At 35.8% G+C, this 72,089-nt stretch overlaps 1 protein-coding gene across 1 annotated transcript; it reads left to right on the plus strand.

The window, feature by feature from the left end:
• Positions 1-33,705: 33,705 nt before the first annotated feature.
• Positions 33,706-34,305, plus strand: LOC149191360 (uncharacterized). The gene has a single exon (XM_089406628.1). The coding sequence runs from the start codon at positions 33,706-33,708 to the stop codon at positions 34,303-34,305; it is 600 nt and encodes a 199-aa protein (XP_089262754.1).
• Positions 34,306-72,089: the final 37,784 nt, after the last annotated feature.

The following is a 72,089-nucleotide window of genomic DNA, read 5'->3' on the forward strand; positions in this document are numbered from 1 at the left end:
ATATTGAGACAATCTTTATCACAACTGTGACATTGGACCATGGTTGACCATCGTTGACCATGATTATCAACCCAAGAAATTTATATTAAACCCTAGGATTAATATTATAAACCTTATGAATAATATTATACCCTAGGAATATGAACCTTTATATTAATAAACCCAAGTGATTGATATTATAAACCCCAAGGGAATAATATTAAACCCAATGGATTAATGTTATAAACCTAAGTTATATAAACCCAAAAATAGACATGGATTATAACCAAGGAAAAATATTATAAACTCAAGGTATATAAACCCCGAGACAAATATTTTAAACACTTGAATTATCATGGTTGATCGTGGTTGATTTTCATATTGATATAATCTTTTTCATAATGAGATGTTGCACCATGATTAACCATGATTGATTTTCATATGCACACAATCTTTGTCATAATGCAACATATCAATCCCTTTGGTATGATAAAACTAAGGTATATAAACCCTAAAATAAATATTATAAACCCTAAATAAACATGTATTAGACCCAAGGATTAATATTATAAACCTTATGAATAATATTAAACCCTTGGATTAATAAACCAAAGGGATTGATATTATAAACCAAATGGATTAATACTAAAAACCCAAAGGATTATAAACCCAAGGGAATAATATTAAACCCAAGGGATATCTATTATAAACCCAAGGTATATAAACTCTAAGATAATTATTATAAACCCTAAAATAAGCATGCTTGACCATGGTCTTCCATGCTTGATTTTCCTATTGAGACAACCTTTCTCACAATGTGGCGTTCGACCATGGTTGACCATGGTAGATCATGGTTAATTTTCATATTGAGACAAAAAAATTCAGAATGCGACATTGGACTAGGTTTGACCATTGTTGGCCATTATTATTATCGCAAGAGATTTAAATTAAACCCTAGGGTTGATATTATAAACCATATGAATAATATTAAATCCTAGGAATATGAACCCTTAGATTAATAAACCTAACCCAAGGGATTAATTCTAAAACCGAAATGTTTTATAAACCCAAGGAAATAGTATTAAACCAAAGGGATTAATATTATAAGCCTAAGGTATATAAACCCTATAATAAATATTATAAACCGTAAAGTAAATTTGGTTGACCAAAATAAACATGGTTGACTATGGTAGACTATAAAGTACCTTGCAGTTTAAAACCCCAAGGGATTATGAACCCAATGAAATAATATTAAACTGAAGGGATGAATATTATTAAACAAATTTATAAATACCCAAAGATAAATATTATAAACCCTAAAACAAATATCATTGACCATAGTTTCTGATGGTTGACTATCATATTAAGACAATCCTTGCCACAATGCGATGTAGGAAAATGGTCGACCATGTTTGACCATTATTGATTTCCATATCGACACAATCTTTGCCACAATCTAAAATTGGACGTTAGTTTACCAAGGTTGATTTTTATATTCAGAGAATCTTTGTTATCATGCAATGTTAGACCATGGTTGACCATTATTGATTTCACACAACATGGCTAGCCATGGTTGGCCAATATTAACCATGTTTGATGAATATTGGCCTTTGTTGACCATGGTTGACCACACTTCAACATGATTGATATTTTAAATAAAAGGGAATAATAAACAGAAGGTAATAATATTAAAAAATGAGTGGAATATAATCCTAGGGAATAAAATTAAACCTAAGGAAATAATATAAACCCGAGGTATAAAAACGCTAAGATAAATATTATAAACCCTTAAATAAACATGTTTGGCCATGCTTGACCATGGTCGATTTTTATATTGAGACAATCTTTGTCACAATGCAACATTGGACAATGCTTAACCATTGTTCAACCCTTAGATTAATAAACTCACGGGATTGATTTTATAAACCCAAGGAAACAATACACCCATGGGATAAATACTAAAAACCCAAGGGATTATGAACCCTATGCAATAACATTGAACCTAAGGCATGAATATTATACTTAAAGAATTAATATTATAAACCATGTTTGACGAGACTTGAAGAGTGTTCACTGCCAAAAATACTCCAAAATAATCAATCTTATTAGTAAATGTGGTTGACTAATGTAGTAATGTCACATTGCGACATTAGATAAATTACACTGTGTAATAGTGCAACAATTTTTGTCACATTGCGACGTCTAATAGATTTTTTTACCATTCAAGCATCACAACATGTTTAATTGTCAATATTAATCAACAATATTAATATGCAATTATGTTTGAGTGAAGGTGAAGATTGTTGGTTATTAAACATAGTCAAACATGTTCGAAGAGTCACCCACATTCTAAAATGTGGTGACCAAACGTTATAATGTCGCATTGCGACGTTAGAAATATTTGTTTACAATTCCAACATCACATTTGGTTATCATGTTTGGTTATGTTTCGCTAATGTGATTACCTACAATAATTATGCATTAGATAATTTCTTTTAATTATGTATGAATGATTTAATTAATATGTAAAATGTAATAATGTTAATAAATTAATATTATCGTTAATTAATATTAATATATTATTTTACACATTGTTAAATTAATATTTAATGTTATAAAAAAATATGGAAATGTTTTAATTAATATATGATCAACTGTTTTAATTAATGTTATTAAACATTTTAATGTTTTAAGTAATGTTATTAACTAATATTTTAATTAATAAATATTTAAATTTTCTACTTGATTATTATTTTAATGCTTTAATTAATTAATTAATTAATGAAGACTGTTTTGAGTGAACAATGTCGATTATTGTCAAATACAATTAACATAGAGTTGACTAAGTCTGAATTTGGTCATAATTGGCCTATGCTTGACTGATGTGATTTACTATAATAACTATATATTAAGTATTTCTTTTAATTATGTATCAATTCTTTAATTAATATATCAATAAATTTATATTAATATTAATATATTTATTTAAACTTTTTTAAATTAATCATTAATATTATTAAGCATTTTTATGTAAACATTTTAATTAAAATATTGCCAAGTATTTTAATTAATGTTATAAAACATTTGAATTAATGTTTTAATTAATTAATATTATTATAGATTAATATTAATATTATTATTAATATTAATTTATATTGGTTATGTTTGACTAATGTGATTTCCTATTATAATTATGTATTAAGTAACTTTTTTTAAATTATTTATTAACTCTTTAATCACTGTATCAATATATTAATGATATTAAATTGATTAATTAATATTAATTCATTTCTTGAATGTGTTTAATTTAATGTTATTAAGAATTTTTAAAACATATTTTAATTAACATACCGTCAAATGTTTTACTTAATTTTTTAATATTAAAAATATTTGGGTACAATTTTTTTTTTCTTAGACCGCCCCGCGTACAACCACATTAGATCTCAGTTTCAAAATCTTTGTTGCAATACTGATCTTCTTAGACTTTTATGTTGTCAAAATTACAGTGAGCTCCGGAGGCTTCTCTCCAAGCTTTTTGAGCATAGGAATAAAATCTTAAATCAAACTTAATAATTCGTTTATTTAGGTCCGATATACCAAAGTTTGGTCTCAGTGAATGTTAACCACCATTATTATTATTATTATTGACCAAGTGAGAATGTGTTCATATTTGACCATATTTGAATAATACAATTAACTATGATAATTATGTATTAATGATTTAATTAATATCCCAATGTAATAATGTTAATAAGTTAATTAATTAACATTATTATTAATTAATATTAATATATTATTTTACACATTTTTAAATTAATGTTTAATGTTATTAAAGAATTATATATAAATGTTTTAATTAATAAATTAATGTACATTAATTAAGGATTGTTTTAAGTGAATAAGGTTGATTATTGTCCAATCCATTAAACATAGGGTTATATTGGGCTATGTTTGACTAATGTCATTGACTATAATGATTATGCATTAAGTAATTTTCTTTAGTCAAGTATCAATATTTTAGTTAATATATCAATGTATTAATGCTAATAAATTTACATTATTATTAATTAATATTAATATATTCTTTAAAAAATAAATAAATGAATGATTAATTTTATCAAAAAATTTAATTAATATAATGTGAAATGATGTAATTTATGTTATTTAACATTTAATTAATGTTTTAATTAATTAATATTATTATTAGTTAATATTAATATATTAATTTAAGCATTTTCAAATAAATATTTATTATTACCGAATATTTTTAAATAAATGTTTTAATTATTTAATGTTATATTGACTATGGACAATTTTGACAAAATAATATTGACTATTGTTAAATACAATAAACATGGGGTTGTCGAAGTATTAATGTTATTATACTTGGCTATATTTAACTAATGTGGTTGACTATTAATAATAATAATTATAATTATTATGTATTAAATAGTTTTCCTAAAATTATATATTACTATATTATTAATATATGAATGTATTAATTTTAATAGATAAATAAATTATTATTTTAATTAATAAAATTTCATAAAATAGTCTAATATAAAAAATGATTTTATATATTTAAAAATATCTTATAATATAATAATAATTTAATAATATAATAATTGTATTAAATAATGTCCCAGATGCGGGTGAGCAATCTGGAGCGTAGTACGAAGATGGCTTGGCGGGTGGGCGCGTGGCCGCTTACTGCAGCCAGATGGAACTGCAGGAGGCAGGAGTTAATGTTTCATACAATTATCTTTATTGCTACATTAACGCAGCTCTCTCAGGCGTGCCAGTTTGATAGCTTAACTGCAATGGTGCTCGGCACGGTTCTCATTTTTACTCTCCCCATTCGCTCATGCTGGCATAACAAGGTTGACGCTTCTTGTTCTAGAGACAGTTCAGGGCACTATCTGGCTCTGGATCGAGGAGCTAATACTCTTACAGGCTTTCACGCTCCAATTCATTCCGTATAGCATTCTCCTCTGTTTGTTCTGCTTCGCTATCTCAATTCAACATGCCCAGAGAGCACACTAGGATGGGTTGTAGAAGAGGCAGCTCTCGTGGCTGGGTCCTCCACTAGGCATCCTCAACAACCTCGGACCCTTCATCTGAGGCTTCAGATTTCGGCTTTAACAGCTATCCTACAACCAAAAGTGGTCATGGCAGAGGAAGGGGGCATTTTATGTCAGAGGTGAGCTCTCATCACTCCAGTACGCACACGGCTCGCTTCCGCCTCCCTTGTAATCTTGGCAATTCCTCCTTCTTTGTGTCGGTTACTGTAGAATTGGGTGAGCATGCTGGGGGTTCGGGGACAGTCGGTTCAGGAGTTCCTCAGCACCAGCAGATGGAAAACCAGAATGTTTCCTCGCTGAATGTGACTTCTCAGAGACGGGACATTGGGGGCTTTGCTATTCAAGATTCACCCACTCTTGCTGGCCCGAGCGCTCCTGCAGTAGAAGAACCTGCAAGAAAAGAGGGCCAATCCTTGGAGTTTGAAGAACCAGATCATTACGGGTGCCGCATTATTGAAGAGCAGCCTCCAACATAGCATGAAGACTGAACATGTTTGCGTTTTTTGGTTTTGTTCAAATGATGAAGGCGGTTGTTCAATCCCCTCAGGATACAAGGTCATCTTATGTTTGTAGCTCCCAGCATCAAGTTTTTCCAACTTTTTGAGGGCCGATTCCCCTACGTGGGCAGCATTTCCCTGTCTGTTGGTTACTGTCTTGGCTCAGGTGGTTTACAAGTTAGATTTTGGTCACTATCCGGGCACTAAGTTCTCTGTTATGGTTTTCAGTTATTCCAAGTCCTGAAGCTAGTCTTTATGTAAGTCCTCGGGTCAGTTTGTCAAACGTTTTTTGTAAGTATGTCGTCTCATGGGCTAGAACTCTCGAGGCCTTTGCCTCGCTGTAAGCATATCTTGTATCAATATTTAAGAGAATCTAAACAATTATAAGTTTTAAAATCAATCCACGTTGCAATGCATGTTTTATATGCTTATTTTTTTTTTAATTCATTTGTAACTAATTAGCATACGTGATTATCAACAACAAGTACAGTAAATATTTAATCATGCTTTATAAAAAAAAAAAAAAAAATGAAGTATGGTTTAAACATGGGATTTAGATATGCAAGGAAGTTATCACTTTTAATTCAATTCATTGATGGAGTGGTAATGAGGAGAATATACTCGTATCTTGCAATTTACACCATCCGATCAAAAGGATTAATTATCAAAATGATTAAAGTGGCCAATTCCAATAGTGGGGACACTTATCAGCGTAATTAGACATTATTGTCTCTACATGAGTCATACTAAATTTTAACCATGGAATATAACTAGCACAATTACATTTACCAATGTGGTTGATATACTGGGATATGCTTATATGAAATAGATTTAGAACCACCTTTACCAATGTGATTGATCCACCACCCACAACACTATTTCTAATTATTAATAACTATATAAATAATAATAGCGAGAAAATGTGTAATATTTGGGAGAAAATAATTCATATTTCTACATAAATGTTATAATCCAGTGTCAAAGTCTCATCTATGTGAGGATATACTTTCATTGTTGGTATTTCTAAGCTAAATAAAGGTAAATTATGCTTGAATTATAACAATACAAGTTGTTTAATGGTGTTTGATCACATTTGTAATATGTATATATACAATGAACACATGATTAGTTTTTATCAAGTGTGAAACCCTTTTGGATTCATTTATAATACACTGGTGATGTGTGTTTGTAGTGAACAACCTTGTGACTTAAATATTCTAGGATTTATCCTAGTTATCATTTTTTAAATGAGTATAAGTAATCGAGGGTTCTCCCCAAACTTCATAACCTAGAAAAATATAATTTATTAATTTCCATACTTTAATGGGTCCCCGTTTACCTTCTCACCCCATGAATTATCGCATAAAATCAAGAGGTTTATTATCAAGGATCATAATTATTTGTAGTATATCTAGATCACTTAGTTCACTCCTTCTTGCGATTTGAGAACCAAGATGTCCCTTTATGTAGAACATATATTTGAGATTATAAACACCCTCATAATGTGGCCCTATTATACTTTTTGACACAGTGCATGGGCTTTAAACCCCCATTGACGAATAGGGTGCCATTAACTTCTACTAGAAGCTAAGCACTTGATACCACAAGAGGATAAACTATAGTAGATCTAACAAACACAAGAGTCAAAGAAAAATGAGCACTTAATACTCAAATTCCCTCAATACTAAGATATAAATTAGTTCTATTAAAAATTCAAAGAGTCTCATACTTCCATATTCACATTTTTTGAGTGTGTATACTTGTGGTGCTCATTGTTATACCTAGCTGAGTCCCTTAAGCTTTAGATCTCACCTCCTTCACCCCCTACTAAATCAATCGAGGGTATTCAAATTAATATTATAAACCTAAGAAATTAGTGAACTCAACGGATAAATATTAAAAGCCAAAGAGATCAATATTGAAAACAAAAAATATTAACAAAGCCTAGGAATTAATATTTTAAAGACAAATGATTGATAAAATGACACGATTATTAATATTATAAACTCAAGCAATCAATAAACCATAGGTTTTTCTCGGATGCGGGTATTTAGGCACACTGGTACTATGCAGCGACCTTGGGTTGGCAAGTGGCAAGGCCACCTGGCCTCCCACGCTTCCGCCCAGAAGGTCACCGCTGAAATTAATGGCATATTAATGCACTGCAACGGGTCGAGGCTTCATCAATCTAGTTTTTAAGATGGCCTCTTCAAGCTGTCTTCCCCCCACTTCGCCTCCTCTGAACTACAATTGTCTCCCTACTGCTGCAGAGCCGAGCTCGTGCACGACAACGGGGAAATGCTGCCAAATTATGTGCTGTGTTGAGATGGTGGATGGTGCACATTTCTCGCAGAGTATTCTATGCTGCCTTCGGACTGGTTCTTCGGTCTTGAATCTTGGCTCTGAACCGCTGATAACTGGTCCTTCTGTTCTTATTGACCACTCATTCTTTGGCACTACTCCTTCTTTTCCTCGTCCGTTCAATTTTGCCCAGGTGAGCATTCCTCGTCTATGTCATCGAATGCGCTGCAGGAGGGGTAGTAGTAGAGGAAGAACAATTCGCCCCCCCTTCTTGACCCACTTTGACTCGTCCCCCTCTGACTCATCCTCCCCTTTGACGGCCCATTTCTCTGGGCGCTACCCAACCACTCACAGCAGTCAGTGGTGGGCTCAGACTGCAGGTCACCGGCCTGTTGACGCTGCTCCCCAGCCTCCTACTACCTTTGTATCATCTATGCAACCCAGTCATTCTGCACAATTTCAATTTCGTTGCACGCTGGAACGTCCCTACATAATAGCGACTATCTCGGTGGCATTTAGAGAGGAGCCACAAAAATCTAAAGACCCAGCCCACAATACTCAGGCGTGGACCACTTCCAACAAGAGAAAATCCTCTGGAAGTAGCTCAGGGACACACAGAAGCAGCGAAGCACCTCAGGGACGCACAGAAGCAGCTCAGGGACGCACCATTCCAGGCTGCTTCAAGAACATGGAAGAAACTTCGAGAGATAAACAGGATGCAGAAGATGACATGGAGGCGTACAGGTGTCTAATAGTGGAAGAACCTCCTCCTCCTAACGACACCTAGCTGGTCAAAGTTTTTCAGGTTCTGGGTTCCCGGCTCCCAATACTATGGGTCTATTCAGGTGTTTTTTTATGCAATGTTGTCAATTTTGATGATTGTTCAATAAACTGTCCCACTCTGGCACTACAAACTATTACCCCTGCGTGGGCAACAAACTCTTATAGTTTTGGACTGGTTTCCCTGGTGCAAGCAATCTCTTTCCAGTCTTTTTTTGTTAAACGTGCCATAATTTGGGACTTACTCTGCAGAGGTTGGTGCCTCCTTGTACTACTTTTGTTACATTAATAGGATTAGTCAAATTTAGAAAAGAAAAAAATAAACCATAGGTTTTGTTAATATTATAAAAACGCAAAGAATTATTAATATTACTAACTAAAAGAATTAGAAAACAAAGCATTAATATTAAACCCTAGCACTAATATTTAACCTGTAATATTGGGGTTTAATAAGCCCAAGAGAATATTATTATTATAAATTTTGTGGATTATTAATATTATAAATACTTGTTAATAAACCCAAGTAACTCTAAAATAATATTAAAAACTCAAAGTATTAATAAACCCTAGGAATTAATATTTTAAACCAATATTATAACCCTAAGGAATTAGTAAACCCAAGAAAAAAATATTATAAACTTACGCTTCTGTTGTACAAGCACAAACTCAATAACATAGACGATCGTAGACTTCCTAAGGTAGCTTTAAATTCCAGCCAAAACCACTTAAGGCTCAATCGGGGGTGGCATAAAAACACAAGGGCCTGGTTAAACTATTGGGAGATCAACGAGAATGATGCATTGCAAAACATTAATAACATTAAAGATATTGTTACTTCTAAGTTCAAAGAAAAAATGTGGTGTGAGAAAGATTTAGCGGCTAAAAGAAAATTAAGTTATTATAGGAAGGTCATCAAACCCACCCTAGAAGATCAAAAGTATCTCTCTATTTTAACTAGCTCAAAGAAGAAAATTAATATAGCAAAGATTAGAATGAATTCTCATGAGCTCCATAGTGAAACAGGTCGTTGGGCATTTCCTAAAACGCCATGGATGGAAAGGATCTGCCATATATGTGAGAATAGGAACATCGAGGATGAAAACCACTTCCTCTTAAAGTAACTTGCATTAGATCTCGGTTTCACAATCTTTGTTACAATACTGACCTTCCTAGCCTTTTACAATGTCAAAATTATAGTGAGCTCGGGAGGCTTCTCTCCAAGCTTTTTGAGCATAGGAATAAAATATTAAATCAAAATAAATAATTTGTTTCTTTAGGTCCGATAGACCAAGTTTAGTCTCAGCGGACGTTAACCATCATCATCAACGAAATCAAATAATCAATATTAAAAAAAGGAGTATTATTAAAACCTTGGAATTAATATTTTAAACCCAAAAGATTGATAAACACAAGTCACTATTATTATTAATGATCTATGTATTGTTAATATTATAAACCCAATTATTTAAATAACCAAAGGCATAAACATTATAAAGCTAATGGATTAAGCAGTTGTCTATAATGAGACTTTTTGGAAGCCTTTCTGGTGGGTTTTTCCGGTCAAAATCCGGCAGCAATTTATTGGAATCGCAAGTTTGATAGCTAGTTTCTGCACAATCAAAGTGTCCCAAGGATTTTTCAGGGAGCTGAATCCAAATATGCAGTTAAAAAACCATTTTAACTGCAACAAATCAACATTTAACCTCAATTTCTTCCGCTGGATTCCGTCACCGGAATCTCCAAAAAGTCGCATTATAGACAACTCCATGGATTAATATTAAATCATTAATATTTAATCTTTAATATTAGGGTTTAATAAAAACAATAGATTACTATTATCCACTTAAAGAATTATATAACTCAACATATTACCTAATGGATTAACAAAACTAGAAAATTATCAGTAGTATAATGATAAATAAACCCAAAAAATTATTAATATTATTTTATGTATTTTTCAATTTATTATTTTATGTATTTTTCAATTTATTTTTTTTGGAAATGGAATTTGGAGCACCAATTTTTTTTTTTTTTTACCCTTTGTCCCTGGCCGGAAATGAAATTTGCGGGATGAATTTTTTTTTTTCCCTTTGTCGCGTGGGCGAAATGATATTTGTCGGGTGGAGGTGGGGGTAGCATGAAATTCTGGAGGAATTGAAGTTGTGTTAACTTGGGTTGAAAGTTAGTTATTGCAGTTAGTTTGTTCGCTCAACACTACAGATTTTAAATTCAAGTTGAAGTTGTGTTTACTTGTTCAAAGTTGTGTTTATTAGGTGGTGTTTGAATGCAATTGATACGTATAAGGAAGCTGCAGCGTGCTCGGTGCATGATCTGCGAGTGGATTCGTGTATATATGGTGAGAGAAGACTTCGTGGTGGCGGAAGTGACGAACAACTGCAAACATTGCATGGCTTATAACATACTCCTTGTTTTCTCGCAAGTGAAAACTCCCCTAGGGAAGACCTGCGCCCGAACCACCATGATATGGTATTGCTTTTCACTAAACATGTAGGTTTTGGTACGTGGGGAAAGTAACATCACTAACCATCTTATCCACGGATTTTAAGAACTGCCGCTGAGGCTTAATCCACATGATATGTATTATTTCTGCATAATATGTAGATGTTTTACGTAACAATATGGACGGGTTGTAAAATGATAACAAAATGTTATTTCATTAAACTGCTTCAGTGTTTTATATTTTAATAACCGGAATTATTATGCAATAACAATGATTAAAAAGAAATCAAAATGAAAAAAAATATATACAAAGAAATTAAACTAGAATAGAGGTATACATGTATGTAATAATATTTGGAAAAAAATAAATCAAAACATAAAAATAACTCATTAGATTGATGCCAAAAAATTCATAATTAAATTGAATATCTTGCTATATTTGTTTGGGTCGGAGCTAATCAAGCTTTGTAGTGCTCGGATTTCATAATTTGCAACGGTCTAAAGAAGTGGCCCAATTCAAGATGACCTGCATCCATGGACTTGGTAGCAGCATGGTAGCAGCATGGTAGACTACTTTATTTCCGATCTCCCATTATACAATGAAATAATAAATTTTGACGTCTTAAACGACCACGAACCTGACTCTGATCATAGGCCTTTACTTATAACTCTCAATTTTGTCATGCATAGAGTTCCCACATAAAATAATACTTACAGCCAAAAGAACTTAATATTTGATAGAAATAAAAATGATCTCTTTCTAAATGAATTAAAAACTAATTTGCTTCCTTTATCTAGTATAGACAACATAGAAGACCTCTATCATAATTTTACTACAACCCTCTCATATTCTATTAACAAGTTCTCAATTGAAGTTTCAAATAATAAAAGAAATAGCAAAACCAATCCATGGTATGACAAAGATTGTAAAAGTGCGAGAAGAGCAATTAAGGAAGCTGTTGATGAATCTCTTAAAATGGACAAGATAAAAATATGCAAAGTCCTAAATAAAAAGGAAAAAGAGGCAGTACATTCGTCAAAGACAGGAGAATCTCTTACACCTCTCTAAGGTAGCTCCTAAGAAATTTTGGAGGCAGATTCTGACTAGGAAGACTAAAGATAATAATAAAATTGTTCTTCACGATTGGAATTCCTATCTTAAAAAGCTTTATGAATCTCCAAATGTCATGGATAATCTGGAAACCCTACTTACAACGAAAGAAGTTTTCTCTTTAGAAGACATTAAGTTTGGGGTTAATCGCCTCGCTAATGGGAAAGCTAAGGACATTGAAGGTTACCAGGTAGAAATCTTACAAATTGGAGGTCCTGTCCTCATCCCCCACATTCACAAGCTTTTCAATCAAGCAGTCAAGCAAGGGTTCCCTAAACCTTAGACTGCCAGCCTCATTATCCCTATTTTTAAAAGTGGGGATACAAATAACCCCTCTAATTATCGGACAACTATGATAAGCCCTCTCTTAGCCAAGTTACATGGTAGTATTTTCGAAAAGAAGTTAAGCATATGGCTTGAAAGGAAAGGTAAGCGGGCTAAAGGCCAAGCAGGTTTCAGAAGGCATCACTCAACAACAGACCACCTCATTACGCTTAGGATCATTGCGGAGGAATGTCGTAATGATAAATCCAATTTATTTTGTTGCTTTGTGGAATTTAGAAAGGCTTTCGATACGGTTCCTAGATACAACCTTTGGAATAGATTAGAAGAGCTAAAGGTTCCTCTCGAGTTAAGAGCTGCTACTATAAGGTTATACGAGAATGTAATTGCCAAGCTAAAGAGCAATGAGGGGTGGTCGAAAGATATTAAGTGTAACATCGGAGTTAAACAAGGTTGCCCCCTCTCCCCTACCCTATTTGGAATTTACATCGATAAGCTTGAAGGCTATTTAGAGGAAGCAAGATGTGATGGCACGATCTTAGCTGGGATACTCGTCATCCTTCTTCTCTATGCTGACGATATTGTTCTTTTGGCAAGGTGCCCATCTGATCTTGATAAGCAACTCAGGCTTCTTAAGGATTTCTGCTCTACCATGGGCATGACTATTAACACTGACAAAACAAAAGTTATGATTATCAAATCCAAGAAGGACACTTACGCTAATTTTATGTATGACAATAATAACTTGGAGGAAGTGTATTCTTACAAGTACCTAGGAATTGATATTCATCACAAGCTCAACTGGAACTATAGCATTGAGAAAAGGATTAATGGGGGGTGGAAAGCTTATTTTGGTCTTGAAAATAATTGTAAAAGAGTGAACCTCGTAATGTGGGATAAAAAGAAGTTCCTCTTTGAAACTTTAGTCACTCCTGTTATCTTATATGGCTGTGAGGTTTGGGGTTGCAGCATCTCCAGAGAATCATGGAGAAATATTGAGCAAATCCAGAAGCGTTTTATAACTTATAACCTGAAAATTAAAAGCAATACACCCTATCCTATTCTCCTTATAGAAGCAGGTCTTTCCCCTATTGAGAGCCTAGCTATGATTAGGTTTCTGTTGTACAAGCACAAACTCAATAACATAGATGATCATAGACTTCATAAGATAGCTTTAAATTCCAGCCAAAACCACCTAAGGCTCAATCGGGGGTGGCATAAAGACACAAGGGCCTGGTTAAACTATTGGGAGATCAATGAGAATGATGCATTGCAAGACATAAATAACATTAAAGATATTGTTATTTCTAAGTTCAAAGAAAAAATGTGGTGTGAGAAAGATTTAGCGGCTAAAAGAAAATTAAGTTATTATAGGAAGGTCATCAAACCCACCCTAGAAGATCAAAAGTATCTCTCTATTTTAACTAGCTCAAAGAAGAAAATTAATATAGCAAAGATTAGAATGAATTCTCATGAGCTCCATAGTGAAACAGGTCGTTGGGCATTTCCTAAAACGCCATGGATGGAAAGGATCTGCCATATATGTGAGAATAGGAACATCGAGGATGAAAACCACTTCCTCCTAGAGTGCCCCACGTACAACCACATTAGATCTCAGTTTCACAATCTTTGTTACAATACTGACCTTCCTAGCCTTTTACAATGTCCAAATTATAGTGAGCTCGGAAGGCTTCTCTCCAAGCTTTTTGAGCATAGGAATAAAATCTTAAATCAAAATAAATAATTTGTTTCTTTAGGTCCGATAGACCAATGTTTGGTCTCAGGGGACGTTAACCATCATCATCATCATATAATCATGTTTATATAATTATTTATTTTCATTAATTTGAATTTAAGATTGTAGATTAAATTTATTAAATTGGATAAATTAATAATAAATTAGATTCATGTGAGTTTATGCAAAAATTTCCCTTTTATTGCAATTTAACTATTCTATATTTTAAAGTTTTCTAAATACATTTTTTTGTTAAATTTGTTTAAATTCTATGAAGAATTTATTGATGTCATTTTTTTTTTGGGGCAATTTAACTATTCTATATTTTAGTTTTATATTTTCTTGTTAAATTTGTTTGAATTCTGTTAAGAATTTATTGATATCCCAAGGTTGATTGGATCTCCTAGACTTACTCCATCTCATGGGGTTAACCATGTGCACTTTCTTGTTTTTGGAATTTAATTTATTGAAATTAAAAGATTAATATGCCTATTTTTTCTTTTTATTTAGAATTGTATATATATTTTTCTTCTCCACAAAATATTATTTCATTAAACTAGGTCATTGTTTTCTATTTTAATATGAAGATTTATTATAGTATAATGATTATTAAAATAAATTGCATTGAAATTCAAGAGTTATTCTACAATTTAATATAGAAAGATGATATTTAAAAAAGCCAATTGTAAATAAATAACTATCAAAAGAAATTAAATTTCCAGGTTAACTAAACTGAATTCATATATTACAAGTTTATTATGTTGACCTTTTGTATTAGTCACTAATGATTTAGTGAAATATGTTCATATTTGGTTATTCATTTTTTCTTTTATTAAGATTAATTATTTAAATATGAACCACTACGATAGAGGGATGTTTTGAGACAATATTTGAGACAACTCTTGGGTAACTTGAGACCAAAAACTTATGTATTTTCTTAAATATTGTATTTAACTAAGTGTCTCAATTTCTTGTTTTAAAAAATTATCTCTATAACCACTATATATAACACAAGAGTCTACAATTTCAGTTTCTTCTCTTGAGAGACAATAGTTGGGATTAAAGACATTGTATTTATAGAGATCATATGTTCTTAATCATTATTATTTTCTCCTTAGACACAATAAAAATTATACTTAAAGACACTAAATATTGGCAAGTAAAATAAAATGCAATATGATTGATTAACTCATGGTAGGGAAAAGTGGAATCTAACCACCAATAGAGTGACTATAAGGGGAGTTCTCTTCCATTGAGTTAGTACTCTTTAAAGAATATTGTGAGGAGTTATGACAATCTTTGTAAAAATAATGCTTCACACAATAGGATAATCTTTATAAAGTATATAATCATATAGTACCTATTTTTATCTTAATAAAAAATAACTTATTTATTTATCAAATAAATTATGAGATACACAAACCAACAATGCACCACCATGTTGGAATTTTATTCTACATTAATACTCACCTTTCTGATCCATTTTTTATTACAAAAAAGTTTTTGCAAACACACCCAATTTAATTTTTATATTCTCTAAATTAGAAAACTATAAGATTTATTTCTAATTCCAAAACATAATCACCATCATAATAAAGATAATCACAATCATGAATTCCATGTGAATAGGTCAAAAATAGATATACCTTTTACAAAAATACACGATTGGAAGTGCTAACAATAATATGCAAAATAAATAAATAATTTCATTAATGATGAAAGATACTTATTGAAATAATTCTGCACTTTGAGTGTGTAGCTATAAAACCCTGTTATATAGCACAATAATTCTGCCCATAATTTCAATGAGCATTTAAACAATCTCTACAGTTTGATATGAAAACAGATGTCTTGGTCATCACCATTGTGAAAGGATAAACAAATCAATGTTAATAGTTATTCAATACTTGAGAAATAAATAATATAAAATTTGTATGACATATCCGGTTTCATATCCATATGTAGTTCCAAAACCAACGGATTAAGCAGTGTCTGAACCGGGGACAAGGGACAGAGTCACTCACTATTCATATGGTGAGGGTGCGTAAGCACACTCGACTGTCCAGGAGAGGGACAGAGTCACTCACTATTCATATGGTGAGGGCCCTTACTTCTTCATAGGGGTCACTCACTATTCATATGGTGAGGGCCCTTGCTTCTTCATAGGGGTCCCTCACTATTCATATGGTGAGGGAAGGTGATTGATTGCTCACCCATCAAGGGTGAGGAGTGGTATTGTGCACTACAATGTTGGATCAAATTGTACAATCTATAAGGGCATGAAGCATGTGAAGGAACGAGTATATTATTGCTTAGGAAGAAATAATGTGTATTTCCATGCTCCAAGTAATAGACAAAACATCAAAATTTTCTGTCACTTAGAATGCCATACATTAAATAACTGATGAAGCTAATGGAATATTCACTTGATAGGCACACGCTTTTAGCATAATTATTGGTAGAACTTTCATCGCTAAGACATTATCCATAACATTAGCTCACTTTGTTGACTATGTTGCATATACCTAGGGTTGCAACCCCATACATAAATGTTTAGCCTATGAGACTTGGAACAATTTGTGTCTAGAAATGAATTATATCAATCAATATCATATATTTTTATATACTAGTTAATTGATTTACTTAGTTCATCTAATTCAAGTTTTTACATTTCAAAGAAATACTTGATCAATAGAATGTAATATACAAGGTAGGTTTGATTCTAAACATAAATAACATCTTGTGTTAGAAAGAAATTGAAGATAAATTTTGTTCCTAGCTTTCTTATTTGCATGTCATCATAACCATAAAACAAATTCCCATAGTTCCTAAGATGCTCCTTAATATTTCTTTATTAGCATGTTTTAAATAAAAACCACTTTCAGCATCTTAGATATAAGTTAATCTACCTATGGTATGCTTTGTCAAGTATAGATCTAAGACTCTAAAATCATATGGCAGTTGACACAAAATATTCTTGCGGTAAATTCCTAGAATAAGATGTTAAGAATTGGACAGGGATGTCTAATGAGTGTCTTTGGAATCATGTGAACTATCAAACTTTCAATTTTATAGACAAAATTAATTAATAAATCAAGAATAACTACTTTTGGATATGGCTTTTTATTCTAAAAAGCCAAACTTGCATAGTTAGAAGGGTACCCATATTATTTGAAAAAATTTAACCCATATTATATTCAAATTTAATAATTTAAATAATCGAAGAGAAAATGCTTCATATTACAAGCCATTAATTCTAAATTTATTTGAACAATACCCATATGACCAATGTGTATCTAGCCTTGGGATATGCACTAGACTAATGTAGACATTTTATCTAGGAATACAATTGACACAATATCCTTTATGGCTTATTAGACCATGCCATTATCATTGTGAAGAATATTCACCATTGTAATATGTAGTAATTTAGTACATTTATGGCATTACTTAGTTAAGAGGCTCCTAGAAAGCTATACAAAAGCTCTAGTAATATTTTAAAGGAAGAATTTTAGTCTCTTGGATAAAATCATCTTATTGTTAAGGACTTATAGATTATCTTCCACTAAAGTAGAAATTAGCTTTAAAATTGCATTTTAATCTATATAACCTCACAAGTTAGACAACTAATAAGTATGGATAAAAATGGGTCATCAATAAACAATAATATTTTTCCACAATTAGATGGATCATTCTCTAATTTCTTTGTTATCATTCCAACTTTTTAGTTTTGAAATTCTTTAGCATCCATCTCACCTAGAACAGACATACCCAACAAAAATAAATACAATGGACTTTGCAACTTATATTGTCATCAAACACCACTCAAATGTTGAAGAGGAAAATAAAAATGACTCTATGAAATAGCATGCTTTGCATTTGCTAAGTCTTGAGAGTGTAATATAAGATCGTCTTAAACTTGTTACTAAGGAGGTTGAACAATTAGTACTATATACTTTTCACTTGTATGATTTAAACAAGAAGACAACAAATATAAAGTTCTTGAAAGCTATAAAATGGTTTAGTTGGGTATACTAGGGCACTACCTTCTTGGATAGTCAAGCAACACCATGTAACTTTTGTAATAGAAAGGAATAAGATGTATTGAATGAACTCATACCACATGAAAAATGAACCCAGAAAAATAAAGAGAAAGATAATTATACACATGCAACCTATATCTTAGAGGCAACACATACAAAACTAGAAAAAGAAAGTTCACAACCTATTGAACTTCAATCAAGTTAACAACTACAACATAAGACTTTTAAGGTGATAGAAAAATTTGTTGCAATTTGCTTATAAATGCATCTAGTCTTCCCTGCAAATATATTGAGCTATACTTGGAAGCCTCAACAAATAAATAAAATCCTAGTACATGATGTGTTATCCTACTGCCACAATCCACAACATCTCCAAGCTAGTCCTCTTTCTTGGGGTTTGCATAATATAAGTGAAGTTATTAACAGTTATAACTTTCAACTTAAAATGACTTCTTTATTCCAATTATCTTTATTTTATTATATGAATAAAATTGAAATTAGACATCTCATTGAGACATTACCACATGACATTTTCAAATTTTTACAAATGTGTGGAAGAAAAAACAAAAGTATTCTTGAGAAAGTTCACTTCAAATAAATGAAATATGTACAAGGTGCATATGAATGAAGAAAAATGAAAATTATCTCCTCATTTTACCAGCAATACACCCCTTTTGGCAGTTAGTTTGATCGGATAATGATTAAAAGAGAAATATACTAGAATACTTAACAATATGAAAGTATGTTCATCTGAATTTATTATATAGTAGCTATTTTCCTCCTAACCATGTGTATAAACTATTGAAACCTACTGTGAGATGGGCTATGAAGTAAGCAACTTGTGTCAATGCAACCCAAACATGGTACAACTTTATTTAAGATAAAAAATAACATATGCCATGAATCTCACACCTTTCGAACTGGTGCAAATTCCACTTAAGATGTTTTAGCAGCTATCACTTAGTATATGACCATATTCTTTGAGCCTTTTCACCACTTAAGATGTTTTAGTATCTATCACTTAGTATATGTCCATATTCTTTGAGCCACATCATGCACACTAGCTCAACTACTCCACTGTCAAATAAGAAATTTCTTAAAGAACCTTCATAGCTAAGATTCAAATATGGAAAGAAGATCCTAGCCCACTAAACTATAAATTCATAGAGACCTTGTAACTTTCAATATCCCATAATGATAGCACTAGTGAGATTCAAGAAACCAATAGAAAAAGATGATCATGACTCTGTACAGGGTGTGTAAAAATGGTGGAATCACTCAATCATTCCAACTGTATAAAAAGTACAACATATCAACAACATTCTTGTAGTTCACTATAATGCTAGATATCTGACTAAGGTAGTTGGGAGGGTGAGGATGTAAGAACTGACAAGAATAGCATGATCCGAGATTAAAAAATAGAATATGACATGGATCCCAACAACAGCCATACTGGTGTAAATTCATGCCTTACCAACAATCACTTAGCCTATGACCATTTTCTTTGAGCTAGCACATACATACACTAGCTCGACCACTAAACTCTCAAATCAAAAATTTTCTATGGAACCTTTATATAGTGTCAACATAATACTTAATAATATGAAATGGAAGATCCTCTAATCAAATTCCTAAATACCATGTAGAACCTTGGCAAGTGTTCCTTGGTGGCTCTTCTTTAATGTGAAATGATGGTGGCTTATACCTATAAGGACTCTAGCTCTTGTAAATGTGAACATGAAAACTCTTAAGAAATTGTCTACTCTAATGAAATCTACCTTTGAATTGTATCTAAGGTCATAATGTTTACTTATTATGATACTATATTATAGAATGAACTAGATCCCACTTATTGATGAAACTCTAGATATAATAGATGCACATGCCAAACAAAATATTTTATTATCAAAATAATTCAAATGGTTACAACAATATTCACCTATATTATATAGAGTTTGGTAGGTGATAGTTTCCTAAAACTCTAAAAGAAAATAATAACCAAAAGGCCTATTTTTATCCTAAATCACTAATTTGACATTATTACCGAGGTAGGTGTTATATTCTAACACTTTCCTCAATGAGTTTTTGGTGCAAGAGGTTTAGATGTGTCAACCTTAAGGTTCCATGTTCGTGGAAGGAAACATATAGGGTGTGGATTAGTCAAGGCTCTTTATGGCCTCAAATAGGCACCAAGAGCTTGGTACATAAAAAAAAATGACAAATATTAGTAGGATAATAGATTTAGAATAAGATTTTATGATTCAAAACTCCACATCAAAAGTGAGGATAGTGCACATATATATTAGCGATAATGTATATGAAATCATAAAAGAACCATTACCAAGATAAAATTGGAATCACGATAAAATTTTGATATTACAGATTTAGGCAAGGTCAGCGGAGGCAATTGGTTGGTAAAGTCAGACTCGTAAATACGGTGAGGTATTGTGCTCAAACCTGAGTGAGGGTGTTGACTAGTCACGAGGAGTGACTTGCCTGGGCCAAGCCCGCTCACCTTTAGCCCACGGGGCTTTGGACTGAGGGTAAATGGGTGCACTGTTAAGGCACTCCTTGTGATATGTCACCGATTCAAATCCTCCATAGGTGCTTACCTACCAAAAAAAAAGATATTACAAATTTAGGCTTCCTAAAATATTGCATGGATGTTGAAGTTTGGCATAGTAACAAATGTGTTTTTAATTCACATACTAAGCATGTAAAAATCATATTAGAAAAATACAAGATTGTTGATTGTAAAAATATATTTACACATATGGAGAAAGAGAGAATATTTTAGCTAAAGTAGACTCAAAATCAATAAATGAATCAAATTACATGCATCTTGTGGGAAGTTTAATTTATCTCACAATGATTTGGACTTGTCTTAGTTTTGAAATCAACTAAATATACATGTTTCTAACAGAGCTTGAAGTAGAACAATGGATAGGAGTAATAGGTGTTTTCAAATATGTAAAAAGTATAATAGGTTTTGGATTATTATATCCCGAAATCAATGAATTTCACTTAACTGGTTATACAGATTTCAATCGTGTGGGATCAATGAACAAGTGAAAATCAATAATTACATATGAGTTAAGTCTTGAGCATATGCAATTTCATGGGTTAGTGGGAAACATGTGGTTTCACTTTATTCTATAGATGCAAAACATAGGGAAACAATAAATGGAACATGTGAAACAACTTGGTTTAAACTAATGCTTGGAGACATGATGCTTGAACAAACCAAGCCAAAAATTCTTTTTATGTCACAATCAAGGTGTTATAAAACTAGAAAATAATCTAGTGTTTCATGAGTGCACCTAACACATTCATGTTCATTGTCATTTCATTAGAAAACTTGTAGTAAATGAAGAGGTTTAAATTCAATATTGCACAAGAGTGCATATAGTTTGACCAAGCCACTTGGTCAAGATAAGTTTATCAAATTTAGAGATAAGTTTGGTTTATTTTATAGAAAGAAAATTGAGAAAGAATGTTATAATTGTTTTTTTTCCCTGAAAGAAAATTCATAATTTCATTTGGGTGAAATTACATGCTGTAGATTCCCATTGGCATATGTTGTACCGAGGTTGTCATTCCTCTGTCATAACTTAGTATTTACAATAAGACCCCGAGGTGTGTGCTATGCTAGTCCATGACCAAAAATAGAAATAAAAAAAGCACCCTCGCGGGTGAATTACTGTAGTCTATAAATATATACATCAGCTCGAAATTTATACTGTTTTTGGACAAAATTTAAACAAAAATGCTGAAATATTCAAGGGTTGTTCCTCCTCTGTAGAAACCTGTCATTGTGTGGCCTGTGAAAGTAGCGAAAAGTTCCTTCAGGTGTATGTTCTGCGATCATCCACTCTCCTAGAAGGCGATGCGTCACTTCTTTTGATAGCTTGTCTTCATTTTCATTTCATACCCTGTAGATGTGAGAGCAAGAAATCTAATCAAAATATGTTTTGAAAAAAACAATTTCATCCATAATAGATCTTAGAGAGTATGCATTACAAACAGCTTAGTTGTTAAACCAATCAATCACAATCTTTGAGTCCCCAAATACTTGTATTTTTCTGCAATGTTGAAGGATGGAAAAGTAAATCAGGTGATGGAGTGATATCAGTTCAGCATGATTATTTGTACCATGGCCTAAACCCATACTAATCTGAAAAGAGTGAGTTTTTGTGAGGTGAAAGCTGATGCGACCCCCACAACCATGCGGCTGAGCAGCACCATTGAAATAGGCCCAAGGGATTGATTTGTCTATCTACTCTTGTCTAATATTCCTGGGTCTGTTTTGACTTTCCTCTACAGGTATTTCTTCTAAGGCTGAGCAGATTTTCAGAGAGACCATGTTCTAGTTCACCGGCTTGTCTTCAAATATTATAAGGTTTCGCTTGAGCTAGATGTGCCATGAGACTACGAGGGGTAAATTTCTTATTCTTTCAGCTGCAGTACCCCACCAACTGTCCCATGCAGATATAATATCAGCTCCATGCCATCTCATGTTCAGATTTAGAGTTGTGAGAACTTGTATCCATATGTTTGTAGTGATCGGGCAAGAGAGGAAGAGATGCTGAGTCGATTCCTCCTCCTGGTGGCATAGTACACACCAGGTAGGACCCATGAAAGTCCTATTTTTTAAATAGGATCCAGTGGGGATCTTATTTTCAAGTATACTCCACATTAGCAGTCTTGTGCGCAAGGGGGATTTTAATTTCCAAATGGATTTCCACCAACTACTTGTGGCCTCCCATTTGGACTTAGCAATTATAATGTCGTAGCCTTGCTTGGAAGAATAATGGCCCATTTTGGAGTGAACCCAAATGAGTACATCTTCTTCATTTTTTAGTCTGACATGTGATTCTGTGAGTGCCTGTATGTAGTTTAGCCATGACCTGTTCCATTCAATGGGAATGTTCCAGTTTTGTCCAGACAGCCAAGCTTGAGTGAGAAAAGTGGTGTTCTGTTGGTCTCCGAGCTGTTCTATATACTCTATGCCTCTGTTATTTAGGTGATTTATGAGCTCGAGTGGAATATGGTGAGAATTCCCACTTCCGGTCCAGGGATCAATCCTAATACGAACAGAGGCTCCATTTCCAATTTTCCATAATAGTCCATCCTTGATAATGGGGAGAGTATTTAGAATGGCTCTCCAGATCGCCGAGATGCCCTTTCTATTCCATGATGGTCTCCTTATCTAGGCAATGATAGTTGAAGGCCAAATGTATTTGTGGAGGATTACCTCCGACTAGAGGCATTTTTTCTTTAGTAATAGCCAACCCTGTTTTGCAGCTAAGGCTTGTGCAAAAGCAGGAAGTTGTTTGAGACCCCATCCTCCCCATTTTTTTGGGGTGGCTATTCTGATCCATTTGACCCAGGAAAATGGTTTTCCTTCCTTTCTTCCCTTCCAAAGAAATTGACAGCAGGCTTGTTGAATTCTGTGGAGTATCCCTCTTGGGATCCAGGCCAGTGACATCCAAAATACTGGGGTGGCTTCTAGGACTGATTTGATAAGAATTAATCTTCCAACCCTAGATAGGAATCTGTAACACCAACAATTTATTCTTTTCTCCACTTTGGTGATGAGCCAGGTCCAGTCAGCAATTTTGTATCCATCAGGTTTAAGCCTGAAGCCAAGATACTTTAGCCCCTCCTTCAATTCAGTGACTTGAAATGGAAATTTTTGTAGTGAGAGTTGAATTTCCTGCTGAGTACAATCAGATAATGAGATGGTGGATTTTTCCCGATTGATTTCCATTCCCGTTGCTCTGCAGAAGAGATTTAGAATCTCATTCATGGATGTGGTGTCCAGAACACAACCACTCAAGAAAATTAAAATGTCATCCACAAAGAGGACATGGGTCAGATTGAAGTGATCCATAATTTTTAGTCCTCTGAGTCCCCCCCTTCTTTTTTCAGTGTCAATCAACCTGCTCAGTCCTTCCATGACTAGGAGGAAAAGTAACGGGGATAGAGGGCATCCTTGCCTTATGCCTTTGTCAATATGAAAGGAGGGAGTGGCTGACCCATTTATGAGTATGGAAAAAGATATAGAGGAGATGCATCCCATTATCCAGTTGGTGAGAGCTAGAGGAAAACCCAAATGAGTGATGATCATTCTAATGTATAACCAGCTGACTTTGTCGAATGCTTTTGATAGGTCAATTTTGAGAGTCAGTCCCTTGAGATTCTTGAGTTTTATGGAGTGTAGGACTTCCTGGGCAGAACCAATAGTATCCTGGATATGTCTATGGCGGAGGAAAGCAAATTGCTCCTGGGAGATGTCATTGGATAAGATGGGATTTATACGATTGGCGATGATTTTGGAAATAATTTTGTACAGGCAGTTGCAAAGAGAGATAGGACAGAAGTCATTGAAAGAGGCAGGTGAGTCGGATTTAGGGATCAGAGCCAAGTAGGTGAAATTTAGGGGAGGATGGATGTGCCGAGTAGTCCTAGTTTCTTCAATGACCGCTAGTAGGTCCTGTCCCAGGAGGTCAAGAAATGCAGTGATAATTCTACTGGCCAGCCATCCAGATCAGGATTTTTATCCTTCTTGAACCATTTAAGGGTGCCCTCCAGTCCCCCCAAAGTGACAGGTTGAAGTAGGTCTTCAGATTCATCTGGATTAACAAAACTTGGGAAGTGCCCGGCTAGATTAATGATATCCGAGAGGGTGATGGCTGCCGGTGCTGTGAACTGATTTTTGAAATGAGAAATCCCCAGCCTGGCTAATTGAGGATGGGTGGAGGCCTAGCCATCTTGTTCACAAGGCAACTGCCAAATGGTGTTAGAGGCCTTCCTACCATTGGCGAAATTGTGAAAAAACTTTGTGTTTCCATCGCCAGCATGGAGCCATATAGCTCTACTTCTTAGCCTCCACAGTTCTTCCTTTTCAAGTAGGATATTTTCCTTTTGTGTTTCCAGATTCACCAGTTGGAGCTTTGAATCATTTGATAGGTAACAAAGCCCCTTTTCATTCGTGAGGTAGGCAATCTACACTTCTATGTTCTTCAGGGTCTATTCATCTCTCATTTTTTCTTTTTTGACCATTCCATAGTGAGAGTCCTGAGTTCGTTTAGGCACCTACAAAAATCAGCTGCCACACTCTCCTCCCTGAGAGGGGGTTGTGCCATCCAAAAATCTGATACCAGTTTGATGTATTCAGGGTCTTTTAGGTATCTAGAATTGAATTTAAAGGGGGCACGAGGCTTTTTTGAAGGGCCAGAGATTTGTAGATATATGGGAGAATGATCAGATAGTCCCCCAGTGCCCACCCATTGCGGTAAAGGGTAAGGGAATGGAGGAGGTCTTCATGTATCAGGAAGCGATCCAGTCTCCGACCCAGGGCAACCTCACCAGTCCTTTTGTTATGCCAAGTGGGCATTTTCTTGTTCATGGGTACATCAATGAGTTTATAGGTCTCCAGCAGTGTGCTCATCTGGTCCGAAATGGGGTCAATCTATGAGTGGTGGCCCCATGATTCCTCAATACCCATTGAAAAGTTTAAATCTCCTCTGATGATGGTGGAACCGAAGACAAGAGGGTGGTCTAACATGGAGTGCCAAAAGTAAAGTCTATTCTGGTTAGGAGCGTATATGTTAATCACCATTAACTAGATCCCCAATTCACTCACAAAAATATCTGTGCCAATTAAGCCTATTCCGCCCCAGGATGAGATATGCTTGATTGTTTCAGGGTTTATTCCCATGGCGAGACCCCCCGATCTTCCAACCACATTGAATCCTTGGAAATACCAGCCTGGGAGGATGGAGTGAAGGGTTTTGGATATGATATCAGTTGAACCAAGAGTTTCCTGGAGAAGTAGGATGTCACAGTTGGAGTTGTGCAATAGACATTTCAGAGCCAATCTCTTATTAGGGTTGGCTAGTCCCCTGTAGTTGTAGGAGAGCCAGATCATGGGGGAACAGGGAAAGAGGGTTCGGATGCTCTAAGTGACCTTTCAATGGTGGATTGTCGACCTCGCACAACATCAGCCACTGTTGTTCTGATGGCTTTTTTTTATCTTGGATGGGCGCCCTCTAGTGGGCTTTGAGTTAGATTTTCTGGGGGATGAGCCCAATCCATGTTGAGGAGAAATGTGTCGGGGTCTAGATCTAAGATTGTAGGGATGTGATCCCATCCCAGAGGGGGAGGAGGTATATGATGGGGGGGGGGGGGGGGTAAAAATATCTTGGAGTGATGTAGGTGTAGTTAATAAAATTGGGGGGGGGGGGGGGGGGGGGGTAGAAATATCCTGGAGTGATGTAGGTGTAGTTGAGAAAGTTGGGGGGGGGGGGGGGGTGTAGAAATATCCTAGAGTGATGTAGGTGTAGTTGAGAAAGTTGGGGTGGGGGGGGGGGAGAGAATAATGGTGCAAGTGATGGTGGGCATAGGGCAATGGGAGGTGGTAGGAGGGATCACATGTATATGCAATGAAGAAAACATAACATCTGAAAGAAACATAGAGGTTATGGGAATAGATTCATTACCCGGAGGGGGTGCCGATCCTGCAGCAGATTTGGAGTGCGTACAAGGTGGTGAGGGAGGAGTCTTTCGTAGATTCTTTGCCTTCTTTGTCACCCATACCATAGCCTATGGTGGGGCAGGTCCTTGTTTCTGGTCACTCATGTTCCACTCTTTCGAGAGATGATGTTTTACCCTGCGAGAGGTCTCTGATGCCGGCGATGAAAGTAGTGGACAATCCTTGTACAGGTGACCCACTTTGTGGCACCTTCTACAATGGAAAGGGACTCCTTCATAGTCAAGGAGTTGTCTACGAGAGAAATGTCGCCTGTGTAATGTGATTTTCTCTTCAAGTCCCTCCCTGGTATCAAGGTGGACCAGAATCCTTGCCATGGTCATGATTCCGGTTTTCTCATAGGACTGATCGTGCTCAAGGTAAGTCCCCAGTGCGTCACCGATACGTTTGAATACCTGGGGGGTCCAGAACTGCATGGGTAATCCTGGTAATCTAACCCAAATAGGTCCTGCTCCTAACTGTTCGCACTCCAGATCAAATAGGGGATCCCATCTCTTGAGTAGCACAAGAGCTAACTCAATATGCTAGTAGCAAGAGAGAATCCAGTCCATGTACTCCTCCCTGTGAAAACAGAGGGCAAACCAACCTCGAGCCAAAACCCTAATAATAGGGAGTTCCTTCAACAGAGAGCCCCATACTTCCATGGTCCATTGACGGAGGTGCTCCACCGAATAGTTCCTGCCATGAACTCGCCCAACAAGAACCTTCCTCGCCGTGTCCATTGCATCGCCCATAGGTACGTCTTCACCGAAGGTCAGGTTTATATCTGAGTCCACTGCTCTGAGGCACTAGCCCTTTTTTGGCTTGTCTGTGCGCGACCCATAGGGTGCTCCCTTAGTAAACTTCTGCACGCTTCCGAGGTACTACGAGGAGTAGACAATGCAGGTCTAGGGTTTGGGATGGGCGTGCTAAAACATCTAGATCGTATTGGTGAATTAGGGTTTACACTGCAGGAACCAGGATGAGTGAAATATTGAACGGGGTGCGTGGGGTTTGAAGGGCCAACCGGAGCAAAAGAGTAAGAAGGTGAGTTCAGTGACATGGAAGGATGCATAGATTGGGCCAGGGGAGAGTCGAAGGTGGGAGAGGCCTGTATGCTAGTGCCGAACAGGTTTAGGGTAGCCGGTGAGAGTGGAGGGCATTCCAAACTGGGTAGGTCTTCAATGTTGACAACAGGTGGGAGTCTTTTTCTTGTGGAGGGCATGTGTTGCGGCATCAGTTGAGCAATTGTCACCCGATGTGCTCTTTTCTGCCTAGGACCAGTGTCAGGTCTAGCTTGATGAGTCCAGATCTCTTGTTTGAGCATCGGGTCCTCCTCGTAGTCCACGAGGTCCTCTTCAACCATTGCTAACCGAAAGTATACAGAACTCTATAATACCAGGTGAGAGTAAGACAAAACTGTAGAAATGGTGTTCGCAAAAATACGGGTGGAAACCCAGCTACAGCAGACAGCGTAGTATGGGTCATGAGGTCAAACCAAATTTTTAATCAGTAATGTGGTCAGACCTGCGTGATTAACCCCTAGAAAACACCATAGGTTTCGCCGCAAGGTTATAGGACCAGGTCTTCATTGTAACCTAGGGTTTTACTACCATCGCCAAGGGTTCCAGAGCCGACCAGTTAGATACCCCTTATAATTGTCATTAATAATGATAGTTCAGTATTCATTAGCATTTACTTCATATAAATACATAATATATTAGGTAATTTAGATTTTACAATAAATAAACAAAAAAAAGTTGCATACATCTTTCTCCTCTTGATTCTCCTGTTGATTCATATATATAAGAAGACATTATGATTTTGAATGAAAAAATAACTCAATTATTCCCTTCTCATGAGTATAGTATTTTCTCTTCAATCTCATTTTAACTACATAATAATATTTAATTCTAAAATTACTCCACCCATATTTTATGCAGTAACAACAAGAACATAGCATGTTTGGTTTGTATTCAATATGAAATAAAAACCCAATACATGACATGTGTAGAATATAAAGAATTCTTAGTCTCATTATTAATTGGAACAATATAATTACCTAGAGGTATGGTCTACATAATTTTCTTCTCAATCTCATCACCAATTTTTGTAGTCATGTTTCAAGCAATAAATCCAAGCGCTATGGAATTGGGCTAAATAAGAAAAGATACACTTTAAAAGCATTCGTTTTTGTTTCATACGAAATGTTTAATAATTGAGATAATACCTCTTAAATCCAACCTAAACTCTTCATTTAAAATTCTAATGCACATTAAAAAAAACACAAATTTAAAAAGATCAGTGTAACATATTCTACTCGCATATTCCCTATCAACAATTTTAGTAAACCTAATAAATATTTCTTTACACACTGTAATTATCTTTCCTTGTATTTCAATTCAAGACAACAACAAAAGCTATATTTTATGACTCTTCCCTACAAGCATTCAAAAAGTACATTGGAGTTAACAAAAACCAACCTACAATCAAAATCCTTAATTTTAATTATACTATCATTCTTAGGGTTGATAATATTATAATACCCATTTTCCCCCTGTGAAAATGAAAGCGTGAGTTTTTATATGTTCGAGGTGACAAACTAAACAAGGCACGACCCTATGGACTGTCTAAGGAGGCTATAGTTAGGTCGGCGAGGTCGAACGTTCCAACCCCCGCTTGACCCAAAATACATAAGTTTTGTTGTAACATTATATTTGGAGCGGTTCAAATCCGATGGTTTGGCCCAAGATTATAATATAATATTAATATTATAATTATAGATATATGTTACAATTAATATAATATATATATTATTATTATTAATATTATATATTATAATATTATAATATTAATATATAGATTAATTAATATTAATATTAATTTCTTGGTTTAGTTGTGGCTTGGAAGCCATGTATCTTACTTTCAGGTTACCCCTGGGTTCTCCTATTGGTATACGTGTCATCAAGTGTTATGCTCCATACTTTGGTAGGCAAAATTTCTTGGACATGGTCTTGGAATCTGGTATATTGGATCTTCCTTCTATTATTGTGGTTGGCAACTTTAATGTAACTCTTGACAGTAGCAAAGTTTGGGTTCATAAGGTGAAATCTCATTCCTTGGAAAGTTTTTTCAAAAATCTCAGTTTTTGTGTGTCCCTCTTAGACATTCTTTCATGTAATATTATGCCTACGTGGAGCAATGGATGGACGCGGATTGAATATATCTCTAAGATATTGGATAGATTCTTCGTTAAATACCAGTTGGTCTCTCACTTAATGGATCTCCAATCTTCGATTTATCCTTCTTTTACCTCCGACCACCTTCTAATTCTTTTGACCTGGACTCAAGACATGAGTCGCAAGGTTTATCCTTTTAAGTTCGACCATACGTGGTTGTCACACAAGGATTTCATTGATATCATACACAAGGTTCAGAATGACCATTATTCGTCTCTCGGCCCTATGGATCTTCTATGCAATAAGCTTCAATGTCTTAAGAGGGAGGTTTGCAAAAGGATCAAGGGTAAAAGAATTGTTGACTCTCATAAACTTGATCTCATTGAAGCTTCTTTGCAGGTTCTTTTTTATGTGGATGATCCTCTGTACAACTCTGAAGCGCGTAAGATGCATATTTTGGAATTGGAAGCACAAAAAAGAGACATATACAAGGCACAGGAATTGGCTTGGAGACTTAAAAGTCAAGCGCTATGGGTTGAAGTTGGTGACCAAAATTCGAAATTCTTTCACAAATTTGCATCTATGAGGCGCAAGGTAGATGGAATCTGGAACAATTGTGGAGTTGGAGGTTCTTTCCTTACCTCACAATGAGATATTGAACAGGAAGCTTTCCTTCATTTCAGAACTCTTTTCTCTAAAAAAGTTCTCGTTTTTAGATACCAAATGGAATTTATCAATCAAATTCCCTTGATGCTATAGGAATCTGGCAATGTCATTCTCGTAAGACCTGTTTCAACTAAAGAATTGCATTATGTTCTTCTTTCTTGTGCCAAGGAAAAAAGTCCTCGACAGGACAGTTGGGGAGTCGAGCAATACATACATTATTTTGATGTGATGTCATAGGATCTTATGAATGTTGTGGAAGAATCTCAGATTAAGGGATGTGTTTTGGGTGCTATGAATGCTACTTTCATAGCATTAGTCCCCAAAAAGAAGAGTCGGGTATCATTTCTCGATTTTCGACCTATATTCCTATGCAACAGGGTCTACAAATTGATTTCTAAACTTATTGCAGTGAGACTTAAAGCTCTCATATCAGATCATATTTCATTGGAATAGTTTTGCTTTATTGAGGGGCGTCAGATTCAAGATGCCGTGGCTATAGCACAGGAAGTTTTACACTCTATTAAGGTCAAAAGACTTAAAGCTTGCCTAATGAAGATTGATAATACCAAGGCTTTCGATAGTGTCGACTAAGAATTTCTTAGACTGATACTTTATAAAATTGGTCTTAATATCCATAATGTTAACTGGATTTTAGCTTGTGTATCCTCCACCAATTTCGCTGTGATAAAATGTTTAATAATACCTCTTAAATCCAACCTGAACTCTTCATTTAAAATTATAATGCACATAAAAATACACAAAGTTAAGAAGATCAGTGTGATATTTAAACTAGCATATTTCACTTGCATACTCCCTATCAACAATCTTAGTAAACCTAATAAATATTTCTTTACATGCCCTGTAATTATCTTTCCTTATATTTCAATTCAAGAGAACAACAAAAGCTATTTTTTATGACTCTACCCTACAAGCATTCAAAATGTACATTGGAGTTAACAAAAACCAACCTACAATGAAAATGAAAGAGCAAGTTTTTATATGTTTTAGGTGACAAAGTAAACAAAGCACGACCCTGTGGGCCGTCTGAGGAGGCTATAGTTATGTCGGCGGAGGTCGAAGGTTCCAACCCCCTCTTGACCCAAAATACATAAGTTTTGTTGTAACATTATATTTGGAGTGGTTCAAATCCGATGGTTAACTTAAATATGGCCCACGATTATAATATAATATTAATATTATAATATTATTCTAATATTATATCTATATATTAATAATATATATTATAACTAATATAATATATATATTATTATTACTAATATTATATATATTAGTGAGTCTAGATATAAGTCATGTTTTCTTGATGGGATTTGAGTGAGCGGACTATGGCGGATTAGGGTTCTGTCAAGCCCTGCAATGGCAGTTCTGCTCTGACCACGGCGCATCTGCAACAACATTTCTGCACCCCTGGCAACAGTACACGGTAGTGAATAGCACATTCATCATGGATTACCTTCCGGGGGGGGACTTAGAGCCTCCCCCCAGTGATTATATAGAGCCTCAGACTTAGAATGGAAATGAAGGGGCATCTATATTGGATCAGACTACCATTAGGACAAAGAAGGCAAACCAGATTAACCAAGGCAAACAGAAAGGGCCATAGGAAGTGACGGCAATGGCCCAGAATAAGCAGATAGCTACTGCAGGAAATGATGAGGTTCTCAAGGAAATCTCTACAACCTGTAAACCTGTTGTAGCAGAAAGACAAAAGATTGAATTACCAAGTCAAAGGATCAACACCCAAATCTAGTTCATGAAATATCATGCGTTAATTAGAAAATTTATTGGCTTCTAGCCCACGGAGAAATCCCAGCAGGGATGGATTGCAGCCAAATGGAAATCAAAAGGGCACATCACCCTACAGCTGGGACCAAAAGGCTTCTTCACGGTGGTCTTTAACTGTATACAAGACAGGTATAGGGTAATTGATGGTGGACCCTATTTTTCAATGCCGTTGGTTTGTACTTGAGAGACTGGATTGAAAGATTCAACCCGAACAAAGAGGATCTGAGCTGGGCACCAGTCTAGATTCGTCTATACTCCCTTCCATTGGAGTATTGGGATGAATATTCAAAGTAAGACATTGGAAATGGCTTGGGGGAGTTTGTAAAAATTGCAGAAGAAACAAAACTCAGAAGATATACTTCCTACGCCGCATTTGTGTCTACATGCATTTGAGCAAAGCTCTTCCGGATACGGTAAGTCTATATCATTATGATTTTGAGTGGATTCAGTCTATAGATTACGAACATGTTCCCTTCAGATGTAGAAAATGTCATGCCCATGGCCATATTTTTCGTGATTGCCCGCTAAATGCAAAACCCCCAACTTATACCTCCTTAGAGAAACCTGATTCTGAAGGATTTACCAAGGTAAACAATCGAAAAAAGAATCACAAAATTCCTGCATCATACCCTAAAATTCCTTCCGCTAATACCTCAATACCCTCTACCAGCAACAGCTTCGACATTCTAGCCCAACCAGCATCGCCAAACTCTGAATCCCCCTTGCCTTCTGCAGAGCCACTTAAGTCACCCTCTAAAATCAATCCCATAGACTCAAGGCACATTCAAAAGCTCCCGCAAACCAAAGAATTCACAACCTCCTCTCACAATGTGAATCCAGTCTAGAAACCTCATGGTATGGACATTGACATCTTTCAGTAAGAACCCAACGATTCAATGGACTTCTTGGTGGAAAGCAGTGAACCCAAGCATATGAAAGAAGAGCCTGAAAGTATAGACATAGGAGATCTGGACATATTTGGCCTAGAGCAAGCTTGTAGGAAAAAAGAATTTGACAAAATCCCAGAAAGACAGCTAGAAAGTTTGGAAGTTATTCTCTCCAGAGCACATCAGCAACGAACTTTAGGTATTCAACCAGGGAGTCAGTGGGATGGAAAAAATATTCCTAAAGACACCAAGAAATGAGGGAGAAAGACAGACCTACAAATAATCATCCGCATTGGGGAAATGTTGGTGGAATCGGGAAGATATTCCAAGCTAATAAAGTACTACAGTCCGCTCCCCAATACTGAATCATGAAGCTCACATCTTGGAATTTAAGAGGGTTAAATAGCCCTGTGAAATACAGAATGATCAAAAATATGATACAGCAGGAGAAACCTCAAATTTTCTTCATGAAAGAGACTAAATGTAATAATACCACACTTGGCAAAACTCTCTCAAAAGCTTGGCCAAGCAGCCAAACAGTCGTAGTGGACGCCTCGGGAGCCTCAGGGGGACTTGCAATAGCATGGGATGACCGAGCTATTACACTTACTAACATCCATGTGAATCACCATTTCATTCAAGCCACCTTTCATATTATAGGGACCAATGTTCATGGTCATCTCACCAATGTCTACTTTCCCCAGGAAGCAGCGAATAAGTTAGCAATAATGAATACATTAACTTTGCTCAACTCCACCAGAATACATCCGCTCTGGATAACAGGTGGTGACTTCAACATGATTACTAAACTTGAGGAAAAAATTGGAGGCAGAATCAAACTGGACACTAAAGGTACCCATTTCAAGAATTTCATACAAACAATTGGCTTATTGATATGCCATTCAACAATGGAATCTACACATGGAACAATAGAAGAGCAGGCACCCAGCAGATTGCCTCCGGCTTGATAGATTCCTGATTTCAGACAATGCCATCCATCTTGGAGGAGACTTTTCCACCTCAATCTCACCTCTATCTGGCTCAAATCATTGGCCCATCTCGCTTCAATGGCAAAGACCAGGGAACTCTACTCAAAGACCCTTCCGCTTTGAAGCTTTCTGGCTGATGCATCCATATTTCAACAATTTGGTCCATTCAGCTTAGAAAAGCTTCAGTCCCCCAGAAGGAACAAAAATGTTTCAATTCCAACAAAAACTCAAATTTCTCAAAAAGCACATCAAGCAGTGGAACCAAATAACCTTTGGAAATATCTTTCAAGCTTCGAATGCTTTAGCTCAGGAAATGAAAAAAATCCAGTAGACAATAATTACTGAAGGAAGGACTAAAGCCCTCTCAGAACAGGAAAAGCTCCTTCAAAATCAAATTGCAGAAAGAGAAAAGAAAGAGGAGATACTCTGGAAACAAAAATCTAGAGTTAGATGGCTAAAAGAGGGAGAGTGGAATAAAAAAAAATTCCACCGTACCACTATATAGAGAAGAATGCACAATAATATCTCTCATATTTAGAATCAGCAAGGAGAATGATTAGAAGAACATGAGGATATTGAAAAAGAGCTCCTCAAATATTTCAAAAAAATGCATCAAAAGCCACAAATCAATAGACAACCAGCTATAGAAAAGATTCTCTAGAACATCCCAAGAATCATAACAGAAGAACATAATTAACTGCTCCTTCATCCGATCTCTTTATAGGAAGTCGAATCTGCCATGCAACAACTAAAGGAAGGAAAAGAACCTGGTCCAGATGGTTTTACCTCAAACTTCTTTCATAATTTCTAGGATCCCATTAAAGAGGAAGTCTGGCAGGTAGTGGAAGAGTCCAGGACACTCCTTTGGATGCTTCCCTCTCTTAACGTGACTTTTATTGCTCTCATTCCCAAAGAAGAGCAATCTATAACTCTGGACAAATTCAAGCCTATAGCTCTCTGTAATGCCATCTACAAAGTCATATCTAAAGTTATTGCTTCCCGTCTGAAGCCATTGCTTCCCATGCTCATATCGCTAGAACAATCGGGATAAGTGGAAGGGAGGAAAATCACTAATGGCATCATTCTCACCCATGAGATCATACACTCCCTGAAGCACCTCAAAAAAGTAGGTATGCTCCTCAAAATTAACCTTTCAAAAGCATTCAATAAGTTGAGTTGGACATTCATTCAAAAAATGCTTTCTGCCTTTGGCTTCTCTCCTCCATGGGTCAGATGGGTTATAAGTCTTATCTCCTCTACGTTGTTCTCCATTCTCGACAATGGAATTCCTTCCAACCCCTTTCATCCCTCTAGAGGCATCCATCAAGGAGATCCCCTTCCCCCTTTCTCTTTGTTCTAATGGCGGAAGGGTTAGGTCGTATTATCAAGAATGCACTTCAATCTCAGGAGCTCAGAGGCATCTCCTTCCACAATAGCCCTACTTTCACCCACCAACAATTTGTGGATGATAACATGCTGTTTGGCCACCCCTCGGTTCAAGAAGCCCTTAAATTCAAATCCCTTTTGGACGATTTCTCTAAAGCATCTAGAGCCAACATAAATAATGTCAAATCCCAAATGTTCTTCTTTCATACTCCCTCCATTACTCAATCATCTATAGCCCATATTCTTGGATTCTCGGTTTCCTCTCTCCCATATAAATATCTGGGTGCCCTAATAACTGATTCTGCATTAAAGCATTCCTCCTGGAAACTGCTCCTAGAAAAATTTGAAGCTCGCCTTTCCTCCCGGACTTTCAGAGCCCTCAATATGGCTAGTCGACTAGTGTTAGTCAAAGCTATCCCGCAATCAATGCCTCTTTATCTCTTCTCTGTTCTGGCAGCACCAAAATGGGTGCTTAAGAAAATCAAAAATCTACAACGGATTTTTTTATGGGGATCTTCGGGACAAAATCGCAAATGGGCACTGGTCAAATGGGCCACAGTTTGCCTCCCAAAAAATTCAGGGGGCATTGTCCTCCAAGACCCTCAACATAGCAATGCAGTCATGGGAGCAAGATTATGGTGGAAATGGCTCTCTGCGTTGTACACAACTTGGGCCATCCTCTGGACTGCCAAATATGCAAACAACCGACTGCCATATGAGTTAATTCGACTCACAGAAACAGAAAAAGGTTCCCTAATCTGGAATGCAGTCAGTCAGCACAAAGCTATGATCCAACAACACAGTTTCTGGGAAATAAGGGACGACAACAATGCCCGCTTTTGGGTTGACTCCTGGCAGCAAAGACCCAGGCTAAGTAACCTGAACAGACCACACCAAATAGAGGACGGGGAAGAGCATCAGATGGAAAAAGTCAATCAACATTGGACGCCCACCCTCAATCAGGGTTACAAACAATGGTTAAGCATGACTCACTTCATCAGACAAGGAACAGAGTCTATACATAAGGAATTGGACAAAGAGCTTACCAATAGGAAAATTCAATTTTCTGACAAGAGGGATATCTTACGTTGGGGGTACACTTCACGTGGAACCTTTACTACTCAAAAGGCATATAAAGTACTGATTGGCAATCAGACAGTCAAGGATCCTCTTTGGGACAAAGTATGGTCTCCTAATATTTGGCCCAAGGTCTCCACTTTCCTCTCGCTGTTATGTCAAAAAAGAATACTCACTTGGGACAACCTACGGAAAAAAAGCTTCCACGGGCCCTCAATATGCCCCAACTGTAAATAACAGGAAGAGACCATCCAGCACCTCATGAACACTTGCAATTTGGAAAATAAACTCTGGGAAAAAGCAAGCTTCAGATGTTAAAAAGAAGGAAGAGTTAAAGAGGACATTACCAACACCATCCGTAGCTGGGCAATCAATCCGTATAAGAGCAAAATGCTAAACTCTTTGTGGAAACTCATCCCAGGTCTGCTCATTTGGTCTATATGGAAAGAAAGGAATCGTCGCATCTTCAAAGATCATTGTACACCAATAGAGATCCTATGGAGAAATCTTTGCAATAATCTTCAGGAAACCTTAGCGCTCCAAACATGGCATGAAGATGACTATCCCACCCTTCAACAGGAGTAGAACATATGGCTGAGTTGGAATCTTCGGATTAAACAGGTATAGGCGAAACCCACTAAATCCTCTTCAAATCACAACACTCCCAGCAAATGGATCCCTTCACCACATGAAATGATTCAACTAAATTTTGATGGGGCCTCCAAAGGCAACCTAGGCAAGGCAGGATATGGAGGAATATTCAGGGATCACAAAGGCAAACCTCTATTAATTTTCCTAGGCTCAATTGGATGGGACACGAACAACTCTACTGAGCTTTAGGGTCTGTGGCAAGGGATTCTTCTAGAACAACATCATGGTTTCTTTCCCTTAGTAATTGAAGTCAACTCTCAGATTCTTATCAACGTGGCTAATCAAATTCTTCAGGGGACCCTTGCTCACAAAGTGGTCAACAGTTGGAGATTGCCATCACGTTTAGAGCTCATTGAGCAATGGCTCATAGCCAACAAAGAAATCACCTTCAAACATATCAGAAGAGAAGGCAACAAAGTGGCTGATTTCCTGGAAAATTTGGGGGTAGAAAGTGATCAAACTCTACACACAGGTTCGTTCAACATAATTACCAATTCCTCCTAGCTACAGGAATATACTAAACTGGTGCACAATGATACTGCACCCCCGGATGCGGGTGATTAAGATGAATTTAATAAGGATTAGACAGGGGGACGGCAGGCGGCTAAGCCACATGGCCACCCGCGTCCCCATCCAAGGTAATTTATGGTGATCCACCGTCAACCTGCAGGTGCCATTACTCTGGTGCACAGGTCGAGACATTCTCTGCAAGCTTAAGGCCATGGCTTCTACAAGCCTGCATACTTTCACCCCTTCCCCACTAAATTTCTCCTGCCCCCCTGATGCTGCAGAGCCGAGCTCTCACACGACAATAGGAAGGTGCTGCTGGCTCCTCAGCTGTATTGATTTGGGGGATGGTTTCCATTTCTCCCAAAATGCTCACTACGCTCTGAATTTTTCTCATAATTCCATTGTTTCTCGTCTGAATAGCTCTATTAACTCCCGTGTAGACTCTGCCTCACCCTCAACGCTCACTGCTAATACTCTTGTCATCTCGGCCTACACCAATCAGCTCCATCCTGCCCGTAGAACATTGTCGCGACTTTGACACTGGATGTGTAGTAGGCGGGGCAGCAGTCGAGGAAGAAATATCCACCCTCCCTCGCCACCACCTCCTGAGCTGATGACCCCGTCGTCCTCCCCTTCCTCAGCTTCGTCTAGAGGCCAATTCTCTAGCAGATATCATGCCACCTGTAGTGGAAGAAGTCGGGCCCAAGCCTTTGGTGCTCGAAGAGTTAATGCTGCATCTCAGACGACCAATCCCCCTACGCCCCCTCAATAGTCACACCACTTGACCCAATTCCGCTTTCACAACACCATGAACCGCCCTGATATCATTGCCACTGTCATAGTGGCATTCAGTGAAGAAATCTGCCCGCAGGATGAGCAAGATGTACAGACTCACAACACAGTTCAGAAGAAGGAGGATATCAGCAAGCAGAAGATGGCACAGGAGAAGCGAGTCATCAGCGGATGGAAGCACTTGGACAACAGCTCTGGTTCGCCCAGACACAAAGATGGCCATGACAGCGCTCAACATGGTAAGGACATCCCTGGAGGTAGGCATGCAGTCGAGGGCAGTTTGGGTGGCACGCAAGCAGTTGGGGGCATCCCTAGTGGCATGCAAGCAGCTGTGGAAGATTGGGATGAGTACAGATGTTTCATTGTGGAAGAGCCTCCACCAAATGACACCTAGTGGGTCCATGCAGCTAGATTTCCATGATGCCAGGTTTCGAATCCCCGCTCCTACTCCTAGGAGTTTTTTTTAATGTTCTGTCAAAATATGTTGTCAATTTTTGTAAAACTCCACAAACGTCTCTATTGGTTTTTGAGTTGGGACCCCTGTGTGGGCAACACTTTTTTATTGGTTTACTTGGACTGGTTTCCCCTAGGTGGGTAGTCCTGTTTCAGTTCTAAATGTCTAAACATGATATAACTTTGTTTCAGCACCGCAGAGGCCGGAGCCTCACTGTATTTTACTGTTTTTATTAATAGAATTAGTATTACTTAGAAAAAAATAATATTATATATTAATATATATAGATTAATTATAATTAATATTAATATGGTGGTTTAGTTGTGGCTTGGAAGGCATTTAGTTTCAAGCTTATGGTTTACTGTACTCCTACATCTATCTTATTTTCGGGTTACCCCGAGGGTTTTGCTATTCGTACCGGGTCATCAACTGTTATGCTCCATACTTTGGCAGGCGAAATTTCTAGGACAAGGTCTTCGAATCTAGTATATTGGGTCTGCCTTCTATTATTGTGGCTAGTGACCTTAATCTGACTATTTACAGTAGCGAAGTTTAGGGTCATAAGGTGAAATATGATTCCTTGGAAATATTTTTCAAAAATATTTGTTTTTCTATGTCCCTCTTAGAGATTCTTCCATCTAAGATTGTGCCTACCTGAAGCAATGGATGGACGGGGATTGTATATATCTATAAGAGATTGGATAGATTATTGGTTAAAGACCAGTTCGTCTCTCGATTAACAGATCTCCAATCTTCGATTTATCCTTCTTTTACCTCAGAAAACATTCTAATTATTTTGACTTGGACTCGAGACATGGGTCACACTGCTTATCCTTTTAAGTTTAACCATACGTGGTTTCCACACAAGGATTTCATTGATATCATACACAAGGTTTGGAATGACCATTATTCGTCACTCGGCCCTATGGATATTCTATTCAATAAGCTTCAATGTCTTAAGAGGGAGGTTTGCAAATGGATCAAGGGTAAAAGAATTGTTGACTCTCATAAACTTGATCTCATTAAAGCTTCTTTGCAGGTTCTTTTTTATGTGGATGATCCTCTGTACAACTCTGAAGCACGTAAGATACATATTTGGAATTGGAAGCACAAAAAAGAGACATATACAAGGCACAAGAATTAGCTTGGAGACTTAAAAGTCGGGCGCTATGGGTTACAGTTGTTGACTAAAATTCGAAATTCTTTCACAAATTTGCATTTATGAGGCACAAGGTAGATGGAATCTGGAACAATTGTGGAGCTGGGGGTTCTGTCCTTACCTCACAATCAGATATTGAACAGGAAGCTTTCCTTCATTTCAAAACTCTTTTCTCTAAAAAAGTTCTCGTTTTTAGAGACCAAATGGAATTTATCAATCAATTTCCCTTGATGCTACACTAGTCTGACAATGTCATTCTAGGAAGACCTCTTTCAACTGAAGAATTACATTCTGTTCTTCTTTCTTGTGACAAGGAAAAAAATCCTCGATAGGATGGTTGGGATGTCGAGCTATACATACATTATTTTTACGTTATGTCACAGGATCTTCTGAGCATTGTGGAAGAATCTCAGATTAAGGGATGTATTTCGGGTGCTATGAATGCTACTTTCACAGCATTAATCCCCCAAAAAAGAGCTCAGTATCATTTCTTGATTTTTGGCCTATATCCCTCTGCAACTCGGTCCGTAAACTGATTTCTAAACTTATTACAGTGATACTTGAAGCTCTCATATTAGATCATATTTCACCGGAACAATCTGACTTTATTGAGGGGCGTCAGATTCAAGACACGATGGATATAACACATGAAGTTTACACTCTATTAAGGTCAAGAGACTTCAAGCTTGCCTAATGAAGATTGATATTACCAAGGCTTTCGATAGTGTCGACTGAGAATTTATTAGACTGATACTTTATAAAATTTGTCTTAATATCCACAATGCTAACTAGATTTTAGCTTGTGTATCCTCCGCCAATTTTTTTGTGATTATTAATGGCTTCCCTACTGATTTTTTCAAATCTCACCGGGGATTAAGTCAAGGATGTGCTTTATCCTCTCTTTTATTCTTCCTTATTATGGAATCTATTAGGAGGAAAATCTTGGATTCTAGGGACAAAGGCTTGATCAAGGGCATCAATATGACTAGACAAATCCGAATTACACATCTGATTTTTTCTGATGACCTCCTGCTCGGTGGTGAGTCTTCTATCCCTGAATGGTCACATTTTCATCATATTTTAAAAATTTTCGGATTTGCTTTGGGACTTATCAAGAACTCTCACAAATCTGAAATGATTTCTTCACAAGTGCCACGGGATGTGATCGATCAGATTTGTGGTTTATTTGGGATTTCCTCATGCGATGTAGACTCTCGCTTTCAATATTTCGGTTTCCAAATTAAAACAAATCTATCTAAAATCACTAACTAGAGTTGGATCATTAAAAAAAATCGACCTCAAATTAAAAGATTGGACTTTCAGGCATCTCTCCATTGGGGGTAGGCTCATTCTCATCAAAGCTATACTCCAGTCACTATCTATTTACTGGATTCATCTCTATATGCTGTCATTGGAGATCATTCATAAAATCGATGCAATTCTTGCTATATTTCTCTAGTCCAGTAAAGAACAACCATGTAAGATTCATTTGGCTACACTGTCTCTTTTAGCTAAAGTTGTTGAACATGGGGGATGGGGGATCCTGGACACCTTATCATTTAATAGGGCTCTCGTTTGCAAACTCTTGTGGAGAGGTTTGTCGGGTAGGGGTCTTTGGTCTCAAATCATCCAAGGTAAATATTTGGGATATCAGGACTTTGAAGTCTGGATTAAAGGTGGTGCTAAAATCCCTTCCTCAATTTCATATATATGGCACAGTATGATGAGACAAAGGCACTGGCTATTTGCGGGGATTTGCTCGGAGGTCGGTGATGGCAGTAGGATGGAGTTTGGGATGGACATTATTGGTGGTACCCAAGGGGTATGTATGCTTTTTGTTCCCCTCTTACAACATTTGCATGACAGAGGTATTTATTTTCTTTCTCATATTGTTTCTTTTCAAGCACATTCTCCATATCTTCACACTTGGTTCCAAGTAGAGGACATGGATCTTTCAGGTCTTATGGCTACTGAATGGACTCTTTATATCCGGCATTTATATTTCAGATAAGAATGTAAGATGAGATGGGTTGGGCAAGTCCATAAGAACCTCATTGCGACCAAAGACATTTATAGGTCCATTTCTATACGAGCTAATCCTTCCGTGGAGCTAACCTGGTTCCACAAATCCCAGAAATGGAACTTCCCATTGAAGCTTAAACATTTTGGTTCGTTGGTATAGAACGAAAAAGTTCTCACTTGGAATAATTTAGTTCGCAGAGGTTTCATTGGTCCTAATGTCTGTATGTTGTGCAAGAAAAATTTGGAAGATGTTGAACACCTCTTCATGAAATGTCTAGGATAATATGGGGTACAAAGGGAGGTACCCAAGGGAATAATGTAATAATGGGATGGGCCATAGTAATAAATAAGGTGGTTAACCCGTATCATGTAAGCGACCACAAGTAGTTAGAAATAATGTAATAAGCCCATTTTATTAGATAGATGGTATTGAGGGAACCATGGTAATGACCCATGGTATTGTATGTATGAGGCCTATATAGAGGCCAGAGACTCCCCATTGAGAGATGTCAAGGAATATTGTATGAACAGGCATATGCCTTGTGGAGTGTTCTCCTTCCTTAAGAAGTGAATGTATGGTGTTACTCGACCTTAAGGGTTTGATATTAATAAAGTGAAGAAATTTCTCTATATTCAAATCTTGTTATTTCTAGTGTTATCTACAGTTATTCGGTATATTGGTATCATTTCATATATTTGTAGGTCAGATCTATAACAAGTGGAATCAGAGCTATAATAAGTGGTATCAGAGCACTTTCTTGGGCAAAAGTGGAGATTTTTTTAAATTTTTGCAGGAACTTTCTGGGACGACAAGTTTGCAGATCAGATCTGTACGTTTTGGGGCAAAATATGCAAAATCTAATTGCAGATCTGAATTATTTGTGAAAAAATACCCAAGTTCAAAAAACCAATTGGCCAAATCAGAGTCCGGATGGAGGAGATATCGCTAATCTAAAAATCAGTGGTGTTGCAAACATTTTTCGGGGCAGCGAATTTGTGGAGCAAATCTGTACGTTCTGGTTCAAAATCTGGAAAATATAATTGAAGATTTGGATTTATTGTAAAACATACCCAAATTCAAACAAAAAAATCAGTCGAATCGAAGTCCAGATGAGGGAGATATCGCTAATTTAAAATCAACTCTTTTTCTCAGAATTTTTGGTGACAGCGGGAGAGTTGCAGTGCGAATAGGAAATTCCAGTGCCTAGATCGGGATTTATATCACATGGGAAGATGCGGAATGGTTGTTCCATTTCCGAAAATAGGTCACAACAGGGATTCTACACAATATTGACTAAATTGTGGCCATTTCAAATTTTCGCCAAGTAAGTGAATTTTTTTCAAACCCCTCTTCATGGTGGTTCTATGTTTTACAGGAAAATATAATGGTCCTCCTATTGAAGAATACATAAAACAAAAAAAGTCAATATGGGCAAAAGACTGGAAGGATTCAGTGTGGCTTGGTTTCAAAGATGAGGCTACCAAATGGTGGTTCTCACTTGACAACAAGCAATTGACCAAACTTTCAGATGCAAAATTTGAAAGAGTCCTTTTAGACAAATGGTCTCATGCTAAAAAAAAGGAGAATGAGACACGTAAGGGCTTATTTTCTACTGGTATATTCTTATTGCAGATTCATGGATTGATTCAGAAGGAGAAGATCATTGTGTCTATAAATCCTAGTTGCAAGCATTATTTTATCAATGTTAATTTGGCAAAAAAATTGCAAGTTCCAGCAAAATACATTGAAAACACACAGGTTGATGATGAGGATGTTCAAGTTTATAAAGATTTGAAGATTTCTATGGACAAGTATGTATTGCATTCTGATTTTTATGCTTCAGATATGGCTAATGAGGATGTTGTTTTGGGATACCCGTGGATGGAATCGGTGGGTACTATAAATATTAATGTGCAGAAGAAATTCCTAAAGCTCTGGTATAAAAAGAAGAAAATTACATTACAGGATATTTCCATCAATAAATAGGTAGAGTCCACGGAGGCTGAAGCAGAAGATGTTCCAGGGACTGACATATTAGATGATGAGCCATTGATGGTTGACAACCAAACACAAACGTCAAACCAGGTACCAGAAAAATAGGTAGAGTCCAAGGAGGCTGCAGCAGAAAATGTTACATCAGATGAAGATTCAGTGGTTGAAGTAATATTGGAAGATAAGAAACCACAGCAAGCACCACAACATGTACCAGATAATAATTAGGCTCCATTAGGTGGTAAATTAAATAAAGATACACTGTTGGTTAAACCTTCAACATATCACCACTCACATCACCCAGTAAGAAAACAAACAACAAGATGGCAACAAATTAGCTGCAAGGACAACAACCCCCGCATGGCATACAGAGAGTGGCGACGATCCACCTAGTATACATCAACACAGAAGAGCTACGAGGATCAACTTCCATCTCAAGTGAGCAAGGCACCAGTGAGATCGAGATTTCACATTTCTCTTGGATGGCTAGTCACAAGTGCATGGTACCAGTGGACTACTCTTTTGAGTGGATCTTATTATTTGTGTTCTTCCCATGTTTCAAGGACAAAACATGTTAAGGGGGGTGGAATGTAGTATACCTAGGGGGGATAATATGGGGTACAAAGGGAGGTACCCAAGGGAACAATGTAATAATGGGATGGGCCATAGTAATAAATAAGGTGGTCAAACCGTATCATGTAAGAGACCACAAGTAGTTAGCAATAATATAATAAGCCCATGGTATTAGATAGATGGTATTGAGGCAACCATGGTAACGACCCATTGTATTGTATGTATGAGGCCTATATAGAGGCTAGAGACTCCCCATTGAGAGATGTCAAGGAATATTGTATGAATAGGCATATGGCTTGTGGAGTGTTCTCCTTCCTTAAGGAGTGAATGTATGGTGTTGCCCTACATTAAGGGTTTGTTATCAATAAAAAAGCATTTCTATATATTTCTATCTGGTTATTTCTTGGGTTTATTTCTATTATCTTATATTTTTAGTTCAGATCTATAACAGTTCTCGGCAGAGGACATGGATCTTTCAGGTCTTATGGCTACTGAATGGACTCTTTATATTAGGTATTTATATTTCAGATAAGAATGATAAGATGAGATGGGTTGGGCAAGTCCATAAGAACCTCATTGTGACCAAATACATTTATAGGTCCATTTCTATACGAGCTAATCCTTCTGTGGAGCTATCTTGGTTCCACAAATCCCAAAAATGGAACTGCCCATTGAAGCTTAAACATTTTGGTTTGCTGGTATTGAACGACAAAGTTCTCACTTGGAATAATTTAGTTCGCAGAGGTTTCATTGGTCCTAATATTTGTATGTTGTGCAAGAAAAATTCGGAAGATGTTGAACACCTCTTCATGAAATGTCTGCTTTCCATAGAAATTTGGTTCACAGTCTTCAGTATATTCCAGATTATGGAGGATTGGAAGCATAGTACACTGTTGGCAAGTTTTAAGCATTGGTTTCAGCCATAACAAGATTTTGGCACCCTGCCTTTTTTCATCATTTGGGGTTTATGGCACTGCAGGAACCTTACCATATTTGAAGATAATCCATTTGATATTAGATACACTATTATGGGGATTGTTTCTCATTTTTCTGAAAGAGGCCCTATGAAACAAATTAAAAAATCAAGAAAGATCATATTGTAGGACATCTGGAATGGTTATGTGGTGGGTTTTTCGATGGGGCTTGTAATTCTTGACTGTGTGGTTATGGTGTTCTTATTGCTAATGAACCCGATAAGTTTGATTAATTTTGGTGGGAGGGTGGTTTAGGTTCCAACAACAGAGTGGGAATCATCTCACTATAGGGGCTATTATACATTGCTAGTTGGCTCAACATCCACAATATGCACATTTTCAGGAACTCTAAAGGAAGCGTCAATTGGGTAAGGGGATTGTCATGTTTCGAGCCTCATCTACTCACAATATTGGATGAAGTGCATTAGGATCTTGATCAATTCATTTCAACGCATTGATTTCAATGATATATATAGAAAGTAGAACCTCATTGTTGACTTACTCTCCAAAAGAGCCATTTCAACCCCTAATGGAGTCATTCATTATGCTGCTTTCCGCTCTATTCCTATCTTATAAATAGAACTACCTATGTCTTTTTTTTTTTTTTTTCCTTTCTTGTTTTTTTGGGTAACAAAACATTTCTAAACAACAAATGAACTTTAAGTGGATGACAGCATAGAGGTCGGTATATGTTTTTATTTTTTTGTTGGGTTTCTTGCTGCTAAGTTTTGGCAGAATCATGTGACTGTAATTTCTTTCGTAATAATAAAGAAGGCGTCTTTTTAGACTGAAAAAATAAAAAATGAAACTTCTAATTTACGGAGTCATCTGAAGGAGGAAACAACCTGCGAGTGGAGTATAGCTCTGTGGTTTGTTTCCTGCCAAGGAGGAGTGCCAGTTAAATGTCCGAAACTGAGTTTTGTAGAGAGAATACCAAGTGTTGGAGCCTATCGAGAACCTCTACCTTGTGTTTTCCCTGCGTGTGTGGAGCGTGGGAGCGTATTTGTTCAGCGCTGCATTGAAGTCAAGGAGACCATCACGACAGCGTTGCAGAGACGATAGTGGCCCTAGAACTCTTCGTGAATACTGTAAGAAAAAGGAAAAACTATCGATTGAACATTCTGGGGAAAGGTTGAAGCTAAGCTACGAACGATAAATCCTTTGTGCCATTTTTGGAGACGTGAAAGAATGTTTTTATATGTGCCAATTATCTTTTCTTTGTGTACCTAGGTTTGTGACAGCACTGTGGGGATTTGATGCCTGGAGAGTCCCTGGCTAATGGAGCATCTGTAGTGGGTCATTGAGCTCGTTTCCTGTGACGTTGAAAGTAATTGTTTGGCAGTGATTGCATGAGGAAATTTTATGCTGGTGGTTATTACAGTACAAGTCTATTAAGCCAAGGGCGGGATTGCTGTGACTGGTTACTATGGTGTGTGACTGGTGATCTTGTTGAGGTGAAGCTGGCCTATCACAGATTAAGTGCGTGGAGACTGTTGATGCCTGGAGAGTCCGTTGTTGATAGAGCGTCTGTAGTGGGTGATCGAGAGTGGTTTGTTTCCTCGCGTTTGTTTCTGCATCGCAGAGTCGTTCCTGTGTGTTTGGATGGTAGACAAAGCCGCTTGGAGAACGTGTTGTAGAGAGCCGTTCCTGTATGTTCTGGTCGGTGCAACTAAGGTGGCTTAGTTGGATATTGAGCTCGGGTTGGATATTGGATATTGAGGCGAATTCGCACACTGATGTTTTGCTACCCCATCTCCAATCACATCCTCGTGCTTTGCCACCGGTGATCTGCAAGCAGCGAGGTTCGAGGGTTTTCATCTTCCTTGTTTTCGTCAACCCGAAGGGATTTAGAGCGAAATCTTGCTCTACTGCAGTTATGGTTTTTCTTTGAGATTACTGTTATACACTCGGAGAGTACAAAAATGTCGGCATCGCCACCTTTGTTACAGATCTAGGGTTCCCACAGGGAACTCGTCTCTTATTCTTAACTGTACGCTGGTGTTCGCCTTTGTTACTAACTTGCAGCTGTGTGTAAGGACCTCTTCCGTGGAAATGACTTCCATAGAAGATCTTCCTCCAAGGTTTCAAAGGACGCTCCGAAGAATAGGTGCAAGAGCTTCAATGCTGTATTTGAATAGCGAGTACATGTCCAAGACCCATGGGAATGCAATGAATGCAACAGTATACAGTGACACACCCTTTTCTGCATGTGAGTTATAAATTCTTGGACGATGGCGATAAGTTGAAAAAATGGTAAAACAAAATGTTACAGATGGCGATAAGTTGGATTCGTCTCAGGACAACAAAAAAAACGAAGAAGGATGCTGGGGAAAGCGTAGAAGAATCCACCAGTAGGCCAAGCAGCAGTTTCATTCACTTGTTTGAAGAGGCGGGCCTTAGTATGTCGGTCCGTTGTTTGCCGCCATGAACTTGTACGTTTGCATGGAAAGTCACCATTACAACTAAACTTTGAAATCTTCTGTAGAGATTTCCAATTTTTCAAAACTAGGTGAATTTGATGGTGTGTTTATATAGTAAATCACTGTGTTTATGGGCAGATTCAGGATGCACTTGGAAGGTGTGAGGCATGCAGATAGCTACATTAAATACTCACCATAGGACTTAGAGTATTTTATACTGGATTTGTTTGAAGGTTCGCCGGTATATTCCACGCACAAAACAACGTGGAGGACGATGCAACAAACTAGCGTTGAGCTCTGCTAAATTTTTATTTGTTGTGAAGCATCTTGAAGGCAATTTAAAGGTGGAAGCTAAGGTGGTTTTGTTCATATTGATGAGATAGCTTAATAGGTATGGCTAACCTATTGGAGCTATGAAAGCCTCTGGGCATGAGGATGGTTTTTTTTGTCTTTCGAAACTGGAATGCATTGAACTTTATTGAGCTAGCTAACCTTAGTGAGCCTAGCTAAATCAATATAGGTATAGTCATTTTTGTTAAAATTCGATGACATGTAAAGTATAGAGATGCAAGATTAGTATGCCAAAATTAAAAATGAAGATGCCAAAGACTTCTAAGTACACATCCTATGATGAGTGAACACTATGATGGAAAAATTGAAGTGAGAAAGCACGGGTGTGCTCGAGCATATGAATAGGGTGGTGTATCCAAGATGAGTGACAAAGGATCCAAATAGGCTTGAAAGTTTGTTTGTGTTTATATAATAGACTCATCACAATGATAAAGTATGAGTCACATATTATAATTATAGAAAATTTACATGTCATATTGTTATGTAATGGTTAGTTGTGGCCTTTGAAATGATTTATGTAATTGATGTAAAACCAAGAGAGGTATGTATACCTATTTTTTATGTGTTCCATGTGTTAGAGAGTTCTTATCACTTTAGAAGAGTGTGTCATGCTAGATGGATACACTTGGGTGGACCGTATTGGTTGTAGAATCCATGAGGTGAAATTTCATATTTACAAGGAGTCCATCCATATGTTGGATGAACTGTGTATGTGAAGGACTTCCTAGTAGACTAGGGGTTTAGGCTAACCATTGCATTCCATCAGATGGTTGATCCTTTATATAGAGATCGAAAAATTGATTATGTTTGCATGAATAAGGTATAAGGTGTAATTGGCAGATTGGACCAGATGTAGATCTCCTATTCTCTGAGTTGTTTAGATATAGTTGATTCCTAAATTGGTGTGTGGGGTGCATTATTCAATTTTAAGTGTCTTATATTCCAATGTTTTTTCATTTCCCTTTATATCTCTTTGTTTATCCATTATTTCTTTCTTTGGGGCCATGTTTATCTAGAGTATATACATACAAAAGTAGGGAAGTCTTTTGGACTTTTTTAGACTTTTATAATTTTTGTTGTAAACTATATTGCATTATTTCTTTTATGTTATAAAAGTTTTTTTATATCACGATATTTCTGTTTGTTTTTTTTTTGACAATTCACCCATATCTTGGTGTCTCATTTTATTTTCTTCTTTCCATGTTTTTGTAAATTCACAATCAATAATTTGTTGTTCATTAGACGAAGTTTGTCTAAATGGATTATTGGGAAATTTTATTCTTTCCATTAAACTAAGACTAAACCCATATCTAAAAAGTATCATGGATTTTTGATGTAAATAGGCATCTAATATTCTTTGCTAATTTTTTTTTTTTTCCTAAATTCATCAAAATATTAACACTCAACATGGTTTCTAGAGTGACATTGAGCTCTATTTGTATGTGAATAATTAGATGAAAATTTATGTGCAAAACAAGCCTCAATTAAAAAAAATATTTGCAAGATTACATATTGATGGTTAGATATAACAAAATGCTATGTTCATTTCAAAGACTTGATTTCTAGAGGAATATGAATTTACGCATAGATTTTTTAATGGATAAATTGAATGCAAATTATTCGATATTGTTGTTGTCATTCTGACGGGTACGTTATCTCTATTACTATTGTTGTTGTCATTCTGACGGGTACGTTATCTCTATTACCTCTATTGTATGTTTAAAATAGATTTGAAATGATTTTTTTTTCAAAAACTTTCACTAAATTCACACATATTTTCACTGAATTCACAAATATTTATTATTTTTTGAAATATTCTCACATACATATATGCAACATCTATGTCGCTTTAATTTCTTTAAATAATCTTTGGAATTTGTTTATTTATTTGTATTTGATTATTTTTTTAGAGTAAGATGTAAATTATTTCACCGTTTTCTGTGTAATTTTTTTTAATTATTTGTATGACATAATAGTTCCCCATCTTGAAATGTAAAAAAATTAAATACTTCAGTAAAATATTTTTTTGGTCTCTTATAAAAGCTCTATCCTATTGATTTATAAATCATATTTTACTTTTAAACATTATTTAAATATAATGAATAAGATAATGAATATTCATGAAAAAGGAAACATAATGTATTTAAAAACTGATTTAGTGAGGTAAACTTACTTAATGTATAAATTAATAAATTAAGCTTAAAAAAATTAGGTATCAAATAAAATGAATTTTTGACTGGATCCAACAATATAATTTTTAACAAGATCATTATTTATTATTATTTAAATGCACTTTTAAATGGATAAATGGATTCAACACCCTAACAACACTAATGAACTTGATATTTTTGAGGAGAGATGCTCATTCTACATCTTTTTATATGGAGGGAAATGTGTAATTTTGTCCATATTCAAAGTGGAGTTGTCCTTAGAAATAAAAATAAAATATTCTTAAAGTGAGATATAATCAAGATAAAAATAAATAACTAAATAAATAAATAAAAGAATAAAATAAAATAAATAAATAAATTAAAAAATTAGACATATTTGGTTAGTTTTACTTAAAAGTATTATAAAACTAGCCTCATTCTAACTATGCTTTCCTTATTGGTTGTTAATATTACAACCCAATACAAAAGAGACATGTTAAAAATATTTCATGCTCACTCTCCATTATAAATAAAATATTTCCATATCCATGTGAAATAAGATATTTTAAAGGAATTAAAACAAAAGCCAAATAAAGAATTGATATTATTTATATTTTTTTTATGTTAGTTGGATACACTAATAAATCGTTTTAATATCACTATTAACTAATTTATCTTAATAGTAACTTCAGAAAAAACATAAACATATATGTATATATACAAACCACAATAAAAAATTTCAAATGTCCAAAGAGAAGTAGTAATTGAAAGTAAAAATATCGAAATATATTTAAAAATATATTAATGGAAAAAAATATTTAATGTGACAATGTAATCCATAAATAAAATATCACAATGATGAAGTTAATTAAAATCATTTCATGTTCAACAATTTACATATTATATATGGTTAATAATAATAATAATAACAACAACAACAACCATCTTGGATCCATCCTAGAGGTATCAAGTCTAATGTGACACTAAAAGAGATATGAGCTAAGATGAATCTATACTTGTTTGATATATATATATATATATATATAATTAGAAAAACCATATGTAAATTAAATCATGGAAAAAAAATAGAATTGATTATTTTGCCTTAATTTTATTTTAATTATTAATTATTAATATATTTTTAATTATATGATTTTAAAAAATGTTAAATTGCACAGATAAATATTAGCTACAATCTAACAAATATTAATATAATATAATAATATTATATAATATATTAAGTATAATAACGAGAAAATTATAGAGTAATATATGACATGATACTCAAAAGCATTCAATCTAATATAATACTAAATAGAATATTAAATATTATATAATATAATACTAATATGCTCTATATTTGTTATAATAGGACATAAAAATGGAAAATGTTGAAAAATAAATACGTGTCATAAAAACTCTCAATGAACTTTTATTTACTAGTGACCTGGAATAATTCATAGTGTGTTAATTAGATATTTATCTAACGACTTTTAAAGTTTATATTTGACGAAGAATATATCATATGAATTGAGGGTTTTAATTTAATAATTTAGAAATTAATTGTATTATAAAATTTAAATTATTATGCTTGTAAAAGCGTTTTCTTCTGAAATCAACTCTCCTAAATACCATTTTACATCACTCTGTATTGTGAAATCTATTGTTAGACGATTAAACCATCCTCTGCCATCGAATGGTGCCATAACCGTAACCTCTCACATGCGGATTATGCCATAACCGTTTCGTTTGGCCCGATGAAGCGATAACCGTCTCACACATAATTACCCGTCTCATACTCAAACTCCACAGTATGCCATAACCGTTTCATGGGTCTGGCCGGATGAAGCGATAATCGTCTCACACATAATTACGGTCTCTTACTCAGACTCCACAGTGTACATAGCCTTCTCTTTTATTCGGTTTGGCATTGATATATGACAGTAATCATAGAGATTTAGTACCAGAGGCCACTGTCTGATTACATTTTCTGCAACAAAAAGTTTAGTTCTATAACGGAAATGAGTAGCATACATCATCTGGGAAATGTAGTGGGAGATCCGAAAAATACTACTAAGAATGAAAAAGAGATTTCTACAAAAGAAGATTTCGATGACCAGTCCTTAATCGAGCAGGTGGCTCTCACTATGCCTACAACTGACCATCCAAGCATTCTCGTCATAACTTTGAAGATGTGGGTTCTCAGAATTATTTCTTGCATTCTACACTCGTTTCTAAATCGGTTCTTTGGGTACAGAATGGAACCCGTCACGCCCCTACACCTGCGGTAGTCTTCCAACCGCTTGTAGCAAGGTGCGGCACCACCGAATGCTTTCTTTTCACCAATACTAACATTCATGGACTATGCCTACTTCACTTTAACATTACTTAGCTTGTGTTTCGCAACCAAGTAAAATGCATTTATCCTTTATACCAATGAAGCCCATACTCATTCATTATCCATAGCAATTATAAAAGACGACAACAATTGCAACAGTATAAAGGGAGGGGCAACTCCCTGTAATATGAGTCTGCCCGACAATATATTAAGAATATCAATTTACAATGTACAAGTATGTCTTGGCCAAACGAAGTCTCATACTTAGCCAATTTTTACAACCGGAGGAAACCCTGCCTTTTACAATCTTGTGCACCTCTTGCACGAAGGGCGGTGCTCACCCGAGTCACCTAGAACACCCTTGCCAAGTCCTACACAAAATTACACTCTCGACCGAACGCTGGGCACACCTTGCCCACGCCTTCACCCAACCTTCAAGTGCCATTTCCCTTATGCGCATACAACACAAGCGCATGAGCTATGCGCTCTACACTTGTTTACCCCTGCGCCTTTAGAAATCTGCGCACTTGTTGAATGAGACCAAGTCGAATGATTCCAAATGAGCCTCAATGCATGCTAATATATATGCATTTTAACACAGTTTCATTATGGGCAGTGGCACTCCAGCCGACCCCCAAAATATCATCTACACACCCTCTCATGCACCCCTTTACCATGTCGACCTGCCCACATGCTTCTCCATGCATCATAGGCTATAAACCCTCCATCGTTCCACACATTTTCTAAGTGTCGTAAAAACTGTTCTAATTATCGTCACATGGAGCTCGCAGAAATGTCGCATTTACGTTCAGTCGCGCCCGCCGGTCATGCAGCCCTCGCCCGCCCGTCGTGCAGCCCGCGTGCGCCCGCGCGCCCGCCCGCGCGCCCGTCGCCCGCCCGTGCACCCGTCGTTCACCGCGCGCCCGTCGACTCGCCCGACGCCCAACCGTGCCCGCGCTCGGGTAGAACTCGAGGACCTTACAAAACCCCTCTTGATTAGTTCAATCGTTGCTCAAATTGCAGTCCTCCCTCTTGGCCGACTAATGTCAGCAACCATAACCAACAAAAGTTCTTTGCAGGCAACAAATGGGAGTTCTCACTGAATCCATGGCCATTCAATACAAAAGAGCATGTTCTCATCACAATCTTTGCGAATGCAGGGGCAACAGGTGTATATGCAATTTCCATTGTCAATGCTGTCATAATTTTCTACAAGAAGAACCTAAGATTTTTCGTTTCTTTACTCATTGTCATGACAACCCAGGTTAGGTTTTGACCATTTTTGCTCAAATTTTCTTCTGAGGTTCGTTAAATTCCCTCATGCTTGTTGTCTGCAATATTTCTTACTGTTTTAGATATGCAGATGTTCGGGTATGGATGGGCAGGGGTCTTCCGAAAATATCTAGTGGAACCTGCTACCATGTGGTGGCCTGCAAACCTTGTTCAGGTTTCTATGTTCAAGAAAGGACTCTCATTTCATATGATTAGATAAAATGAATTCCTTTTACATGTGGGGTTTTTGAGATGTTTGATGAATTTTGTGTGATTTCTTATAAGCGTTATTCTGTTTCAATTGCTTTGATTGCAGAGCTCTTCATGAGAATGAGGAGAGGCCCAAAGGAGGCCTTACACGAAACCAATTTTTCATGATATCCCTTTCATGTAGTTTTTCCTATTATGTAATCCTGGTTATCTGTTTCCCATGGTGACATCCCTATCATGGATCTGTTGGGCCTCTCCAAATTCTGTCCTTGCACAACAATTGGGTTCAGGACTATAGAGCCTTGGCATCAGCAGCCTAGGGATAGATTGGTCCACCATTTGTCTTGCTACTCGTTGGTTTTCAATAGCCAACAAGGTTGTCGGATTTGTGCTTGTAATGTATGTGATAACGCCATTAACATACTGGCTCAACTTGTATCATGCAAAAACATTCCCAATCTTTTCCATTCAACTGCACTGACCAACCTTACAAACCTTACAACGTCTCTGGAATCGTTGATTTTGTTGTTGTTTCAAGAATTTATTTGTTCTTTTTGCAGATTTCTCGATTTAGAAAGATTTTAGGTGTGGTATTCCTATATGATTTTTCTATTGTACTTAAATTTATTAAAATTTATTTATATTACATATGTTTAAACTTAATTAAACACTATGAGAGAACTCGTTAAGCTTATTGAGATGGAAGCAAAATGCTCTGGTGGTGGAAAGGAATATAATAGAGGTGATCTGTGAGGTGATATGTGTGAGCGCGAGTGACTAAAGTTTATTTTGGACAAGTATATGAAAATTATTAGTTAGTATGTGAAGAGGTTGTTTTAACATGTTATCAAGAAAAATATATATCTATATGTTTTTCCATGTTTCGTGAAAAAAGGTAAGATAACATGATTATGCCAGCAAATGCCAAGTGTTAGACTTTTTTTCGTGACTGTGAGATTCCTAAATATTCCACAAATATTTCAAAATCTACAAATACATATATGCACTTAAGTCAATGCAGATATTGAAACTACAGATACTCAATGAGGCTGTGCTAAATACTGGATGAGGGTTAGTCCTGGTGTTTCAATGGTGAGGTGGGGAGTTTGGTCCCCATAGCTTTGGTGGCCTAATCTTGGCTTCAAGTTTGGTTTTTTCTGTTGAAAAATAAAAATAATATTTTGGAAATTTGATAGACAAGAGCATTTTAGAAATTTGATAAGCAAGAGTAAAGTTAAAATGCTTCAATCTTCAGTGTAAAATTTTCAGAATATTCAAATAGTCAAAAACTGCTTCAATCTTGTCTATTAGATTGTAAATTTTTCAGAATAAAAACTATTTCAATCTTGTCTATCAGATTTTCTGAATATTTTAAAAGTTAAATTATTTCAATAAAGTTAAATTATTTCAATATTTGAATCAAATTTCTAAAATATTCCAAAATCTCATCTCTATTATATTTCGAAAATATTTCAATTCTATGATAAAAATAGCAACTCAACTGAGTATTCAAACTTACCATCCCCAATAATACCAATCTGGAAATGCAATATCAAAAGAATCTTCGTTTCGCAATAACGAAACAGCGGGGGAGGAGAGTTGGTTGGATCACTAAAATGGGCTCGTTTCAAAACGGGCTTGTCTTCACAATTGAACATCAAGTGCAAGTCTGGAACCATTTTGGGGTAGAACTTCAGCAGCTGCGCAATTCCCCAAAATGTAAACAGATCTCTACTCTGAAAATACTTTCGATACGATTCCACATACATCCTGCTATTAACAATCGTCAGCCTGAAATTTGCAGATTTCTTTGTAGCTTCCACCATGACCAACGTAATTCCATTCTTGGCTTCATATCCCGACGAATCCACTTGAAATAAAAGGGGTAGGACGCGGCTTCATGATCATAACTTGAGTTCCTCATATCTTGAAGCCACGATGGCGAACACATGGCGCTGGGCGAACAACCTGGCAGGAAACGTGACAAATTTTGTTATCTGCTCCGCTCTTCCGAAAATCATAGAAAACAAAGGAAAGATAAAAGGAGCGAACCGAACATTACCTTTTACCTCCTGAAAGTATCATAGAAAAGCTATTTTCTCTAACGGAAAACTGTTAAAAACAAAAAAACATCGAGTTAGAGACTCGTATCTGCGAAAGATAGACTTAAAATTGAAGTGGTTATATCAAAAATTGGAATATCAAAGGCATTTGTGGTGTGTTATTACATCTGCATAAGATATTGAAAAACCTAACATTGAAATTTCAGACGATGATGACACAATTCCTGATTGTTCACTTTTTTCTGGAATGCCCTTTCACTAAGGCAATTTGGGGACTATCTAGCGTTTCGCTAAATATGAGGATACAAAGGGAATGATCCTCCATCCTAGAATTCTTATTGTATTGGTTTACTAATCAAAGACCTTATTGTGGGTTCCTCTTGTATGTTCTTTAGGGGATCTGGTATTCCAGAAACTCTTTTCTAAGAGTTTTTCTTTTAGAACTGGATCTTAAATTGTTATTCTACTAGTGTCAAAATTGTTGGCCCTTTTTTTCAAATTGGTCTTCGGAGCGCTTGGTCTTTTCCACTTATCTTTTGGTTATTGTGGATGTTGAGCACTTATTAAACTCTGCCCAAATAAGAAATTCTGCTTCTATTGGAATGGATGTGGGAATGGAGGTGGTGGTACAAATTACTAGGCACCTGACAGTGGTGTTGTGGGCATTACATGAGAGTGTTGCTTGGCTCACCATTAATTCCATTAGGGATTGTTGGAAACTCTAAGATTGTCATTAATTAGTTGCAGGGGAACTCTCTTGACATTCATTTGCTTCACCACTGGATGACAAACATAGCTGCCCTCTGCTCCTCCTACAATGACATTTCTTTCTTCCATGTGTACAATGAACAAAACATGGATATGGATGCTTTGTCCAAAAGCGGGATCCCTCTTTCCCTTGCAGAATGCTTTTTGAATTTTTTTATTAATGTTCTATATATAATTCAGGCTCTTTTGAGCTCTAAAATCCATGTTGGACATTCTCTGGCTTGTTATGTGATCAAGGATAGACGTTCTATATGAGCCGCTAGGCCATGTTTCTTTACCTCTATGCACCTATGCTACTTTATCTGTTCTACTCTATTTCTTACTCCCTTTCTCAAGGAAACAACCATTTGTAATAGAATTATGTAACTTCTCATTTATAATGATGAAATTCTGGTTTTGGAATTATAATTATTTTTGAAATAAATTTTTAGGTAAATACAAATATATATATGATTCATTTATGTTTATTTGAATTTTGAATTCCAAATTTAATTATAATTTTAGTTTTATTATAAATTTAAATTTAATTTCATCAAATTTTGAAGAACTTAAAGCAATATAAATAGATTTGCAAAAAGGTAGAGGTTGAGAAAGTATTAAAGTACATCTTTACAAATCTCATGAAAATTTTCAAAAAAGTGTTTCTCTTTAAATTCATTTAACAATTTTGAAGGAAACTTTATTTTTATGTGGAGTGCTTTGAAAGGAAAATTAGAACCAAGGAGCATGAGCTAACTAATTAGTATCTTTTTTGAAAGATGTTCTATGTTAAAACTTTATTAGCTAAAAGTGAACTCATGAAGGTTTTTATTTGGAAATGCATTTGAATTTCCAAATAAACTTTAGTCACTTGTTCGTGGGTTGTTGCTATCATCAATTGGAAATGATTTGGTATCATAGTCTAGGTTCATAGACCTTTTTAAGATTCTATAACTAAATGGTTCCATCTTCATTATTCATATTTACTATACTTGTGGTAGATAATGGAAATTTGAGGTTTTCAACATCCTTGAGTTCAAAATATTCATATTTTGGCTTCAACTTGATATTCTTATAATTTATCCAAAATCATTCAAGGCGGGTCACTATGATCTGATCCACAACATACTGATAAAAAACATAATGATACAAATGTTTGCTAGAGCTGGAATTGGGGGAACAATGTAAATGAGATCTGAATGACACCAAACAAAGTTATATCAATTGCAAGAAATCTTGAATCCAAATAAAGTTGGCATATACAAACAGGATGTGGATAAATTCTAACCATTCAAGTAGGAAAATACTTCAAACACAAGAGTTTCAAGTTCAAATACATATCGATGTCTAACCAAAAGACCAAATCAAGGTCTTAGCTATCTCTACAATCCATTCTTTGGCAACTACACTAAATAACCAAAAGGAGATAACCTTATATTGTGGATACTCTTGTCATGTCAACTATGCAATTCCTGGGACCTCCTTCTTTAACTAAGATCCAAAATTCTATTTACACCCTTTGGCAACATCTGGTGACACTTTCATTGTCATCATGAAAGAGTAATAATTTAATGCTACTCTTTCCTAGCTATTGTCTTAGGACCCTCCTTTGGCAACATTTGGTGACACTTTCATTGTCATCATGGAAGAGATCATGGAAGAGTAATAGTTCAATGCTCTTTCCTCTTTCCTAGCTATTGCCTTATGATGTTTCCTTTGCAACATCTGGTGCAATTGCTAGTTATGTACCTGTGTGCCTTTTGCAGTCACGTAAATGTTTTAAACTTCAAATTTATTCAAGACTTAACACAAAACTTTATGTGAAGATTTTTGATTGGAAGTTTACACAAAATATTTTAAGATATATTGCAGGATTTTAGATTATGGTTGTTTCTACACATATTCTGAAGATTGCTTATTTTTCAGGTTATACAACTAAAAATCAGGAAAAAAAATTAGATGATTGAAAAAGTGCACGAGGGTATGTTTTTCATCTTGGAACCATTTTTTTTTCATGGGAATCCATGAAACAATTGATCACTTCAATATCTTCTATAGAGGTAGACTATGTAGCTGCAAATTTAGCAGCTTGTTAGCAGTGTGGCTGAGAATATTACTGAAATATATTTCAAATGTTTAGAAGGAGCCAACTCCTATTTACTGTGATAACAGTTCTGCAATTTCTTTATCAAAAAATCATGTATTCCACAAAAAGAGCAAGCACATTGACACACAATTTCATTTCGTTCATGAGCTTGTCAATGATGGAGACATGTTACTTTATTCTTATGGTTCCAAAGATTAACTTGCAGATATTTTCACAAAGCCATTGGGAAAAGATGTATTTGAATTTCAAATAGAGAAATTACACATTGTAAGTGCCTCTACTTGTAACAGTGGAGATTAGGAGGGGATGTTGAGATATTAATCTCACTTTCTATTAGGTGTTGTTAGGGTCCTATAATAATAGGATTCATAATTTTGAATTGACTATGATTAGTCTTGTAATATTGTACATACTTTTGCGTTCTGCAAAATGTTTTCCTGTATTAAAAATAAAAAATGTAAAGAGGGTGAAGTCCTAAAATAATAATCAAAGGACCAAAAGAAAGAAAGATATAAAAGATATAAAATATGAACCCCAAAAAGAGATAAGAATAGATCATGAAGGTGTGCAAATTCAAATGCCACTCCTTTTCACTTTACTTTGCAAAATAATATTGTGTGCAGCTTGTCAAAAAATGCCACAATCTATGATGGTCAGATAGTTTAATCTTGATTCATTCATGGTTTAAATTTCATGTTGATAGATAGAGAATAAAGATCTAGCCAAACTGTTTAATCTTGGCAGATCAATAGTTAGGTAGAAAATAATAATGAGCTCATTAGTTTAATCTAAGCCATTGTAAGTTATAAGGTTAGAATTAGATAGTTTTCTTATCAAAGAAAAAGAAATAAAGGGTCAGCAAGCTCAAATGCACCCAACGAATGAAGAGAAAATGCTAGGGTAAATAAGTGGTAGGTAGAAGAAGTTTTGGAAATATACAAGGTTGCCAGCTCAAAAGCACCTTCATCATGCTTAATCCTTTGTTTTATGTGCTGGAGGAATTATCAAAGACAAAGGACATTCACTAAAGCTTATTCACTAATTTCCCCTCATTTCACTAAACTTTTTATTAATTTTACCCTTCTTCATTATCCTGTCATTACCTTTCTTTCCCTAATGCTTCTTCCCCTTCTTCATTTCTAAGCACCATTTCCTTTAATTTCCCCTTGTAAAAATATCCCCTCCCCTTCATTTCACTTTCCCCCGTATTTCATCCCATTTCCCCTTCCCGAAACCTCTTTTCCCTAGTGTGAAAACCATTTCCATCACAAATAATACCCTCCCCTTTATTAATTTCACTTTTTCCTTAAAAACCCACTAAAATCCCTTTATCCTAAGTTATTCTCTAACCTATAGTCCCGCTTTATGTATTTAACCCCCCATGTTATAATTCCCCGACCCTCACTAAACCTTTGAATGTATTAAACCCATCGCATTATTTATCCCCTGGCCTTGCCAACCACATCCCAACTTCGCTCTCACAACTCTGCCGCGCTATAGCCCTCCAATCAAGCACTCCTAGATCCGATGTCCCATATCCATATCACACGCTCACATCGTTCGACAGTTAAAATACCAAAGAGAGATTCACGATTTTGGTCAATTACCTTTTCGCTACGTGGTAGCACCACGTTGTATCGTGTGCTCTCAAAAAATACCACCCACTGTTCATTTAATAATCCCACGCCCAAATTTAACCATTGTTGGTTAAAAATAATAAAAGCCCCCTTTTCACTCTTTTCACTGATTTTCATTGCAAACACCTCCGTCAACCAGTTCTAACACCTGAGAACTCTGTTCAACCGTTTTCTACCCATTTGCAACATGAAGACCCTGTCGACTCCAAATTGAAGTAGCACACAGACAATTCAATCTTCAGAAACCTTTGCTGCTACCACAAAACCCTCTCTGCACACGTAATCATCATTTTTCTAGGTATTCTTGAAAGAGCCAAAATGAACCTGTAATTAAGCTCTGTACAATGTTTATATAAGGTTAACAAAAAAAAAACTTGTCAAACTAAAGAAACCCACTATGCATCCGAAGAAACCCTTTCATGCAGACTATATTCACCATTCCCACTATTCCAGAGCTTTTAACCCTATTCCTAAAGCCAGAGAAATAGTAATTCAAATAGAAATAAACCAAATTATGGCTTCCCAAAGCATTCTAAATGAGAAACCACTGCAAACCCCTCACCTGGACATTGACCACCTCCCATTGGCTAACATTGATCTCCAAATTAAAGACACATCCACTTCTAGCCATCTATTAAAACTCCACTGCTGGAGTAAAGATAAATTCCTTAACGATAATGGTAACATTCACTTATGGGAATCGAATTTTCCCAAATACTTGTTCCCACAGGTATAAATGTTCCCAAAAACCATCCATTTCTGCCAAACTTTCTATATCCCAAGTGAAAGATCCATAGTCTCTCCTGAACAATAGATTTTATTCATCATTACTGCAGAGTCAATAAATCAAATGTTGCACGTCCAACCAAGCCCAAATGAAACCCCATTTTCCATTGACAACCTACTTGAAATTTACATAAAGCTGGACATTCCCAAGAGGGCTCAAATCTTTTAGACTTTCATCCTAGAAGAGTCTCATACTCCTACAAATAGTCGTCCATACTCTGCCACCATTTCTCTGAGAGGGCAAGACAATTTGTAAGCATGTTGTCTTGTATCCTTGGGTATACTACTGATGAATTTGTAGATGAACCTGCAGTTGCTTTCCTCTCTATTTTTTGCCCAGGCAAGCCTCCAGCTACAATTTTCATTTTTTCCCAGTTCTTGGTAGACAGAATCCAAGATCAATTGATCAGACTGCCAAATGAAAGAGTATTCAAATACTTTTCAATAGTGTTCCACATGTTCCTATATTTCCAATTAGACAAGTTTCCAGTTAGCATCCAAAAATTGGACACTAAGGGCCAACCAAGACCTGTCATCTTTAGGACACCATTGATCCAAAAATATTCCATTGTTTTTAGTTATAAGGAGTTCATTTATTCCTTTGTTCATCCAGTTGTAAATATGATAACTAGTAGCAATCAACCAAGGATTAGTGATGAGATAAAAAGAGTTTTGCAGTTGTCTAAAAACAGTGGAGTAGGAGACTGGTATCTATACCAGGACCACACTGAAACCAAGATATATGGATGCCAACTCACTCCCTACAAGCTACCTAGATATCTCCCCATGAGAATATTTTCATTAGAATATTTCAAGCAGATCATAAACTCAGATGATGTCAATTTTATGTCAGCTAGTAAGAAAACATAGTTCAAGATCAAAAACCAGCTGGGCCCTTTTATTTGTAATAATAGGGACGCTGGACAAGAAGTTGAGAAAATTTTACAGAAAATGAAGTTCAATAGCAGTTTCATGTGGAAGGATGACCATAATGGATTCATAAAAAAATTAAGGCTCAAATTCAAATTAAGCCCTTTTATGCATGAGTCCAGGCGAGACATTGAAAAATATTCTAACCAGTCAAAGTGGTTGTAAAATACCTTAATAGATGTAGAAAAGTAGATAGACACTAGTTTCTTTCTGCAGATTCCAACCCTACAGGAATAAATGGGCATTAGTCCCATTCTATAGACTCCAGCCATGCAGGACAGAAATGTAAAAAGAATCAGGGAAGAAGGTTCTAGCTCTAAAATGGATACTACATATGACAGGTTTGAAATCATGTACAGGAAGAAGCCCAAGATTAATCCTGTAAATGAGCAAGACGAGACCATTGAGACAGTTGAAATCATTGATACTGACACAATGGTTAAAAAGAATACAGCTCTAGCAGTTTCAGAGGAAACTCGTCAACCTTCCACCTCAAATACTCAGATTATTGAAAAACAACTTAGTATTGAAGTCTCTTCATCCAGCAAACCAATGGATAAAGAGAAAGATATAAAAGAGAAGTACAAATAAATCAAGTTGAGGAATGAGGCATTGAAGGCTGAAGCATATGCCCAGTACTTCACACTAACTCCTAGCAACCTGAAGAGGTTGATGTTAGCTTTTGACATTAAAACTGGTAAAATGCAAATGACCTTTTTGTAGCCTACTGTCCAGTAGCCTAAAACATCAACAGATTATAGGAAGATAGAGTTTGAATTTTTGGTGAGGATATTCAACCTATTGATCAAATTGAATTTCATAAGCAGAAAGGTGAAATGATTTACCCAACAATGACTAACAAAGCAATAACTGTACATAGAAACTTCAAAGATATCTAGACAACATCACAACATAATTTAAGCTAGAAAAGACATCCTCACGGGTCAAGGATAACAGAATCAATTCACTGGAGCACTTGGTGATTGAGATTGGATATAATCCAAATGACATCAAGGCAGCAGAAAAGCTCATAAAGAAGAACAATGAAGACATTGTTGCTTCGAAGAAACAACTGAAGTTGCCTCCTTCTAAACATCCATAGACTAAGGAGGTCCTAGAAAGCCAAACCCAATAGGATGAAATGATGGATCTCATTCTTCAACTAAATTCTCGATTGAAAGAAATGGAGAATGAATTGGACAATTTAATACAGTTGAAACTGGTAAACATTGAGACGGCTATTGCCACTGCTATCCCTACAGTCACTACAACAGTTCCTTCCACTTTGTTAGCTTCATTGGCCCCAATAACTCCAGTAGCTACAATACTTCCAACTACATCAGCAATTACATCAGCAACAAGTTCAACAACAGCATCATCTCATCAAAGTGATGAAGCAAGTAAACTGATCAAAGCCATGGAGGACATGTCCATTCAGATCATTGAAATAAATAGAATCAAAGAACAGATAAAGAGTCTAGAGGATGAGAAGAAACTGGCTGAAATCATGCATAAAAATGAAGTACAGAAGTGAAACAGGTTGACTGAGAGGATAAAGAACTTAGAAAAGGAATTAACATTGAAGGAGCCACTTGCCTAAGCAAAAGAGCAGCTATGGGCCAATATCATTGACTCTATCAATGATATTTGGCCATCTATACAAGTTATCTTTGAAAAAAATGATTTATTCAAAGAGGTTGGTGAAGCAATTCAAAGGGTCAAGGTTGAACTTGGAAATATGCGAGAAGAAGCCTCAAGAATAATCTAATTCCTTAATTCAAAGAATAAATGTGAATTGCAGGAGCTTCGCATAGCTGACATAACTGACACTATACTAGAGGTGGAAAAGGTAATCACCAAGAGGAACTTGATGATGCAGCTTGAGGAAAAATGCCAAACCATGGAGCCAGCTATAGGCAAGTTCATTGTCAACTTTAATGCTTTGAGGCAGAAAGGTCCACCTAATCCATTAGTAATAAATGACAGGTTAATGCCAGATGAAGACTGTAACAAGAGAATAAAAGAAGTGGCAAAGGAGAAAGCCAATAGCTCCTCTATGAGAGGGATTTCTACATGAAAGGTTCTTTACTAGACTTTTGAGAACCTCTCTTACCTCCAGCATTAGGTAAAACATATTTTTGTAAAATACACAGAAGAATGGTAAATATTAAATTACCAGATACAAAGACTTGGGAAAAATTAAATGATTTACTATGAAAATGAAAGGTAAACAGTGGATACAGAATAGTGAAAGAAAAGTAGCAGATCAGATAAGTCAAAGAGTATCAGATGAAAGAGTATGAGTCAAAAGGAAAAGTAAAAGAACAGTTAGTGTGGAAGACAAACAATAAAAGAGAAAAAACTGCGTAATATCAAAGAAGAGCCAACAACAAAAACAATAAAAGAGGAACAACTTGCATCAATTACATATCTATCTCTATCTCCATGAATGAAGATATTTCTTTTTCCTTGAATAATTCCTAAATCAGTTTAGGTTATTTTGTCATAATTTTTTGTATAAATTCTTCATAATTCTAAGTATAGGGTGTGGATTGCTAAACAATCGTTGTATTGATCTGAAACCTAAGGGTTCATTGTACCATTTCTCAAGTCAACAGACTGGACTAAGTAATAAAGGAATTGCATTACAAGATTCATGTGTTGGGCCACTTCAGTGAAGTATTTTCTGTTTGTCAAATTTTCATAATTTTCATGCAAACAATTATTCACTTAAAATTTTAATAATCCTAGAAGTTAGTTTAGATTACAAAGAAATATTCCACAATAATATTATCCATTGGGGTCAAGTCTCTTCATCATATCTCACAGTAAAATTAGTACATACTTCCCTATAAACAAAAAATTCCTTGTGCTTTATGATCCCTAATGGGATGTTCAGTATTAGCTTATGTTCTAACTAACCTAACTTTTAGATGTTTTGTGGTAGCAAGGAGATGATGTGTTTTTTCCTCTCTTAATATATTTCATTAGTACTATACTTCAATAATGTGTATTGATCATTCTTTAGTGATGTGCTGCATTGAGGTTTTCATGTTATTCCTAGGTCATACATTCACCATTATTGAGGATAGTAATATGATTAAAAAAATCAAGTAGAGCTTGAATTTTGTAAGCAACAAGTATAACACGTCATATTATGAAATTTAAGGATGAAATCACCCCTATAAATAATAAGGTATGAAATCCATTTACATTACCTTTTCCTATTACCTTTATCATGACTATACTTCCAACATCCATTTACCACAATGGACCCGGCCAGTCCAATCGACTGTCATAATCTTACCTTCGGTTGTGCTTACTCATGCACCCAGCTTCATCTAAATCTTACATTACCTTTCAGGTACAACACATCTCTCCTCGAGCTCCATTAAGTTTCCTCTTTCCCCAAACAATTCCCAAGGCTCAAAACATAAAAGGCAAGACAAGAAACAAACAAGAAGAAAACCATGAAAACCAATAACAACACAACTTAAAAAAAAAGTGGCATGATCATCCACTAGTCACAACAAAATTGAAAATCAAGCACGATAAAACAATAAAAGACAAAAATCACGAGATTAAAAACAAACACCATGACTCAATCCCCATGGTTCCTAAGGAAAGCTCAACTTGAACCTTCTTCGCGATTTCATGGAAATTTGCTTTTCCATGCAATCCCCTGCATCATACTGCAATTAACACATAACTTTTAGTGAAATCATAAACACAAAAATACACCAGCTACCTCAACTTGTTGTGCCAAGCATGTTACCTTGTGACTGAACACATCCATGCCATCTCTTAAGGAACTCCAATTATCTTGACAAATACATCTGTAACTAGAGACAAGCTAATATACCTATCAATTACATGTCCATGAATCTCGCAGCTATCCACATATTGTCAAACAAAATCAAGGTTAAAGAAGACTCCCTATACATAAAGCACTCGTTCATTAGGAATTAGGGTTTCCAAACATAGCCAAAGGAATTCTTACCTGATTCTTTTCTTTTACCTTTAGCCTGCTGCAACTGAGTCTTACTATATAATATCACGTCACGCAACTGTTAGTTATATAAACACAAAAACTATTACCTCATCACGCTAATACCAAGCATGTTTCCTGCAACTGCTCACACATGTCAAACACATGTTCCAAATATCAAGACAATCATAACTATCAATTTGAAATCAACTTTTACAAACAATCATGTCATAATCCATAGTCAACTCATAGTCATTAGACATAATTCTACAACTATCACCTACTACACTCTAGTACCTACCAACTATCTCAACACATATATGTTAGTACAATCATCTTAAAACAAAATCATTTGAACACATACTCATATTAAGCAATTCATCAATCATTCAACCACTTGCAAACATACCATGTTAACTAAATTAACTAGATGACATAATAGACACCAGCATTAAACATCGGTAAACAACATAATCAAGAATGAAGCACCAACTATACTACATAAGCAACCTCATACCTTAGCGTACCTTAGGGGAGGCTATCTTGTCTGCACATTCAATCTAGGTTAGCACGATACAACTTCACAACATATCAACTCAAACATAAATCATGATATCCATAGCAGTAACTAACTAACATGTTCACATCATAAGCTTATAAGCATTTGTGGTTCATGCATAACAATCACATATGTACGATCAATCTAGATTAGTACCACACAATGCAACACAATAAATCGACTCATACCTAAATATCACAACCATAATCATCTACACAGGTCAAACTAGGTTAACATAATACATATAACATCAATATATTCAATGAAATGAACATAACCATCATGCATATGACTAATCCAAATTACATCACTGTCTCAATGAAATAACCCTAACCATCAAGTTAACAGCATATAACAACAATAAGCTACATATCATGCTCATCAACAACATATAATCCTAATCATCAAGTTATCTAACATAAAACAACAATAGAAATGTATATAACCACATGTTACTATCATTCATGCCTATCTGACACATGTGCATATAACCACACTAATCATCTAACATCTATCATGAATGTAACCATAACATAAAATACATGTTCGTAAACCTAATTCATATAAACCTAATGTATACCACAATCCATTAACTAACATACAATACCTGTAGGAATATCTTATGTATATATTATATAAGCCTACATGTCGAACATACAATACCTGTAGGAATATCTTATCTTACCCCAGAGTCTAGTGCTACATCCTCATTATGATGGTCTACATCTCTTGTTGTATCTCAACCAACACATTAGCATCATAAAAACCAGTAACATCATGATGACCTAAATTGCATACAATTACTTGACAAGGAATATTTGACCTACTATTCATGGATAACTATAACCAATATCATACATGCATAATAACTACATATATACATATAACACATGAGTACCAAGCCATATAATCATCATTCTAGCTAGAATCCAGATATCAATGCATGACGATCCCAACTACACAAACAATGACCTCATTCATGAAAACAACCATTACTCCACTATACTTATTTCCACATGCGACCATCACCATGCATAAGGAATGCATAATAAACTATACATACTCATAAACACATGTAGTCGAGCATAGACGATCAATTCTTGTAATCAACCTACAAGACTGATACATGTAACGTAACCTACAAGGATGTAATTATGTGACATGAAATCAACATGTAAGCAATATATAACCATATACAATGAGTCACTTAGTCATGACATATTCATTCCACTAAATCAATATCAAATTCTCCATAATAACCATACTGCAGCCATAATCAATCATCAAGCAAGTGCAACAAGCACAAGAAATGCAAGTGTAAGAGATACACATGTAATTGACATGCACACGTGACTGACACACACCACCCAAGAAGAGCACAACCACACTTTGATACCACTCTGTAATACCCTCCTCCCATATCTACCCAAGAAATCGGGCAATCGGAGTAAACATTTGACAAGAGGCCACTATGGATAAGATTCAACCTCCTTGGTGACTTTAAGGAAATGGAATCAATATGTAATCTCTACAGGTGTAAATAACATAATTAAGTGTAGGGATCTCATACATCTCTGAGAATCACTATTAACCATTATTCCCTCATGCCATTTACTGCATTATCCTCTATTAAGTCATAGACACATTATCCATTCAAATACAAGTAAAAACATGCTAAGAGCCATACATACCTGTTGTCATCAAATGTGCATATAACCAACATAATAGGAACAAAAATACAATAAACATGTAAGCCATCAAATCCGTAAATACATCAATGCCTTTACACATGAAAATCAAGGGAATGGATTTCTCATTAATGAATGCAATGAACCAACAGGAGATGAGACTACCACGTTCCACCCCACCATAGAATGGCTTAGTCAAATCTCTCTTCATCCATTCACCCTCGTGCCATACTCCAAGCATGAATGTGGGATCTCATAGAACATATCAATGAAGACTCATCGAGGGCTTCCAAACTAAAATTTGTACTGCAAACTAAAAGTTGTATTGCAAACTGAAACTAGATAGAATGATTGAAAAAATGCTCAAAGCACTGAGCTTATTTGCACACTACTACCTAACCTATACTGCTGAAAATTATCTTGAATCAAATAATGCAAAAATGGAAATGAAGCTAGTTAAGTAGTTGCTAAAACAATTGAGTTGCTTGACTATTTGTTAGTACAATCAAAAGGACAGCTTTACATTTTTTCCATAAAATCAAAGTTGTAGAATGTAATGGCAACTACTATTGGATTTGATCATGGAAATATGTTTGAACTTTTGAGCTATAAAGAACCTCCATGTAGTTTTTTATAGGATCAGTAAAGGCATGATTAATTAGTTTACCTTGCAAGCCTTGATTGACCGATTGAGCATGTAAGATTTCATCAATTGTATACTCAAGGTTAACCCTTGAATCCCACTATTCAGTTTCAGCTTTATTTTCGAAAACAAAAATCTCATCAATTTGCGAATCAAAAGGAAATATAATCTCCTTTTGTTCTAGAGAAGGAATATTTTCTAAGAACTTTTTAGGATCTTGGAAACTATATGGCTCAATCTGAAAATCAAAAAGTTCAATACCCTTCTTACATATTTTAGCAATTAACTCAAGAAACCAAATTTTACCTTCAGGAGAAATTTTCCTCATATTCAAATTTGTTAACATATCCTTGAATTCTTTTAAAACTTCACCATATCTAGGGTTTACCACATACTTTTTCATGTTGCTTAGAAATAAATCTGATCAATATGCAGTGGAGTCACCACACGTTTTCTGCAAATATGGATTCTTTAAAAGTGGAGTCACCCTGAAAATTTGGAAGCTCTAGATGCCTGAACATGGAGTCACCAGGTGAATGATACAACTTTCTTGTGTTTGATCACTGTCCACCATCAGTAATTAGATCTGGAACTTGACACACTTTTCTAGGCATGTCCCCAGTATGATCGCCAAAATTTTAGCACTTAGTAATTTCCTGAGGTTGTAGAAGAAAATCACAAAGGTAACCACAAACCAACTTTCAAAGCTGGGATCTAACCCTGACAACTTCAGAGAGGGTTCTCTTTATAATATTTAACTTTATTGGATTGAATATTAGGCAAGCTATGATGTTTAAGGTTTCATTTGTATTTGAATGGTTGGTTGATAACTAGATTACCATTGGGCTATGGAGTTTGTTACATAAAATACAGATTGGTTGTAGTATCTACAGATAGATCTCACAGGGCAGGGTAGCCAAACCTAATGGATTCTTTAAGGTCTGTGAAATGGAGAAGAAGAACAGATTTAAGGCTCACTTTAAATATAAAGCATTGTTACCTGAAATCTATATTTAAAGATCAAAAGAAAACATCGAAATTATTCATATCCAGGTGCAGAGTCTAGATTTAAACAAATTATTCCTTTTACTTATCTTTTGAACAATTCATATTTGAAAACAAATATGCAATAAACAGAGAAATATAAACACATAAGATGACAGATGCACTTCACCAACAACTTGACACAAGAATCCTGTGAAAGAGCTTCTGTATTACTGGTAAATTTGTTGATGCTTCAGCAATATACAATAGTGTTCTTGGTATAAAAACCAACTTATCTTACTTCAAATGATGAAGTATTTATAAAAATTCTAAACTATAATATTTTGAAAAAATATCAAGATTTGTTACAAATATCTCAAACTGTATTTACACAAATAGAATTGAAATAGAGGGCATTCAAAGCTAATGAATCTACTTGGCACTATCTTTGTGGATTGTTGGTAACAAAGAAGAGCAATTAGAATTTGATAAAAACTCTTATTTGACGAGGTGGAATCCAATTTACTAATTGTCTTTGAGCTTTTTCCTCCCGAAATTTTGAACAATGGGATCCTGTAATCCGTTTGTATATCCCAAACCATAAGGTATGTTATAAAACTAAGAGAGGTTTTTGTAAATGATTATGTTGGAAGAAAAAAATACTTTCCATTGTTGAAAATTCTTTTCCACCTACTCGGAAACCACATTTGAAAAAACTGGCTAAAAACAACAAAATTCAGGAAAATATGCTTGCAAAGATTACCGTAACAAATTTTAGAAACATGAGAGAGGTTTTTGTAAACGAGGATCCTATCATTAGAAATCTCTTTTAATTTTTTAAAATTCATTCTCATCGGTTTCTAAACCATGTTTTAAATTACTATGTTGTATAGGCAAAAACATAATTTAACTGACCATGAAACAAACATATGACATGGAGGCGGGAGGTCACATGGAGGTGGGAGATGATGTGGAGGCACATGGTTGGTGGAGAGGAAGTGGAGTCCGGAAGGGTGTTGTGGAGAAATGACGTGGAGGTGAATGGGGAAAACAGTCCAAGTGGCAAGCAATGAGTGGTGCAGGATTGACAATGAGGTTAAATGTTTACGTGAGGTGATATGCGGAATGGATACGTGGCGGTAGGGGAATGGAGGTTTAGTGTAAGTGGGGGGTGACATTAGCGGGAAGGTGGGTTATGGCAGGAATCATGGAAACCGCTTTCGAAGGGGGTTGGAGTTGTTTGTGGTATTAGAAGTGGGGGTCTAAAATCATAAGGGGATGACACGTCATATTATTAAA

The sequence above is a fragment of the Pinus tabuliformis genome, chromosome 2_2, assembly GCF_031772625.1.
Source record: "Pinus tabuliformis cultivar Carrire ecotype Pingquan chromosome 2_2, CPIR1, whole genome shotgun sequence".
Lineage (NCBI taxonomy): Eukaryota > Viridiplantae > Streptophyta > Pinopsida > Pinales > Pinaceae > Pinus > Pinus tabuliformis.

Coding starts and splice junctions, on each gene's coding strand:
- LOC149191360 (XM_089406628.1), top strand. CDS start 33,706: ATGAAGCTCACATCTTGGAATTTAAGAGGGTTAAATAGCCCTGTGAAA.